The sequence below is a fragment of the Pteropus medius genome, unplaced genomic scaffold, assembly GCF_902729225.1.
Source record: "Pteropus medius unplaced genomic scaffold, Ma_sr-lr_union100, whole genome shotgun sequence".
Taxonomy (NCBI): Eukaryota; Metazoa; Chordata; class Mammalia; order Chiroptera; family Pteropodidae; genus Pteropus; species Pteropus medius.
The window spans coordinates 863877-935342 of NW_024350323.1; the positions used below are offsets into that span (position 1 = coordinate 863877).

A 71466-nucleotide genomic window follows, 5' to 3' on the forward strand; every position below is an offset into this window, starting at 1 on the left:
TTCATTCTGTCATTTCCAACCTACTGTCGAGACCATCTGGCAAATATTTAATTTCTATTATTGTATTTTATTTTAGTTCTATAATATTTATTTGGTTATTTTTTATAACTTCTATTTCTTTGCTGAGGTATTCTATGTTTTTATTTGTTTCAAGATAACTTTTAGTTATTTGTTGAAGCATTTTTTATGATGCTGCTTTAAACTCCTTTTTAGATAATTCCAACATCTGATTCATCTCGGTTTTAGCAACTGTTGATTGTCTTTTCTCATTAAAGTTGTGATTCTCCTGGTTCTTGTTATAATGGGTGTTTCCTTTTATTGTTCTTAGGCATTTTGTCTATTATTTTAGGATACTCTGGGTCCTATTTAAATCTTTTATTTTAGCAGGCAGTCATCTTATTTAGGTTTAGCATACAGATCCTTGCCTACTTTTGTGTACTTTGATTTCAATGACAATTTAATTTTAGAGTCTTTGTGGTGCTATTTTGACCTGCTTGGTTTATTTGGCTGCTGGGGCTCCCATTGATTTCTGCTGGTGATACTGAGTGAGCAAAAGGAGTTTCCTCAAGCTATTTGATGAGGGTAAAGAGCACCTCCCGGGCAAAGCCAGTTGTGTTTGGATTCCCCCTCTGCATGCCACCCAGCTACCTGGCTTCTCTTAGTGAAGAATAGGAATAACAGGCCTGATGAGGAAGGACAATATTTCTGGCCTCTTATTGTCAGTGGTTCTTTTGACTGATTTCCAATGTCGATACTGCCATTTTCTCCTGGGTTTGTCACTGAGATTCCTACTCCATCCAGGGGAAGGGTGTGTTTACCTAGGCTGCCTTTTGTTGGTAGGTAGGGAATCAGTAGACATTAGGCTTAGATAGCCTTCTATTTGGGGGTTGGATCATAAAATGTCCTGTTGAGTTTTCCTCCAATGCTGTGTTCCTTAACCAGTTCACTCTTCTCTTTCTGCCTTTCAGAATTCTCTTTTGATTGTTTCTTGCATTATTTTCTGAGTTTAAGTTATCAATGAGTCTATATCATCTTGTCCAAGAGAAACAAGTCTATGTCATTTTAGACACACATTTATTTTCTTTTAATTATTTCTATTTTAAGTTTTTTCTATTTTTTTTGTTGAGATTCTCTATTTGTTCAATCATTAAAACCATCTTTTCCTTTCCTATTTATAAAAAAATTCTTTTAAGTCTTTGTTTACCAAATTCAACATATGGCTTATCTCAGGTTGACTTCTGTTTCTCTCTTTTTTATGGTTTTAAATAAACTTTATTAAGATGTAATTTACATAGACAAATGGAAACATTTAAAGTATTTGGTTTGATGAGTTCTGATAAATGTATACACCTGTAACCACCACCCCAATCAATATACAGAACATTTTTGTTGCCTCCAAAAGTTCCCTCTTGCCCTTTTGCAGTCAATTAAGTTATACTTTCTTATTTCTTCACATGCCTACTAATTTTTATTTTATCTTTGACCTTATGAATTATACATTGTAGAGACTGTAGATTTTGTTTTGGCCTATGAAGAGTGTTGATTTTCATTCTGGTAGGCAAAGAAATCACTGGTTGATAACTTTTAACTTCTGAGACATGGTTTTATACCTTTTTAAGGTGGATCTGTTTCAATTTTGCCTTTAGTCTTAGGGTAAGTCCCTTTATCCTTAGACATAGTCTTTACTCCAAAGTCCTTAGACATAGTCTTTACTCCAAAGTCGAGAGCCTTCTGGTATTTTAATGGAAAGTTTGGGATATTTACCCAGAGATATTTACCCATTATACTAGGTAGTACTCAAACTATAAACTCTGTATTCCTTGCAATGGGCAACAACTGAAATCTCTGCTTAGGATTTTTAGCCTTCTAGCTGTTACTTCATGGTCCTTGGAATACCCTCATACATTTTATGTTGATGTTCAGCCAAAGATTTTAGGGGCTCCCTCCAGTTTATTGCCAGACTTTTCTTTGCAATTTTCAACTGCTCTGGCAATTCCAAACTCTACTCTGATACTTCAAGCAAAAATAATATGACTTCCTGCTTAAATTTAAATTATCCTGTGACATGAGCACTGGGGATTGTCCTCAGGGGAAAAGACATATAATTTTGAATCTCAACCAATGAGATTCCCTTCTTCATAAGAGTCAAATCTCTTCAAGTTTCTGCCTGGTTTCATTCAATCAACCTCCAATGCATTCTAACAGTTGATTTTTTTTTAATAGTAGTTTTAAAATATTTTATTTAAAAAATGTCCAAAGTGTATAATTGTTATCTGTGGGAAGGTTAATCTGATACAACCTATCCTGCCATTACGGGTACCAGAACTTTCCCTCACCCTCTCTTTTAACTCAAAGCCTTATTGTCTCTGATCTAGGCAATTGTAATGTACTCCACACTGGCTTCTATGCCTCCAGTCACTCTTGTAATCCATGCTATGCACTGCTGCCAGAGTGATTTTTTAACATAAAATCAGATCCTAGTATCCTCTAATTACAATTCTTTAATGTCCTTTCCCCCTCAATATATACAGAATAAGTTCGAAATTCCTTAGCATAACCAGATTCCTGCCTATCTCTTCAGTTTTATATTTGGACAACTGCTCGTCCCCTTTGACATCTATGTTCTAACTATGCTGAATTACTTGCAGTTTTTCTATTAAGCTCTGCTATCTTGTTTGGGGGACTTTGCACCCTGCCCTCTACTTGATATTAAAACAAAAAAACAACAAAGAAAATATATTATGATAATAATAATAATAATAATAATAATAATAATAATAATAGACAACAAGTACTGAGTGCAGTCTATGTGCCAGGTGCTATGCTAGCTTTTGAAGTATTTATTTTTCATTTAGTCTTTGCAATAACCTTATGAAGTAAATACTTTTTTAATCCTCATTTTACAAATGATAAAACTGGCTCAGAGATGGTGAATAGTAGAGCAGGGTTACTCTAGAATCAGACTATGTTCACTGTCTTCCACTCAGGTAAAGTGTACTTATAGGATTTGGAAATGAAAGAACTAAGAATCGCCTTTGAGAGCTAAACTGTTGAATTAACATAAGATGAATATTAACAGAGATATGCAATGACATCTTAATAAAACAGAATAGTTCCCTTGTCAGAAAGGCTTGACTATAACCTGATGGAAATCATTGACTTATCTAAAAAAATAATGTGTCAAACAGTAGGGCAGCTGGTTAACTATGAATGAATACAGAGAAAAAGCCACAGAAACATACATGAGCAGCTCCCTCCAGACACTTTTCAAATAATATAGTATCCTAGCCTAAGAACCTAGCCCTTGCTCACTAGACAAGCTTATCATTGTAGTTTTAACTTCTTCTACTCCTTGCCTACAGGTAAGAACATGTACAGGTAAGGTCTATATGTATGTCTTGCAACCATGAGGGGACTCAGTCTAAGAGAGCATACTGAGGATAATATCATGTGTAAGATGACAGAGAAAAAGACAGACATATCCTGGGTCCTACATTGTATTACAGAGCCACTGAATTAAGCAGCCGGGAAACTTGTAACTAGAGCTCTTGATGTGGATAAGAAAGTACATATTTTTTATTGTTTATGTCAATTGATTTGGTGTTTTCTGTTATATGTTGCCAAGAGCAACCCAACTTATAGAGTGAAGCAGATGCCCAAGTCTTTTAATAAATGTAGGTGGGGGAATTACTGGAATTTTGGCAGATGACAGAATTGAGGAGGTAGAGAAGTGATATTATTGATGGCATGAGCCTCATAAGCAGGGATTTTTATACAAGGATTAAAAATAATTGCTTGTAAAAGAAAATGGGGAGCAAGAAGGGTACCAATCTCACATTCCTAATGTGTGTAGTATGAAAGAAAAACCACCCATAGGTGAAGTGGTGTGCTAAGAGACTATCTAGATTCTAGTTATGGCAGGAGATTGATAGAATGTTTTAAGAAGAAGCTGAGGGGTTTGGCTTATCACAAGTTATGAGTTCCAGAGGGTACAGTAGAAGGGTTTAGGCTAGATAAAATAAGGGGAGGAGTTCAAGATATGCTTAATTAAGGGAAAATACAGAGGAATATAGGGTGAGCATCCTGGTAATAATAATATGCTGGGTATATTACATGTTTGCTCTTGGTTTCACTCCATGCTCTGCTGTAAATAATATTACTTGTTTGTCCTTGCCAGCTGGCTTTGGCTAATGGGAAACACTGGTTGGAGATTGGAGTATGGAAGGAGGTATAAGCCAAGTATTTCTCTCTCTCTCCTTCAAGGGGCATTTTCGAGAAATGGTTGCATCTTCCTCCACAGTTCCAGATCCCCATTGGATATTTCCATCATGACCCCAGATCCCACCAACTGGCCTTGGCTTTACTTCCTCTCTCATGTTCCTCCAGTGTTAGGAATGGAAGACACTTCCTGCTATGACTAATCTGTATTGCTTTGCTATTCTCTGTTTGGCTTCTCAGCAATTCCATGACCTGTGTTACTGATTCCCTATATTAAATTTCCTATGTTTTTAAATACATAGAGTATTTTTTTCTTTTTCTCTGACTGATGCCAGTGCCTACAGTGGCTTGGCTGTGACTGGTGCTGTACCCTTCCAAAAATCATTTTAGACTTTGAATGCAATGTTTGGCCCAGGAACACCTCCCACATGGCCTCTCTGATTTCATTTTCATAAGGAGTATATCTTAAGGACACGATTATTTTCTTGGGACAAGTTACTACTCATAGTGTTGTTTGAACTAGTATGGCCACTTCATAGCATGGCAGCTCCTTTTTTAGAAGTCTGTTAAAAGGAACAACACGGGATTAAAAAGCTTGAAGTGTTCCTGATGTAAGAGAAATCACTAGCTACTTTGAGTTTTGGAAAAGTGGAGTCTTTAATATCACATGGTACTGCACAATAAATTTAAATTGTCACATCTGCCTATATGTCCCAGAAAGGCACTACAGAAAAGCAAGTCTTATCCTACTACTCAAGGCCTTCATTTTGAACTACTTTCCTTATCCCACACTTCTTGATCTGTTTCCTATCCTCCTGATTGCTGATCTCACCACTGGGCTCTTTCATGGCCTTTAATTGACCACATTTCTGATTTCTCTGGCTTCAAGATTTTTATTTCCTCATTGACCACAACCTAGACTGCTGGTCTAGCTATACTGTCTCTAGTTGCTTTATTTGACTCCTCATCCCACTCCCCCTTTTGGTCCAGCCAGGGATGGTGCCCCACTACGTTTTTTCAAACTCTAAGAGTTGGATCAGAATTGGTGGGAGGGGTGCATCTAAGTCACCTGTGGAAAGAGTAAATTCAACCTTGAATATAATGATCACATGATTTTTATCCTGACCCAACATCTCTTTGGGGTATCATCCCTCCTGAATTCTCAGTTCATGGGGATTTGGATGGGGAAAATCATCTCATTCACCACACTCACAGGGTTGGAGAAATAACATAAGCTTGGCTGATTAGAATCCTCCCTTGGACATAATGATTAGTCCAGGATGAGTTAATAAAAGTATGACCAATGAAATTCCTCCTTGACATTTTTGCTGGAATTTTTGGGAAAGATGCACTCTTACTCTCTGAGATCAAAGACAGTCATGGACCATGTAAGCTTGGAGCTTATAGAGGCTGTCTTTATTACCACAAACCCAAGGATAAAAGTCAGAAAAGAAAAGAGGCAGAGCCAAGAGATAGAGATATACAGATACTTGGTGATATCATTTGAGGCCTGGGCCCAGCTGTACCTGTAGCCAGTTGTACTCTTACACTTCCCCTTTTGTCTTATACCACTTTAGGATGGGCTTCTGTCACTTGCAACAAAGAGAGTCCTGACTATGGAACTCAAATTCTTTTTCAAATTTCACCTTAGGAACAAATTGATGCAAATAAGACAGAGAAATTCACATATGTTTGTGTTAGGTGAAGTTACAGAATTTATGAAAATGTGATTAAGGTAGATTATAAATTTCTGCCCCTCTCTGCCCTCCTTACCACAATTCATAAATTTCTGGAAGACTGCAGAGGAATTACAGAGGCTAAACCTTTTTGAGTTGCCTGTATCCGATCTGGAAGACACTCCTTTTTTCTTCTCTTAGATCCTCTGGATAGTTTCCTTTATTTGGGCTTCCTAAAAGTAGTCCAGGGTTTGGGATCAGAAGTCACACATGATACTGTTAAGGACCAAAGTCATAGTACATAAGGATTGAGTGAGGAGAAAAGTTACCTGTGATCTAAAATAATCCTGTCCAGAGTCTCTGAGTTCATACTTTTTGGTTTTGAGGAGAGAACAGGGGTTTTGAGATCACATAGGCCTATTTTCCTGTTCTATCCCTGTCACTTCCTAGTTGGGTGACCCTGAAAAAATTACTTCACTTCTCTGAGCCTCAGTCTCTCCAACTATAAAATGAAGAATGTACTCTTCAAGGTTGTCTGTGAGGAGTAAATAAAATATCAACAACTATGATTGAAGTGACCGCAATAATTTTCTAATGAACATCCCTGCTATTCTTGCCCCCTACCATCCATTCCCCAGAAATAGATGCATGTAATCAGAAAGTTAAAATTTAACTTTATTGAGCTTTAATTTACATATAACAAATGATTCGATGTAATAGTACAGTTTGATGATACAATTTGGTAAATTTTGACAGATATATGCACCCATGAAAGGACTACTACAATCAAGATACAGAATATTTGCATCACCCCCAAAAGATTCCTCATTCCTCTTTTCAGTCCATCCCTCACTCCATCCCCAGCCCAATACTCAGAGTAACTTTTTAAATACATAATTCAGAGTTTCTCATCCCTCAGAAAATTAAATCTAAATTCCTTACCATGTCATTTCAAAGCCTTTTGTGGTATAAATCTTGCTATTCTCATATCATATGGACCTCTATCACTTGATATGTTGTAGCCACACTGGTTCCCTGTGTTCATGGAACCTGCCAAGCCCTTTCATACCTCTAGGACTTTGCTTTTGTTTCCTCTATTTGACATCCTCTTTTCCCAGTTAGAATCACCTCATTTGCTTGTCATCTTTCAAGTTTCAGCTTAAATGCCCTCTCTCAGAGAAGTGTTCCATGACTATCCATTAAAAATGGACTCCTCTAATTACTCTTTCTTTTTTCAATACCCATTTCTTTGTTTCTTTCATAGCCCACATCTTATTTATTTGCTTACATGTAGTGTCTGTCTCATTAAGTTGACTTTAGTCTCCATGATATAGAAATCATAAACCTTTTGTTCCTCCTTGTATCTCCAGTGCTTAGCACATACTAGGCATGCAATAAATATTTGTTGAATGACTTAATTATGCATTATCATATCTAGAAGAGTACCTGGCACATAACAGTGGTGATGAGTATACAACATTGTGAATGTAGTTAATGCCACTGAATTGTACACTTAAAATGGTTAAAATCACAAATTTTATATTATGTATATTACCATAATAAATAAATGCAAAGATAAATAAATAAATAAATAAATAAATAAATAAATAAATAAAGTCAGGATTGCTAACTTGAAAAAATTAAACAGATAGAGATACAGGAATATCTCATTTTAACGTCCTTTGCTTTACTGTGCTTTGCAGATATTAAATTTTTACAAATTAAAGGTTGTGGCAACCACCAGCAAAAAAATATGACTCTGAAGGTTCAGATAATGGTTAGCATTTTTTAGCAATAAAGTATTTTTTTAATTAAGGTATGTACACTGTTTCTTTTCAGACATAATGCTATTATACACTTAATAGACCACAGTATAATGTAAAGATAACTTTTACATACACTGGAAAGCAAAAAATTACATGTGACTTGCTTTATTGTGATATCCACTTTCATCTGGAACAAAACCCACAACATCTCTGTGGTCTGCCTATATACCATGCTAACACTAAACAAAGAAAGCTGGAGTACCTGTATTAATTTCAGACAAAGAAGACTTCGAAACAAGGAAAATTATCAGGAATAAAGATGGGCATTACAAAATATTAAGTGTCACTTCTCCAAAAAGACAAAGCAACTTTTATGTGTATGTATGTAACAATAGAGTGTCCAATACATGGGGAAAAACTGATAGAACTGCATGGAGAAATAAACAAGTCCACTATTATAGCTGAAAGCTTAAAGAGACTTCTTTTAGTAATTGACAGATGAAGCAGAGAGAATATCAGTAAAGATATAGTTGAACTAAACAGCACTATCAATCAACTGGATCTAATTGACATTTATAGAATACTTCACCCTACAGCAGTGGAACACACATTCTTCTCAAGCTCACATGAAACATTCGCCAATAAAGACCCCATTATAAAACACACTTGGAAAGATATAAAAAATAGAAATCATACAAAGTATGTTCTCAATCCCTAGTGGAATTAAACTAGAAATCAATGACAGAAAATAGCTGGAAAATTCCAAAATACTTGGGGATTAAATAAAATATTTCTATATAACACATGGGTTAAAGAAATCTCAAGAAAAATTTAAAATAATTTTAAAATAAATGAAAATAAAAATACATCTTATCAAAATTTATTGGAGGCAAGGAAATTTAGAAGGAAATTTATAGCATTAAATACATATAGTAGAAAGAAAATCAATAATCTAAGTAGTTCCACCTCCACAACTAGAGAAAGTAGAGCAATTTAAGCCTAAAGCAAGCAGATAAAAAGAAATAAAATTAAAGCAGAAATCAATAAAATTGAAAACAGAAAAAGAATACAGATAATCAACAAAACCAAAGCTGGTTTCTTTTTGAAAAGATAGACAAGATCAATAAACCTCTTGATAGACTGTTCAAGAAAAAAAGAGAAATACAAATTACCCATGTTAGAATGAAAGAAGGGTTATCACTAATGATCCCATGGATATTAAAAGGCTAATAAATGGATAATATGGATATTTGTATGCCTACAACTTGATAACTTAGATGAAAAGAATCAGTTTTTTTGAAAGACACAAACTACAAGAATCACACAAGGAGAAATAATCTAACTAGGCTGATATCTATTAGAGAAATTGAATCAATAATTAATAACATTACAAATAAAGGAAGTACCAGTTCCCAATGGTTTCACTGGTGAGTTCTCTCAAACATTTAAGGAAGAAATAATACCAATTCTCTACATTCTCTTTCAGAAAATCAAACAAAGGTAGCATTTCCTAACTTATACAGCAAGGCCAGTATTTGTTACCCTAATTTCAAAACCAGATAAACACATTACAAAAAAAAAAGAGAGAGAGAAAAGTATACACCTGTCTATGGCCATATCATCCTGAACAAGCCAGATCCTGTCTGATCTCGGAAGCTAAGCAGGGTCGGGCCTGGTTTGTACTTGGATGGGAGACCACGTAGGAAGACCAAGTGCTGTAGGTATAAAAAATAAAATTAGGGATTGTAAGCTGACAAGATCCTTGCAATCTGTGAGGTCAACCAAGGGTTGCCTCGCCTAAAAAAAAAAGTTTACACCAATATCTTTCATGAACACAGATGGAAAAAATTTTAATAAAATATTAACAAACGGAATCCAACAATGTATGAAAAGAATTATATACCATAACCAAGTGGTATTTATTCCAGGTATGCAAGGCTGGTTCGATATTTGAAAATCAATTAATGTAATCCATCACATCAACAAACTAAAGAAGAAACATCATATAAACATAATAATGGATGCAAAAAAAATTCAAAAAATTCAAAACCCAGTCATGATAAAAACTCTCAGCAAACTAGAACTAGAGGGGGAACTTCTGCAACTTGATAAAGAACATCTACAAAAATTCTATAGCTAATATCATATTTAATGATGAGAAACTGGATGCTTTCTCAAGATCAGGCAAGGATGTACCCTCTTATTTCCTTACTCGACTTTGTACTGGATGGAAGTCCTAGCTGATGCACTAAGAGAAGAAAAGGGAAAGTGTAAAAATTGGAAAGAGAAAAATGAAACTCCCTTTGTTCACAGATGATATTTTCTACATAGACATTTCCAAAGAATAGACCAACACCCCCCTCCCTCCCCGGACCTAATATATAAAAATTCAACTGCTTTGCCATATACCAGAAATGAGCAATTAGAATTTGAAATTTAAAATATAATACCATTTACACTAGCACCAAAAAGATAAATACTTAGGTATAAATATAACAAAATGTATACAGGATCGACATGCAGAAAGCTATAAAACTTGAATGAAAGAAATCAAAGATATAAATAAATGGAGACTCACACCTGTTAGAATAGCTGTCATCAACATTATTCATCATTAGGAAGTTCTAATAAAACACACCTATCAGAATGATTAAAATAAAAATAGTGACAATACCAAATGTTAGTAAAAATACAGAAAAAAGGAATCATCATACATTGCTAGTGGGAATGTAAAATGGTAAAATCACTCTGGAGAGCAGACTGACAGTTTCTTTAAAAAACTAAGCATACAGTGACCATATGACCCAGCAATTGCAGTCTTGGGCATTTATCCGAGAGAAAAGAGAACTTATATTAACACAAAAATCTGTACACAAATGGTCAGACCATCATTGTTCATAGTAGCCAAAAATTAGAAACAATCTAGAAATCCTTCCTCAGGTGAATGGTTAAATAAACTGGTACCTCCATATTGTGAAATATTACTCATCAATAAAAGGGAACAAACTATTGATAAAAACAACTACTTGGATGAATCTCCAGGAAATTACAGTGAGTGAAAAAAGCTAAAACTACACGGTTACAATACTTTATAATTCTATTTATATAGCATTTTTGAAATGACAAACTTATAGAGGTAGAAACAGGTTAGTGGTTGACAGAAACTAAGGAGAGGCATGGAGGCAGGAGAAAGGTGGGTATGGTTATAAAAGGGCAACATGAGGTAATCCTGTGTTGATGGAACTGTTCTGTGCCTTAACAGTGTTGGTGGATACATCAGTCTACACATGTGACAAAACTGCATATAATTAAATACTTAACCACACATACATACAGACACACATATGAACACAAGTTAAACTGGGAAAATTTGAATAAAACTGATAATTATAACAGTGCTAATATCTTGGTTATGATGTGCTATAGTTTAGCAAGCTGTCACCCTTGGGAGAAACTTGGTAGAGGGTACATGAAATCTTTTTATAATTCTTACAACAATATGTGAATCTACAATTATCTCAAAATAAGCTTAATTTTAAAAGAACTATAATGAAAATGGTATACTCATATAAGTGGAACATTATTCAGCAATAAAAAGGAATGAAAGAGATCAACTTCTAGAATGGCAGGGTCAGCAATGTGGTGAGCCCTCTCCCCAGGGAAATAACAATCTCACTACTGAAAACTATTTTAAAAACAACCATTTCAAATCTCTGGAAATTGTTCTAGTGTTATACAGAAAATGGAGAAACATCTATTCAAAATAAGATTTGACAGTGAGAGTCTGTGGTGTTTGAGCCATGACACATTCCCTTATCAACATCCAAGCTCCTATACCTGTCACCTGCAGCCAAGAAGATAAGCGGCCCTCTCCATCTAACTCCCAGTCTGGCACTATGGTTTCATCTTTGGAGGGGCAGGCCACTAGCATCTCTCATCCCTCCAAGCTTCATATTGCAGAAGCTCTATTTTGGGAAGACACTGCCAAGAAGACCAGTTTCTCTTTCCCAGCCCACCTTCCACTAATAAGGCAAAGGCTTTACTCCAAGGATGACAGGCTGAGGAAGCTGGGTCTCAAATATCCCTATCCCAGCTAGCTTGCAGGGTAAAGGGGCAAGTTAAGAAGGGACTACTGTCCCAGCAGTGAGCCCTGCTCATATGAGCAGTGGTGTCAGTCTGGAAGAATCAGGCCAGCCTCCTCCCAACTCCTGTAAATTACATAGAGGTTCTGCCCAGGGGAGAGACAGACCATTAGAACAGAGATCTCTGCAGCTCTTTCCAAAGGAACTGACATATTTGGAATAGAGTATAGGAAGTTTGTGCCTGAGGGTGTTGAAAACAAAGGAGGCCAATAGCCCCAGACTACTCTAAGCAACAAGCAAAATGGCATGCCATCCAGATGTTTAACAGAGGCACAGGGAAAGAAACAACTAAGAAGACTATATCTGGGATCTGAGCAGCCCCAAAGATTGGCAATAGCCTGCTCCTACAACTGTTTGGCAGTTACTTACTCTAAATGTAAACATGGAGTTACCATATGAGACAGCAATTCCACTCCTAGATATATACCCAAGAGAAATGAAAATATATGTCCACACAAAGAATCGTACATGAATATTCATAGAAACATTCATATTAGCCAAAAGGTGAAAATAACTCCAATGTCAATCAACTGATGAAAAGATGGATAAAATGTTGTATATCCATACAATGGAATAGTCTTTGTCCATTAAAAAAAGGATGAAGTACTGATACATGCTACAAAATGTATGAGCCTTGAAGACATTGCGCTAAGTGAAAGAAGTCAGTCACAATAAAAACATACTTTTTATTCCAATTATATTTGTAGAGACATAAAATAGATTATGATTCTTTAAGGCTGGGGGCAGGGGTAGGGGTTAGCAATAAGGTACAGTGTTCCTTTTTGGGTTAACAAAAATGTTCTAAAATCAATTGTGTCGATGACTGTGATACAGGACAGGGTAAATTCTCCCAAATGGGGACTCAAGTCCTGCATGGAGAGAGGGAGTGAGAATCCTTGACTGCGTGCAGAAAAGAATTCAAGTTCATGCTAGAGTTAGAGACAAAAAAAAGTTTATTAAAAAAGGAGCAATGCTCTATAGACAGAGCATGGTCTCCTCTCAGAGACAGGATATGAGTGAGACAGACTCCGAGTGTTTGAGGATTTCAGTTTATATGTGATTCGTAGTTTCTATGAATTTTAAACAAAGTTTAATACTTTGTTTCCCTATTTTCCTTTGATGGTATGGGTATGGAGCATGAAAAGCATGGGTATGCAGCATGAAAGGTGTGCTGGCGATCTCAGCCTTTGTTTTATAGGTTCCCCATGATCTGTCTGTAGGGAATGAATGATTGGGTTTATTTTGTGAAAGATAGGACTTAAAGATTCTGTTTTCCTTTCACAGTGTGAGTAAATAGTTTGTTAGTAATCCCAGCAGGAAATTTTCTCTGTTCTGTAGGTTCCCCATGGTCTGGAAGCAGTATGTTGTAGGCTGGTAGGCTGTGAATACAACCTAGTTTAACATTTAGTCAATTTATGTAGTTCTCATGCCTCTTCCCTATATCAATTGCATGACTCTGCATATACTAAAAACTAGTGAATTGTACACTTATATAGGCAAATTGTATGGTATACAAATTATATATCAATAAAACTGTTACTAAGAAGGAATAAAGTTTCTGATATACTCAACAGTATGTGGAATATTAGAAACATTATATAACCAAAAGAAGTAGAACCTAAAAGAGTATATACTATGTTATTCTACTCATATGAGATTTAAGAACAGGCAAATTAATGTATGATAACAGAAAGCATATTCATATTTGCCTATGGGGGCTACGGATTAACAGAAAGTGGAAATGAGAGAACATTCAACTGTGATGAAAGTGTTTTATATCTTGATTTAGAGTGGTAGAAATACAGTGTATATGTTCATGAAAATTCATTGAGTTGTATATTTAAGATATGGCATTTCACTATATGTAAATTCTATTTCAATTAAGAGAGACTATAGGAGACAGGAGAAAGGAAGAGAGAGAGGGAGCAAAAGGGAGAGGGGAGGGAGCAGATATAAGAGCTATTTATAAGGTAGACTCTATAGACTTTGCATCTTGTAGGATATGAAGGATCAGAAAGAGGAAAAGAGCTAAAACGACAAAAGGTAGCAGAGTGGTATTCTTAAGAATCCTGACTTTAAAGCCAGATAAATGGGTAGGAGACTCCTCCAAGACCTAGCTGTGGGACTCTGTGTCAATCACCTCATCTCTCAGAGCCTTAGTTTATTCGTCTGTAAAAATAATAATGATCCCTCTGTCACAAGCTTTCTTTGAGGATTAATAAAGTAACACATGTGAAGCACCTGGAGGGCTTTATTATTATGGCTCCAGATTTCTCACTCTGGCTCTAGATAGGTCACACTCTGTCTCTGATGTGGAATAGGGGTCTTGAGTACAGGAAGGAATTGTAAAAGGGATACCCAAAGAAAAGAGCCAGAAGCTAGGATGAGCAGTTTTTCAGCATGCTGAGGAGTGGACTTGGAACCCAGGCCAAAAGTTGTTAGGTCTACTTCTAGGTGCCCTCTTTACACCAATTCTCAAGCTGAGAGGTGGGATACTGGTGGTGTCTTCACTCTGCCAGCTCATACTGAGAGAGATATAAACCCTCCAAACCTGTCTTCTTAACATTCCCTGGGCAGTCAGGCTTGGCCTTCGACTCATTTTCTGGCCCTGTAGGTAGAGTGGTGCTCTTTCTGAGAACAACGGAACATTTCCCTGAGGTCTGTGGGGGAGCCTACATCTTTTGCATAAGATCAAGTGTCTGCTTCCACTTCTGTCCATACCCTAATGTTCAAAGGTGTGAAGAGCTCAGAGGGTGTAAAGTGGGCCAACTAGGCTGTGGGCCAACTAGGCTGTGGGCCACATTTGACCTGCCAAAGGTACCTGACAAAGGGCAGAACAAGCTGAGTCGTGGCTCCTGGGCTAACTTCGAGGCATCCTGGAAAAGGATCATGCTCTTAGTCTTTGAGATGGGTGCTTGGGGATCTTAGGAGGCTTCAGACTAGCGATTTTGAGGCTGAGCAAGATCTGAGACAAATCATTCCATTCCCAGTGGACAACCTTTTTCTTCATTCACTTCCCATATCTCTAAAAGAGGTAGGGAGTCTGGATGCAGGCCCAAGTGGATGGCAGCACCACCCAGTCATGGCCTGAACCTCACCAGTCTCAGGACTTGGCCCAGTTGTGTCTTGCTGCTATCCCAAGAGAGAGTTATGTTCCTGGCAACACTGCAGAGAGGGCTGAGGGTGGCTGTAAGGAGCTGGAGAAAGTGGGTAATAATTTGGAGGTCTGACAGCCCTTTTTCCAGAAGTCACCTCAGGTGAAGAAAAGTAACCTCAGTTACCATGGGGGGGCAGCAGAGGCCAATTTATAGTACCCTTAGTTGAGACTCAGAACTTCTGGATTAGAATCTGCATCCGTGCAGGAGTCATAGGCCAGCTCTTCTTAATCCCAGGCAGCATCTCCTTCTTGCAGGCCAGTAAGATCTGACCCAGTGTAGGTGGTGGGAGCAGTCTAAAGGTCAAACAGAGATTAAGAAAGCTTCTGGGACAGTAGGGCAGCATTAGGGACCCCAAAATGCCACAATAGAGAAGTCTAAAACATGGCAAGGAAGAAGACAATTATTTGCATGTAATTTAGTTCAGTCCTTAATATGTCTATGCATAGAAATCTCTCTCTCCCTAAGTGACTTTCACATAGAAACAGTCTTCCCCCACTTTTGATATTCTAGATTGAGTTCTCCTAGCATAGAACTCCTGCTCAGAACAACTGTGTCAGCTTCTCTCCCAAATAGCTCTGGTAATGGCTTTTTTTCATGTCCACCATGCTGGCCTCTCTGGCCTGGGAGAAACATCTTCTTACTTTTATGGTCCATAAATTTAGGGTATCCAGATTTCGTAAGAATTCAATTCAAGGACTGTGGGAAGGATTTCATTCTCTCCCTGGGTACACCAAAAGGCCCTCTTTGTCTTGGATCTTGGCCTCGAGGATTGAAGAGGAAGAGTGTGAGTCTGGTAACCAGTGCTAGCTTGATTAATTACTAAACTAAGAAGACATTGGACATACACATCCTGCAAATGAGCTAAAAGCCAGAAGCACTCCTAAAAGACAGATTCTTATTAGGAGAGTTTGGAAGTGAGCTCAGACTTCAGGACAGAAAGAGAAAGCCTATTAGCTGACAGAGCAGAGCCCAAGGTGGCATTCGCTCAAAAGGCAACATTTCTAATGGAATAACCAAGCTCAGAGATGAGTTTAGACCAAGCCATGAAGGTGCTGAGCTTCCCTAAGGGTTACCCTGGGGAAGCCTCATGTGCTTTTCCTCTGAAGCTCCCAGACCATGTGTCAGGTTCAGACCGACTCCACAAGCTCTGCTGGCTTCTTTCCTAAATGCCTAGAGATTCAGCCTCCTTTCCTTTCCTCTCTAAAGCTGTCATTGGCACTCATCCCTTTGAGTGGGGCACAGCTTTCCTTTGGGCTAGCTAAAGAGGGAGGTAAAGTCATCCTGGAACTCCCTTAAAGATGAATCTGAAGACAACCCTCAGGTAAAAAGCTCTGCCAACCACCACCAAGGCAAAACAGAATGATGGTAACAAAAACAACACATTGAACACACTAGGTTTGGTGTATTGTTACAGTGAAATGAATGTGAAATAACAAGGCTCCATCTTCCAAAGGCCTCAGATTGAGGAGACTGAAATCGAAGAGTTTGAGCTCTATCTCCTGACTGCCTTCTGAGGTGGCCACTAGAAGCTCTGAGAGGCATTCCCCCTGCATTCGGCATCCTGATCACCCACCCCTACCCTGCCACGTTCTCCCCATCCCTGCTCGCACAGGTTTCTCCTAACGCATACCTGGAAAACACAGGCATGTAGGCCCCCTTTCTCTGCATGGGCAATCTGTATCCTGAGGACATCCTCCCTGGGGTTGAAGATGAGCTTCTAGCCCCTAAGCCCTTGCGAACACAGAAATTATACCCTCTGGAAATTTCCTCCCAGCAGAAAACCACACTTAATCTGCTGCTGAATATGTCTGAAGCAACAGAACAGAATAGAAAGAAACCATGAGAGAAGAAACAGGGAATGTATACCTTGTCCTACAAAGGACAGTTCAGGGAGAACTCCTGTATTGAGAGCCATGTCTTAGGCACTTTACAACCATCATGATATTTTATCTACCCAACCACCTTACAAAGTAGCTATTTTTCCTATTTTACTGATAGGGAAACTGATAGGTTCTGATCACTTGCGCTTGAAAGTGCTGGCTGGGATGCAAACCCAGGCCTGCCTGACTCCAAATCTGTGCTGTTTCCAGTGCCAATGTGCTGCTTCCTGAAGATGGTGGGAATGATGGACTAAAGAGCCCATGAGGCCAGCTGTAAAAGAAAACTTCTAGGCACCATGTCCCAAACTTCAAGAAGGAGGCCACAGACTCTCTGAGGACAGGACAGCTACGAAGCCGAAGTGCAGCACATGCCAGGGTGTGGGTCCTCCACCCAGAAGCAAAACAGAAGCAGGTTGTGGGAAGGATGGAGGGAGAAGCCCGAGTCCTTCCTTGGGTTAAAGTCCCAGGTCATGCATGAACCAGCATCCGTGCTGACTCAGATTCTAGTGCTCAGCCCATTTCTGCTGCTTTAAGACCTCCACTTGCTTTCCTTTGATATCCAGCTCCACTGGTGGCAGAGGATGAGGCAGACGGTGAGTTGATATTGAGCTATGGAGGATGGAGGCTCTTTCTTGCCCCCTGAGCCCACTTTTGCCACCTTCACTAGGCAGCTCCCTATGGCACAGTGAGGCAGCCCCCTAGAGGATCTAAAGAGCAGTGCTGGAGAGACCCCATCTGCCCACTGCCAGATGGAAAATCTACCCATCTCTATAGGTAGTTTGGTCTCTTCTTGAGATACCCTTAGCATCTGAATGCCAAGAGTAGCCCACATATAGTATAACAAATGACACCTCAATTTTTGGACTGTGAAATGTGCAGACTTGCACTTAGCCACAAATAATCACCTTCATTAAAAGAAAAACTTTTCGGATACACCTGGGGCAGTGTACTTCCTTCTTCGCTATATGAAGCATGAAGAAATAGCTTTAAATTGAAGCAGGAAAGATAAAAATTGGAAGCAAGATTGCCAGTAAATGATGGAACTGAGAGAGTTTTGGAAGTCGAAGAGTTCCTACCCCATGGCAATCTTCAATGCAGGAAAAAAATGGCCCAAATATGAACTAGAAGAGAACTTATTTGGGAAGAGAAAGATGAATGAGGTGATCTCAATGGGGCTAGGATCCTAGAACAGTTTCTTCCGTGTCTTTTCCATTTTCCATTCCAGAGGGTGTCTGAATCCTCTTTGCTCAAGCCACTATCTCTGTGCATCAAACTCTAGAATTGCAAGACCTTAGATACAAAAACTTTATAAAACATCTACTTCTCTTGTGGCTATTTAACTATAAGTAGTCATTTAACTTCTGCTTTGATACCTTCTTGAGATACCTTCACTGTGAGGATTTTACTGCCGCTGGAGGCAACTTTGATAGACCCTCTGCTTCTACATGTTGTGGTTCATATTTGTTATGACAACAGTAATGGTATCAACTCTGTTAGCGTAACGCCACACCCCTATAATGCCATGGAGATGGTTTCATTAAGTTTCTATTCATTTATTCATTCATTCACTCATTCAACAAATGCTGAGCATCTATATGTTAGGCACTATACTTGCTTCTAAAGAAACAGAGAAAAACAGAAACCGACATGGCTTCTGCTCTGATGGACTTTGGAGTATAGTGGTTGAGACAGAAATAAACCAAAGAATCGTACAAATAAAGGTGAAATGCAACTGAGATAATTGCTATGAAGAAAGGAAGACAGTTCTATGAGAGATATAACAAAGGAACCTGACCTAGCCTGGAGGCTGGTCTAGAAAACCTTCCCTGAAGAGGCGATGCTGGAACTGAGATTTGAGTATTAATTAGGATTAAGCAAGCAAAGTGTATGGAGGTGGGGGAGTGGAGAGAATGTCCCAGGAAGAAGAAAATGCATGTGCAAAGGCCCTATGGCCAGAAAAGAATGGTAGATTTGGAACTAGAAGAAGGCCAGTGTGGTGGAACATAGAACATGAGGAAGAAAGTGATGTGAACTGGAGATGTAAGTTTGAACAAGACCTTACTGGACACTGCAGGCCACCTTAATGATTCCTCTTTCTTTTATGGGCCATAGGAAATTATTGGAGGTTTTTATATAAGACAATAACACTATCATATTTAACTTTTGAAAACCTTACTCCGGATATTGTGTAGAAAATCAGTTGGAGAGAAACCAGTGTGGATATGCAGAGACTAGTCTATTCTAATAGATAAAATGAGACATGGTGGTAACGTGGACAAGAGTGGTGGCTGGCACTGTCATTGGAAAAAATGTGGATGGACTAAGAAACTTCTAAGGGATAAAATAGAACTTAGTGATGACTGGATATGCGGGAGAGGGGTTGCCAAGAATAACTCCTAGGTTTCTGAATTGCATAACTGGATAGTTGGGGGTGCCATTCACTGAAAAGGGGGAAACTGGTAGAGAATCAGATCTCAGGGAGACCATAGATTTGGTCTCGGGTGTATTGAATTTGAGTTGTGTTTCAATCATCTCAATAGAGATATAAACATGACATATACATACCATGGCCATGCATGAGATTTCCTAGTGAGAGAGCCTAGAGTGAGAAAATAAGGCAGCTTTGGAGAACTCCCACATTTAAAAGCCATTTAGAGAAAAAATGAGTCCCAAAGGAAACCAATAAGTTCTCAGAGAGGTAGGAGAAAAACAAAAACAAGAAGCTAACAGAGGAAAGTGTCTCAATAAAGAGGAAGGGGTAAATAATGTCAAAGGCCACTGGGCAGTCAAGTAAGATAAAGAATGAAAGCATATTTTGGATTTAATGGCATGAAGGTCATTGGTGACCAGAGCGAAAACACTTTCAGGGTAGTGATGAGGCAGAAGCATGACTGGCATGGGCTGAGGAGTGAATAGAGACAACTCTTTTGAGAAATTTATTTGGAAGGGGAGAAGAATTAATGATAATTAGAGGGGGTGTGGAGTTGAGGGGGGCAGTATTTTAAGATGGAAGAGACTGTTTTACCTGCTACTGAGAAGGGTTCAGTTGAGAGAAAAGGGATAGTTGATAGTGTGAGAAAGTGAGAAGGGATAGGCTACAAAACATCAGTGGAAGGAATGGTGCTCTGAAGAGAAAGGATACCTTTCCCTCTGTTACAAGAGGAAAGTCCTAGAGAAGGACGAGGTAATGTAGGAAGTTGAGGCCTTGCCTGATGCTTCAGTCTCACCCATGAATAAATGATGAGGTCATCTGCTATTCAAGAGAGTCAGAGGATGGACACAGGGGCTGGAGGTTTGTGTAAAGAGTGGAGAAGATTTGAAATAGTCATCCTGGAGAGTGAAAGGTACTAAAACAGTTTAGTACCTAGTAGGATTATGAAGGAGTGTTGAGGACTCAAATGAGATTATTTATAGTCAAGCAGATCCAGTTTGTGACAATGTAGTTAGTCAGCTGAGGTGAAGTGGAAGAGATGAGGGTGTTTAGGAGCCAGGAGGTCTAACTGATGTCTGAATCATCAACATGGACACTAAAGTCCCCTAGAATAATGGCAGGATATTCAGTGGAGATGGGAAAGTCAGTGAATATAGAAACCAAAGTCCTCATTGAGAAAGAAGGTAAAGGGGTTTAATATATGGTGATGGAAGAAGATTTGACTTTGGGTGGTGAATACATGATGCATTATCAAATTGTACACTTTAAACCTATATAATTTTATTAACCAATGTCACCCCGATAAATTTTATAAAAATAAATAAAAATTTACAGCCAAAAAAAAAAAGAAAAAAGAGAGCGAAAGAGGGTATATTCATTTATTTAGAAGTGCTATAACAAATTACCACAAACTGAGCGGCTTACAACTACAGATACATATTCTCTAACAGTTCTGGAGGCCAGAAGTCCTAAATCAAGGTGTTGGAAGAGTTGGTTCATTCTAGGGGCTCTGAGGGAGATCTATTCCCTGCGTCTTCACTGGTTTCTGGTGGTTGCCAACAATCCTTGGCATTGCTTGGCTTGGTTTGTAGACCCATTGCTCCAATCTCTGCTTCATGTGGCCATTTTCCCTCTGTGTGTTTCTCTGTGTCCAAATTCTCTCTTCTTGTAAGAATTATCAGAAGAGCTGAAGTTTTTGCAAGAGGGAGGAAAAAAATGGTTTGAAAGTAGTAATAAAGATCAAGAAAGACACCTACTCCACTTCCTGATCCTGTGGTCCTGGAAAAGATAACAGCAGCATCACATAAGAAGGCAGCAGGGGAAATAGAGTCCTCTGCATAGAACTAGGTTTCTGTGAGGTAAAAGAGGCTGAGAATGCCGATTCGGGAGCAGGTGGTCTAAAGGATTCTGATGGAAGGCTCGGGGAGGTGGAGAAAAACTGGAGGGATGATTAGGTCAAGAACAAAGCAGAGCAGTGTGAGAATCAATGTGAGGATGGAGATGAGACTTACAATTTGGGAGTGGACTGGTGACTTTGGGAGGTGTGGGGCAGAGTGGATTTAGTCTTAGGATCTTTGAGAAGTTATCAGTATCTGAGCCTGGTAGCCAGAAAACTGCTCTCTCAGCCTGGGTTGATGGCAACTGCAGAAGCTGCAGAATGCAAACTACATGTAATGGTGGCCCCAGAGGGGTCACCTCTGTACCTTTGTGACCTAGAGTGGAACGGAGTCTAGAGTGAAGTCACTGTGTCAGTTACCTAGTGATGAGACTGGATTCCTCATACTAGAAATTGGAAATGAGAGGGGAAAGACCACGAATAGCTAAAATGTGCACATTTAATTCTCTTGGTTTTGACCAAGAAGGTATTGAAACATCTAAGAAGAGTCCCCTGGGCTGTAGGTCTTAAAATGGAGCCCTCTAGTTCTATGCCCCATCTGTGCCAACGCACCCACCACAGCCAAAAATGATCAAGCAAGCTGCAAATGCTCTTTGGTGTTCAAATCTAGGTAATTGCCCGGAATTACTAATGTCTTCTAAGAGGAAGTAAACCGAGCTGAACTCTCATGTTCAAATTCTGCCTTAGGCACTTGCTAACTATGTGACCTTAGACAAGTGACTTAACCTGTCTGTCCCTCACTTTCTTCATCTGGAAAATGGAGACAATAACAATTCCTACCTCACAGAACTGTTGTCATGAAAGATTAAGTGAATGTTATATGTGAATGTTTAGAATAATATCTGGTACATACTAAGAACTATATAAATGTTTTATTGTTATTAACTTGCTCTTCCATCATCCCATTTAATCACTTGATTCTACCCTGCTTGCTGAAATCTCCCGGGCTCTGAACCCTAACTCGAATAACTGCTTCTGATCCTTCCCCTATGGAGGCTCTTCCCTGGGTCTGTTTACCTCCAGATGCAATAAGCCCAGGTCCTTCGACTGTTCCTCATGTGATATGGCTGCTGGTGTACCAGCCCAGTGACTCACGTTTGGACACTTTGCACTTTGTCATTGTATCCTTGTTTAAATGGGTTGTCCAGAATGGAGCACAGTGCTCTGTGACACGCGTAGAGAAGGGCAGAACCATCTTTTCTCTTGTTCTGGTTCTATACTTCTGTTAATGCAGCCTAAAACCTAATTACCTCTTTTGGCAGCATCATCACTCTGTTGGCTCGTATTGACTTTACAATCAAATCAAGGTCTTTTTCACATGTGCTGTTGTTAAACCAGGCAGATCTCTTTTAATCCATGATAGAGGAACAAACCAGCTATAGTTGCTGGGAGAAAGTCAAGTCCAGCAGTCAAAGCTGTGTCTGGGGAGTTTAATAAGAAAGCCAAGGTGGTCTAGGCAAGCCATTGGTGGTTGGGGTTCATGGCAGATGCTACCAGTTGCCTGCCCAATAAAGATTTCCCAACTTTGTTCAGAACAATAATGTGCCCAGCTAAAAACACTGGATTTCCCAGCTTTCTTTGCAGCTAGGAGTGTCTATATGACAGTTCTAATCATAGAGATGTAGGCGAGTGATACTGGGGAGAGCATTCCATTCGGAATAAAAAGGCAAAGCCTCTCTATAAGGTTCTTTATCCTTAACCTTCTTGCTCTGTAGCCATTTCCACTTCTTCCTGTCTATAATACAGACATAAGGCCTGGAGCTGCAGCAGCTGTCTTGTGACCATGAGACAAAAAGTAAATAGATGAAAGCCTGCCCTAAGGATGGCAGAGATGAAAGACCAGCGTCTCAATGGCATTATTGAACTGCCTTATCAGCTCTGGACCATAGATCCAAGGAATTTTTATTGCATAAGGCAAATAAACCTCTACCTATTTAAGCTACTATTATAGAGTAGTCTCTTATCGGTGGCCAAAAGTATACCTAAGTGATATAGAGTTACAACATAGGAAAACTAGAGATCCAATTGGAGAGTAAACATGACTATAGGAATTTAGACATTTAGAAATACAAGTGGGAAGTTGGGATCAGAGGAACCATTAGGAGGCCAGCAGGCCCAGCCACAGGGTGGGGCTCAGGGTAGGGTGTCTCTCCCTCGATGGTAGACTAAAAGAGCATGACAGGGCCTAGGCTTTGACTTGGGACTGCTGGTCAGGCAAGGTCTCTGGGAGACTCAGACACAGGACATAAGACAGATGGCCAGGGATCAGAAGCAAACGATAAGGCAGAGGCTCAGTGGAAACTTGAGATCAGACTCAAACTGGTGGCAAAGAGACAACTTGATGCTGAGTCCCAGCATGCAGGGCAGGGTTACTTGAATCCTTCCTGTCTTAGGACAAGGGTAGCCTGAAAGTGAGAAGAAAATTTCTCCAACTGTAGAGAGAGGGGGCGAACGGAGAGTGTGATCAAAGCAGAGCCTGACAAGCTTCAACTTGAGCTGTGTGGACACTGTTCTTACAGGTTCTTAGATTTACTCTTAATTTTATGCTCATTTCTATCTTTGCCCATGACCTTTTAAGATCTGAGCTTAACATAAAGTTAAGAAATGTGTAACCACATTGGTCTCTTTAAAGAGTTCCCACGTTTTCTTCTTCCCAATTGTCAGAATTCACTGTGGAAAACCGTCCCCTCCTCCCTCTCTTCCAAGATGTCTCCCAGCTGTCTGGTTTGAGCACACTCTATCACTTTTCCTGGGCAATCTGGGTCCCCTCAGAAGTGACCCACATTTGTCCTCTAGCTTTAGCCATTGCTGCATGGCAGTGGGTGGAGAGAAAGGGCTGGAAAGAAGGCTGTCCAGGACCCACCAGCTTTGGGGAGCAGCAACCCCCTTCCCCACCTGGTTATTATGCTCCAGAGGCCTGATGAGAGGCCAATGCCTTCCCTTCCCCCATCCCAATTTCTTGTGTCATCCTGAGCGACACAATGAGAGTTTCTTCTGACTGCTGGTGCACTACCACTTCTCTTTTGTGTGCAGCAAGTACTGTGTGGATAAGTTATTGTTATATTGTGCTCCTGTGATAAATGGACCTTTGTGAGACACTTTTCACCCTGTGTGCGATGGAGAGAGGGAGGGAGTCTTGCCTGAGTGACTTCTTATGGAAAGCTTCAGAGGTGCTCAGAGCAGATAGCCTGGGCCTGGCAGGCTGCTCTTTCATTGGTACTCAAGGATGTCAATCACTGTGGCCCTGCCAATCAGCTCTGAAGTAGGTATCTGTAAGCGATTAGCTTTCTTTGTTAAACAGAACACTGAACCCTCCAAGGACTAAACAAAGAATGGCTCCGGAAAGACAGTTGCTAGGAGTGCAGGGGCAGTCGTGCCAGTGTCACTAACTCAAACCCTTTCATTTCATCCTCCTTCTTCAGGCCCTGTCTCCACTTTATTCTTTACATTTAGGTCAGTGCCAGGTCCTTTTAAATTCTACCTCTGTCGTTTCCTTCCCATGTTCATGTCTTCTCTCCACCCCAACTGCTGCTGTCTTGGTTCGGCCCTCGACACCTCCCACCTGGACTATGAACCAATCTTTTAACCAGTTTCCCTGCCTCAAATCTCCCACACCCCCATCTCCAATGCAGTCTCCATCCTACAGCCAAATCGGTCTTCTAAAAACACAAATCTGATTGTGTCACCTACTGCTGAAAACCTTTCAACCTCTTCTGTGGCTCTCAGTAGCCTTGGGATAAAGTTCAAAGTATTTAGCATGGCACCCAGGGCCTTTCATTATATGGTTCCTGCCAAATCTTCAGCCTCATTTTTGGCAGTGATCCCATTTCACACCTAGTCACAATGAACTACTTTGCAGGTTTATGAACATGCCATTCTTGGCTTTGCTTCTGGGCCTTTACGCATGACATTTCTTCTGCCTGGGACATCCTTCACACACCACCTTCTCTCCTATCTGTCTACCCAAGTCTTACTTATCCTTTGAGACTTAAACTAAACTCCCTCAGCCCAAGACACATATTGTACTCATGTCTATATCTATGGTACCTAGTACAGCATCTGGAATATAACAGACCCTCAACAGATGTTTGCTGAATAAATGAATGAATGAATGCCCCTCAACTCAAGAGGCCGGATGCAAAATCGTCTCTGAGGGCAACTGACATAGTTAATCAGTTCCCCCCTCCCCCGCCACCATCAGCGCCACTATGGGAGGAAAATCTCTCTTCTCTCCCATTCATATCATCTTTACCGCGCTGGGTTGCAATTCCTTCATTAAAATGTCTAATTCACTGTGAGCAGGTGGAGGACAGGGCCATGTCTGATCCACCGCAGTGTTCTACCTAGTCCCTAGCATGATGCTTGGAACGTAATGAATGAACAGGCCTCTCAAATGCCTGAGAGTTTTGCCCCTTGTCCCAGAACCCTCTCCTCTCTTTCCCATAAGTTCCCACCACCAATACAGCTAAACTGCTTTACAACCACATAAGGCTCCTTCTCATCCTGAAACTTTTTGCCTGCATCCCTCTCACCTAGTCTGCCCTTTACACGCACTCACCCAAATCCTGCTACTTCTCTGGGAACCAGCTCAAACTTTCCCTCCTCCGGAAACTTTTCACGTGTCCACCCCCAGCCCACTTCTGAGTAGTAGTAATTATGCCCACGCAGGTCATTTAGCCCTTGACATCCCCTCAGGCCATTTGGGGGGAAACCAAGACTCAGAGAGAGAAAAGACCTCTCAAGGGCACATAACACATTTAGTGGTGGAACTACTACTACCTGAACTCAAATCCCTGGTCTGTTAACCCTCCCACTAGCCAACGTATATGCCTGTTTCCTCATGTAGACTATAATTTCCTTTAAGGCAAGTCTGTGTCTGCCACCCCTTCGCCAGAGCTTTACTGGACTGTCAAGAGAGGTCTAGAGCCAGACTGCCTGGGTGTCTGTGTTGGCTTCACTGGTTACTAGCTATGTGGCCTTAGGCAACTTAAGCGCCCTAAACCTCAGCTTCCTCAGGTGTAAATGAAGATAAAAGTAGTGACTACTTCAGAAGATTGCTGTGAATATTAAATGAGATCAAGTGCCTAGAGCAGCAACTTAACACCTAGTGTACAATCAATGAGGGCTGTTTTCTTTATTGTTATTATTCTCGATATTAGCAAATCTTCACTGGTAATGGTTGATTAAATATTAGAATGTGGGAGTTACTGGGAGTGGGAGGGAATGAGAAAAGAAAGCAGACAACTGAACCATTCTGAGATTTGGTGGAATCCAAACAAGGTTAGTGGCGGGGCAGGATGTTTGTACATCTCAGTTGCTAGAACCATGTGACTGAGAGGGCCCCAAGCACATGGTTCCATCTGGGCGGCGCAGCTTCCCTAACTCTCAGCTATCCTCAGCAGCCTATAGGGGGAGCCAGGAAGCTAGGACCGGAGAGAGGCTGCTGGAAATGTTACTAAGGGCAGAAATGACACCCCATCACTACTACCCATCTTAGCCCCGGTCTTGCCCTCTCCCGTACGCTCTCCAAGCTCCGTCCTCCATGGAAGCTAAGCTGGGAGCTGTCCTTCAGCACCAGGGGCCGTCTTGGCCTTCGGCAGGACAGTGAGGGCGACAGCGGAGTTAGGGACATGGGACTCATCTGATCCGCAGCCGGCTCCAGCGTCGCCTAGTCACGGGGACGGGGGAGGCGACCCAGGGAGGCAGCGAGACGCTACGGAGATGCCTCCCGCCTCCAAGAATCACCCTCAAAAGTCCCCTAGACCTCGAGGGGTGGGGAGTGAGCGGCTGCCCCGGGGAGGGAGGTGGACGCCCGGGTTGACGGTGGAGGGGAGCGCCGGGCCTGGGACTCAGCGTGTGGCGTGCGCACGCGGGGAGCGGGCGGATGAACAGAGGAGCCGAAGTGAATGGAGTTGGGGTGGATTGGAAACATCCCAAACAGCACAGGCTGCGGCCGGCGGGGGCTGGAGGGGGTGGGGGGGGGGAGAGTCCTGAGGCGCAGGCGCAGTCGGGGCCCCAGTCCCGCTCCCTCCTCCTCTCCATGCCTCTTTCTCCGCCCCGCTCCCCCCCAAACACACTCGCACACGGGCTCTCAAGGTGTTCTCCGCACAGCGGAAGATGGCGACAGACTGAGGGGGCATGGCCAGCGGGATCCACCGGGCCGTGCCGCTCGGCGGCCGCCACAGCGGTGCGAACGAGAGGCGGAAGCGAGAGGCGCACTAAGTAAAGCCCGGCGTCCGCGTCCGGCGCCTGTGGCGCCGCCGGGAGCCAGGTGGCCCGCCCGAGCCGGAACTCTGGGAGCAGCAGGCTAGAAGCCGGAGCGCAGCCGGCCCGGGACCGGCCCCGGCCTCGGCGGACGGCCAGAGCACGAGCAAAGCCCGAAGGGCCGGCGGGCGGGCCTAGAAGGGCGCGAGCGAGGCAGGGAGCGGTGCGGAGCGGGCAGCGGGCGGGAGCGGCGCGGCGCGGCGCGGAGCGAGCAAGCGGAGCGGAGCGGAGCGGAGCGCGGCGGCCGGGCCCCCACGGCGGCGCTGAGGGGCGCAGAGCTGCGCCGAGCCGAGACGGCCCGAACAGAGTGCAGGGCGGGCGGCCGCCGGCGCCGAGGGCAGTGTCGCGGAGCCGAGGGCAGCTGAGGGGCCCGGCACTATGAGGAGCGCGGCGCCGCCGCCGCAGCCGCCACCGCCCCAGTGCCCCGCACCGCCCCCCGCTGGGACGCCGGGCAGCGCCTAGCGGGCCGGGCGGCCGCGCCCGGGCTGCGAGCGAGGGAGCGCGGGAGGGACGCGGGGACGGCACGACAGCGCCCCGCGACTCCGGCCTGAGCGGGGCCCGGGGCCGGCCGGCCTGCCTCGCCATGCAGCCCCCGAGGTAGAGCCTGGACGGCGCCGAGGAGCGCGGAGCGGCGCGCCGCCCGCTCTCCCGCCCGAGACGGCCGTCCGGCCTCGCGCCTGCCTGCTCCCTCCAGCCCGGACCTCCCCTGAAATATGTTCAGGGGCGCTTGGATGTGGCCCGGGAAAGACGCCGCTGCGCTGACGATCTGCTGCTGCTGCTGCTGCTGGGCTCCCAGGCCAAGCGACAAACCTTGCGCCGACTCCGAGCGGGCGCAGCGATGGCGACTGTCCCTGGCGTCCCTGCTCTTCTTCACTGTGCTGCTCGCTGACCATCTGTGGCTGTGCGCGGGGGCCCGGCCCCGGGCCAGGGAACTGAGCAGCGCCATGCGGCCGCCCTGGGGGACCGGCCGTGAACGGCAGCCGGTGCCTCCTCGCGGTGTGCTGCCACTGCCGCCGCCGCCGGGTGAGCCCAGTGCTTCCCCGGGCACCTGCGGCCCCCGATACAGCAACCTGACCAAAGCCGCCCCCGCCGCCTGTCCCGGGCCGGATTGCGGCGGCGTCCCAGAGCCCACGGGGCTGGACGCAGCTTGCACCAAATTGCAATCTTTGCAGAGACTTTTCGAACCTACTACCCCAGCCCCACCTCTGCGGCCCCCTGACTCTTCTTCCCAGACCCCTGCCGAGTTCCCTTCCGCCAAAAAAAACTTGCTCAAAGGCCACTTTCGGAACTTTACTCTTTCCTTTTGCGACACCTACACTGTCTGGGACTTGCTGCTGGGCATGGACCGCCCCGACAGCCTGGACTGCAGCTTGGACACCCTGCTGGGGGACCTGCTGGCCGTGGTGGCCAGCCCGGGCTCCGGGGCCTGGGAGGTGTGTAGCAACTGTATCGAGGCGTACCAGCGGCTCGACCGACATGCTCAGGAAAAATATGACGAGTTTGACCTCGTGCTGCATAAATACGTACAGGCGGAAGAGTACTCGATCCGGTCCTGCACGAAAGGCTGTAAGGTAGGGACTGGCGTCCGCGGCCACAGTGGCTGTTTCGGCGGCGGGAGCGGTGGCGGTGGGGCCGGGAGGAAAAAGGAGGTCTCCAAGTCTGCCCACCCCACCTCCTCCCGTCACCCCCACCGTTTCTCAGTGCGGCACTATGAGTGCTGCCTTGGGACCTCCGTGTACAAGGGGCCTCAGGGATTCAGGTCAGGTTACCACCTGGCCAACTTGTATTAATTCCGGGTTTGGGCACCGTCCGACTGGGGCTTCCTGGTGCCCTGCCCCGCCTGAGGAGGGAGGGGTCACGGGGCCCTGGACTGGCAGGAGGGTGGAAAGAGGGATCCAGCCCCCTTAGCCTCCATCTCCGGCCAGCGATGCCCTCTTCCTTTCCTGGGCTGGAATTGAAAGTCCTGCGGCTGGCTGATTCGGGGGCAAGGCCAAAGGTGGAAGGAAAAGTGTTTGGCAACCTAATCCCCGCCTTTCGGCCCCTGGGAATGGGCAAGAGAAGAGACACGCCTGCTGGTGGGGCACACCACACTGTTGACCTTAGATGACCTGAGGTGGCCGGTCAGAATATAGGTGGGTGGAGCCAGGTAGAAGCTCCTGGCCAGCCCCTCTTTCCTAACAAAAGAAGGAGCTGGCAACAGAGCACAGAGACCTGTGGGAGGGCTACTGAAGGTTGGTGCATTACTGAACTCCCAGTGCCTTTCCAGCACCCTGGGGTGGCAGTGGAAACACAGCTGGCTTTCTGGCTGCTGGGGACAGGCATCCAGAGGTGAGGTGAGGCTGGTGCAGAACAGGCCTGCCTAGGACAGAGCTGAGTTAAGAAACTTCTTGACCCTTAGCAGGGTCATTCTGGGCAGTAGGTGTACAGGGGCCGTAAACATTTGGGATGCGTGCTAACCTGGTCACTCAGCCTGGCCGGGTGGCCTGCCTTTGGGACGAAAGAGAACAGCAAGGTCAAAGGGTCAAGTGACAAGGATACAGGGTGGGGTGGTGGCCTTACCCGTCCTCTAGCGGGGGACTGAGAGCTGGAGAGAGAGATGGTTGCCCCCTAGCCCACCTCGTCTCCTACTATGGCTTTGGGGAGGGTCAGAAGTGCCCCCTTCCATCCCACGTGACCCCTGTGGACTTCTGCAGGGTTCTGTGCTCTCGGTGGGCTCCTTCAGGATTGGGGCAGGGGGTTGGGCAGAAAAGGAGTAGCTCCTCGCTCCTGATTTTACTTTCTCCTTCTCCTTTTTCCTGCTCTCCTAACCTAGCAGTTTCCCTCCCGCCTCCCTCAGCCTCAGCTGACTCACTGCCTCACTCACACTACCAAATGAGATATTCCACTTCTTAAAGGTGTACAGACAGATAGACACACGCACTGCCATACTCCCCATCACTACCCTGGGCAGTCACACAGAGACACAGAGTGGTCATTACACCCACAAACTGCCATAGGAGCAGACACTGTGTCACACATGCACATCTCACAATGTCAGAGACGCACTGGCAGAAGTGCTGTCACATGAAAAAGGACACGTTTTGTCATATAGAGATATAGAAATGCACCCTCCACGTCAGCCACAGATGCACATACTCAGTGGAACACAGGGACGTGGCCCACCAGCAAAAAGAATAAAGAATGTCTGTCCTTTGTCGCCTTCCCTTCAACTCCGTGGCCCTGACTGTTTCTTTTTCCTCAGTCACCAGGATGAATGAGAGACCATGCCACAACTTTCCTGTGGGGTTTTCCCCATTATTATAGTTGGCTTCAAGCTCTGTCTCATCCCGCATTAAATAATAATCCCTCATGTTGATTATTTTTACCAAGCAGTTTGGTGTAGGAAAAAGACAACTGATCTCCTGGATTCAGGAGGCCATATCGCCTCTAGCACTTGTTAGCAGTGTGACCTTAGGCACGTCACTTCACTTCTCGAAGTTTTTGTTTCCTCGTTTGTAAAACGGATAAGTCCTTGTTCTGCCCACAACCTGAGCCTTGTGAGATTCAAGTGGGAAGAGGTAGCTGATAGTATTTTGAAGTAATAGTATAACACCTGACACTGATGTAATGCCTAGGTTTTTCAACCTCTCTCATGTATATTACGAGATCATAATACTAGCACCATTGTTCCCGTTTTACGGATGAGGAAGCTGAGGCATGGGGGGGTCAAGCACTTTGCTCTAAAGTCACTCAGCTATGAAACAGGAATGCCAGGCCTCCAACTTGCATATTCTGGTGCTCAGCCCGTGCCTTTTCCAGGGCCTCCCATTAAGTTCTGGATGGCCAAGGCCCTCCCTCCTCCTCTGTCACCTTGTCGCTGTCACTCTAGCTCTCTCTCATTCTTTCGCTCTCCCTCTCAAGGGAACTCCACCTGCTCTCTCACTGCCTGCTGTGCCAGGAGAAGGGCAGTGCCAGCTCTACAGCTTTCTTCATGTCTTTCCCACTTCTTCTGTGCTCTCACTCTCACCTGAGGCCTAGACCCGAAGGGCTCTTGATGCCAGCTGTACGGTGGGCACTGAGGGCAGACAGCCCTGCTCTTGATGCCAGCTGTACGGTGGGCACTGAGGGCAGACAGCCCTGCTCCTCTTCTTCCTGCAGCCCCTCTCTCTTCATTGCATCACCCACTTATATCCCAGGCCTGCTTCTCCGATCCCTGATCCTATCCCTGGACTCCAGGCCTGCCTATTAACCCCCTACCCCAAATGGAATCCCTTGGAGATAATGCCCATCCTCGAAGCTTCTCTTGTGTGGAGATTCCACAGCCCCAGACCAGGATGAGGGGCTTCCTCAATTTGTAGAAGCCAAGCCTGGACCTGCTTCTGGGCCCAGTGACCCCCGTGCCCAGGGACCTGTCCTCAGTGTCTCAGTTTTTCTTAACTGAGCTCCAGAAACCCTGTTCTCTCCCTTTGCAATGTCTGCCCCTGTTTTGGGCCACACAGGGCCCCACGAATCATACCTGTCCTCACTGCTGCCTGTGACACCTCTCAATTTAGTACCAGCTGCAACATTTCCTTAATGTGCGACTGACTTCCTCTCGCACAGCAGGGCAATGTTAACTTAGGCAGGCCGATGCCCATCCCCGCCCTGGCCTTTAACAACCCCTGGGGCCACGCTTCACTCTCCCTTATCTCCCTGTGCATGCATCCCCAAAACCTTCACCTCCCCTTCTTTTTGGCCCTCCCGGCTCTGCCTAAGGTTACTGAACATGCACCTCACTCCCCACAGCTCTCCATCCTCCCAACCCTGACATGTCTCTGCCTCTTCCCCCACTTCCGCCCCTCCCCTCCTCTAAATTCAAGGCATTCTGGTTGAGGGGAGTGGTAAGGATGGGAACAAAACCCTGGTTTCTTCTCTCATAGCTCTGATCCAAGAGGGGATAGAAGCCCAACAGAAGGACAGTTCTCAGCTCTCTTACCAGCCACAGGGCCATGTTAATAAAGGTCAGTGCCAAGGAAGGATGTGATGGGTCTGCTCTGTTCTGAACTGGCCCCAACACACATGGAAGACTGTGTATTTGGTTCTGGGTCTCGTGAGGAGCAAATTGAGAGAGGCTAGAATCCAAGTTCTCTTGGACAGAGTCGAAGGAGCTGTTTCACCTGGAGAAGGAGAGACTTGGGAGGCTGTGATCTCTGATTTCAGACCTTGGAAGAGTTGTCCTGGTGTAAAAAGAGGCATGTCCTGCTTAGTTTCAGGGGGACTTTGTAGTTAAAAAGTCCTGAGTCCAAACTCAGCTCTTTTATTATCTGTGTGACCTTGAGTTAGGGACTTCAACCCTTGGAATCTCACTTTTCTCATCTATCAAATGGACCTCAGCTCTCAGAGCTCATTATTAATGAGAAGTCTGCACAGTACCTAGGCCTGGCACAGCAGTGTTACTCAGTTAACAGTTTTATTTTCCTAACAAAAAGGGGACAGACTGCCTTAGGAGGAGGTGAGCTCCTGTTTCAAGGAAACGTCTGGCCTGATTTAGGCAGACCCCTGGAGGAAATGCTGTGGAGACAACTCGAACTCCAGATTATGGGAAGAGCTGGACTAGGTGACCTCTGAGGTCTGTTTCAGCCCAGAATTTAGGCCCATGAGCAGAGCCTGCCCCTTGAACAGCAGCACTGGATGGGAAGGGCTGGGGAGGGAGGCCTAACACCCGCAGATGGTGCAGGAGGGGCTGCCAGAGGCAGCACCTCGCCTTCTGGCCATACCCACTGGGGCCCTGCTCTTCTCCACTCTGGCTGGCAGCTGTTTCTGCCTCACTGCCCTCCTCTTTCCTCCCACCTGCCACAGTTTTCCTGCCAAGCGGGACTCCTGGGCTAATGCTGGTGCTGTGAGCAGAGAGCTCAGGGAACTGGACAAAGGGCAGGAGCCCCAAACTGGCCAGTGCTCCCTGTTGTCATTCAAGCTCGCGGACAGGGAGCAGTGCCCCATGGTCAGCCTCCCTGACCCAGGGTTCTTGCGGGTAGAGAAGGTGCCCTGGCCTGTTTGGGGGTAGAGGAAGAGGGCAGTAGTCAAGAAGCTGGCTCCTGGGAACTGGCAAAGCCTCCCCTAGGGAGAGGCCTCCAGACCCACAGCAGCTCAGTGCCAAGGGTTTCCTAGAGGGGGCAGGCGCAGAGAAGAAGCAGTGTTTATGGCTCGGACTAGGGTATAGTAGGTTAAATGTGGGACTGGCAAAGTGGCCTCATGCTGCCCACACCTCTCCAGACGCCCTGACACCCATCCCTGACCCCACCCCCACTCCCACCCCATATTCCTCCCAAAATTTTCACCCACACCCAGCACCCTCCATCCACTCCAGTACATTTTACAATGACTGGATCATTTCTGCTGTAATCGCCCCACTGGACCCATGTAGACCGCGCACGGCGCACGCATCGCTGTCTGGTTCTTGGCGAGCCCTCGTCGCACATATCCCGACCTCCACATATTTCCCCACAAGAGTTACTTGCTCCGCGTATAGCCGTCCGCTCCGGCTACCGGCGCTCGGCAGCATAATATCTCTAAACGGGTTGTTGCGCAGCGCCATCCCCGTCCTCCCTATTTGCTGTCGTCTTTCCGAATAGCATCGCATTCCCACATCTGACTTTTGCTTCCGGATCCTTGCCCTGGTAATCCCATCACAGCTTGTCTATCTTTGGCAACCCGATATCAGGTAGCGCGCACTCTCACTCGTCGGCGCCCCTCGCGCGCTGGATCGTGGCTGCGCATCGCCCAGCTCCCCAAATCGGCATTTTAACCTTTACGTCTTTGGCTTTCGTCATCGCAGTTCAGGTCTTCTCCGCCGCTCATGCCCCTTTTATCCCCCTTTGCTCTTTTTCTCCTCCCTCCCTTCTCTCCTTCCCACTCAGGGTAGACACGTACATGGGTATAGGTACACACCCTTAGACACATAGACTCACACTTACATAGATACACAGTCTTCTTCATGGCCACTTCCCGTCCTTCCCACAGGCTGGTGCTTGACTACTATAGTAACCATAGCAACAGGAACCTCCAAAAAGGATACACTGGTATCTCCTAAAGGTGGGGAGGAGGGTTAAATAGAGGGAGAGAGCCCAGGAGCCTCCTACCCAATCTCATGGTGTGGCTCTGAGAGTCTACTAAACACAGTAGAGTTGGGGTGTGGAAAGGGAAGACAGTGAGTGTGGCTGAAATTAAAGAAGTATCAAGGATCTTCAGGCATAATACAAGCAAGAGAGGGTGCTTCTAAGCCATATAGACATGTTGGTCTCCTTCCCAAGCATTGGTACCCCAGGGAAAGGGCACACCCGGCCTTCCATGGTGTGTGGATGGGTATGTAGGAGGACGCATCAGGCTCAAGGGTGGGAGTTTGCCCTAGAAAAACTTCTCCCTCAGGGCAGTTCCTTTGTGTTGCCACCCTCTGAGGCCATTTATCTGCTGTGTGCCCATGCAGACTGTGCATCATACCTACCCCCCTTCAGCTCATGTCTCAGCCGTATGCGGATTGCAGCTGTAGGTGTTTGCTAGAAAACCAGGGGTAGCTTCTAAGGGATCTAGACAAATATGAACCTCCACAACACCATTCTCTGATGCTGACCTGGGAGGTCTCTGGGGAGTGGGTATATTGTGTTCCTGTGGTTATGTAGACCAGAGTGTGTGTAGGCCACCACAGATGCGGAACTAGACTTTTCTCCATATGCATCAGAGGGGGTTCAGAAAAGCCTGCATTTTTGACATCTTTAACCAGACAGGTGCTTAGAAGGGAGAGTAAGGGTGCCAGGTGAGCTGCAGCTGGCCATGGGAAGAAAGGGACTTCCTCCAGAGGGATAGGGGCTATCAAGGCTAGAACTCCTGCTTGAATGACTCTGGAGAAAGGAGCTGGAACCTGAGCCACAGTCTCTGGACCAGAAGCTTCATTCAGCAGGCTGGCACCAAAGGAGAAAGGAGGAACAAAGGGAAAAGGGCAAAGAAGACAGCAAGCTTTGGAGTACCTGGGAGGTACCGGGGTCTTTGTATGTGTCCATAAACTCGTTTTATTCTGAAAGTTGTCCTAGCAGTCAAGTGCTATCATCATCCCCATTTTACAAGTGAGAAAACTGAGGCTCATTGGGAGAAAAGAGACCTATCCAGGCCACATAGCTAGAACGTGGAAGGAGTGGGATAGAAACTCAAGTCAGTCCATTCTTCCCCAAGTGCACACATGTACAAAGAAAATGTCAATAATCTCCAGCTGTCTGAGGCTGTGCCCAGCTGGCTGCTGAGAGGCTGGGGTAAGAATTTCAACTCACCACAGGGGAACTCTAGCAGAGCCTATTGGTAGCTTGTAAGGGGTTCCTGGAGTGTCTCAGATCCAAAATGGGGACCCACTAACATCCTCTTGAGATCCATTACCAATCACCTATAGCCTCTTGGGATAGCGATGGAGGATGGGTGTGAGGAAGCATCTATTATAGTCTCAGCCTCAGTCTGCTGGAAGGACCAACTGGGCCGATGGAGAGAAAGTCCCCTAGGCAGGCCCAGTGGAGGACTGAGCCCCACCCAGCACCTACTGAGAGAGCCAGTAGGGGAAACAGTAAGACCTTGTCACTTCAGGGCCTATATAGGCCTGGCCTGGGCTTTAGATACCTACTTCCCATGCCAGGGTTTTGGTGAGCCCTGGCCTGGGATGGCTAGGCTTCTCTTGCGGGTAGAAGGAAATGCCAGCTTACCAAGTTCCATCTGGAGAGGGATGCGTGCTAGTGTTGAGTGTTACCATTATTTCCTATCTTTTTGTTTGGTTTTCAGTAGACAGCAATGGCTACCTGGCTTCTCTGTGAAAGATGAGCCTATGTGTTTAGTATTGAACTCAACTAAAACTTCCAAACAAGTTAATTAATCAGAATTATTATATACTCAGAATCTTTTTAAAATACCTTTTTTTTCCAATCACAAAAAAAAATAGTCTTTGAGAAATTTTGGAAAGTAGAAGTATAACAGGAAAAAGGTACCAGAGACACTCTTAACGTTCTAGTATATTTCATATATATATATGCTTTTTAGTTGTAAAATATACATAATATAAGCTCTACCACTTTAACCTCTTTAAGTGTAGAAATCAGTGGCATTACAGCCATTTGCAATGTTGTACAACCATCACCACTATCCATTTCTAAAACATTTTTATTATCCTAAATAGAAACTCTATACCCATTAAGCAATAACGCCCCTCCCACCCTCTCTCAGCTCCTGGTAACCTCTATTCTACTTTCTGCCTCTATGAATTTGACTACTCTAGGTACCTCATATAAGTGGAACCAAACATTATTTGTCCTTTTGTGTCTGGCTTATTTCATTTAACATGTTTTCAAGGTGCATCCGTGTTGTATCATGGATCAGCGCTTCGTTCCATTTTGTGGTTGAATAATATTATACTGTCTGGATAGATCATGTTTTGTGATCTGTTCATTTCTATGGACACTTGGGTTGTTTCCACTTTGGGGGCAATTATGAATAAAGCCGCCATGGACATTCGTGGACAAGTTTTTCTGTGGAATTTTGTTTTAGTTTCCTTACACCTTTTGTCTGTTGTGAATCGTGCTGTTATAAACATTGGTATACAAGTATTTGAATCCCTCTGTTCAATTCTTTTGAGACTATACCTAGATGTAGACTTGCGAGGTCATATGGAAATTCTATGCTTAACTATTTGAGGAACCGCCATACTGTTCTCCATCGTAGCTGCACCATTTTACATTCTCACCAGCAGCACACAAGGGTTCCAATGTCTCCACATCCTCTCCAACACTTATTATTTTCCATTTTGTTATAATGGCCAACCTAATAATATGATTATATATTTTTACATAGTTGAAATCATATAGTTTTTTACCCAGCTCTTTTTAGTCCATCGTTAAAGTTATACTGAGTATCTTTCCATGTCATTAAATATTCATAAATGTCATTCTTGATGAGTGTACAATATTTTATTACATGAATTTAGTTAACTAGTCCTCTGTTGTTAGATATTTACTTTGCTTTACTATTATAAATAATGCTGTGATCAATATCTTTGTTCATAAATCTTTGTCAGACTGTGATTCCTTTTTTAAATAAATACTATCTCAATTATTTTTTCTTATTTTTCTACTTTGCTGAGTTTCTTCAATTGCAAAATAATGCATGCTCATTGTACCAAAACTAACAATACAGAGGCTTATAAAGAAAACATCAATAATCCTCCCATTCCCCTCCCTCCCAGTCCCACTGCCCTGAGGTCACTGATATTAACAATTTGTGTGTATTCTTCTGCCCGGCTCTCAGAGCTTACGGAAACACTTGCACACGAAATGTTTTTCTTTCCTTTGTTGTGCATACAAATGGGAGCATAAACATTAATTGTACAGGATGAACATTTGGGACTAGTCTTCCAGAATCAGAGAATTAACTTTTTAAGGCTTTGACATGCAAATTTATTTCTTACTCAAATTTATTTCTTATATCTTTGCAGAGGATTATTCTAGTTTATACCCTCACCAAAATGTGGAACTCATTTACCCTTCTTTTGCAGTATCGAGAATCATATTTTTGAAGCTTTGCTAATTGGGAGTTGAAAGTAGTATATTATAGCATTGGCTTCTAATTTGCATTCCTTAGGTCAAACATTTGTTTTTTTTTTTCTTGTTTATAGCCCATTCGTAATGCCTGTTTTGTGAATTGTCTGTTCATGTCTTATGTTTTTCTAATTGATTTGTATGTACTCTTTTATAGGTATTAATGGTTTTAACCTTTTCTGATCACATTTGTGGCAGTTTTTTTTTTTCATTTGTTACTTGAATCTTAGAGCTGAAAGGAAGGAATGAGAAAAAAGAGGAACTATCCCAGCCGTTTTTCATACATTTGATCTCGATTCTTACATCTACCTTGTGAAGTGCATGTGTATTTATCTCCATTTGACACAGGAGAAGACGGGCTCAAAGAGGTTAAGTAACTAGCTCAAGGTCATCCAGCTAGTGAGAATTGGAGCTGGGATTTGAATCCAGGTCAAATACAGAGATTTGATTGACAGAAGGCAACAACACTACCCAGTCTTTGTCAGTGTAATTGTAGTATCGATAGAGCTTTGTGCTAGTCGCTTTACAGATATCATTTATGGAAAGGTATGGATAGGGGCTTTTATTATCTCCATTTTGCGGATGAGGAAAAGTGTAGATCAGGTCATTTAAGTATCTTGCTTAAGGTTTCATAACTGGTAAGAGCAGACCCAGGATTTGCCCACAGGACTGTTTGAGTTTAAAGGTGTTTGACACTGTCTTCGCCCCATACATGCTGCGTCCCTAGGGCCATCTCCTTAGATCCAAATCGAGGCCCAGAGAGGGAGAGAATGTTACTCGCAGTCACACAGAAAATTAGTGGCTAAGTCCCTTCCTCCTTATAGTTGACTTACCCAAGGCTACACAGCTAGTTAGTGGCTGAACCAGACTTGGAACCCAGCTCTGGCTACCTCTCTGACTGGAGCAAAGGATTTGCAGTGAAACACATTTATGGAGCTACCTGGGAGCAAAGAGCAATTAATTAGGTAGAGTGTGTAGCTGCTCCAAGACCTTTCTGAAGGACTGGACTCTGGCATTGGAGTCTTCCAGGGCAAGGCAGCTCCAGAAGTCCCTAAATTATACAACCCAGGATAGAGGACTCATGTCCAAGGGCAAGAAAACCTTTTGACAAGGAGACAGCTGCCCTCCCTTCACCAGCTGCCAAAGATTGCAGCAGGAATAGTGAGCTCAGGGCTCTGAGTAGGAAGTTGGTGGGTTTGGAAGAAACAAAGCAGCAGTTGCCTCTTTTCATCATCTCTGTCTCCCAGTGTGTGTGTGTGCACGTGTGTGTGTGTGCACGTGTGTGTGTGTGTGTGTGTTTAGAGGAAAGAGGGAAGGGAGTGCTTTGATGGGAGAATGAAATGGTCATTTGTGCCCTAGTACCCAAATGCCCCCATACCCCCCCTTACCAAGAAAATCTTACTTATACAGAAAATGGGCTGTATACACTGATTTTAGAAAATCCAGTCGTAGAAATTTCTCACCGACTTGACCTGAAATTCGATAAAAAATATTTGTTTGAATAACAGGCTAATTACTTCGATGGTGATAGTGAAATGCAGGAACCATCCGGGGAGCAATATGGCCTATAAGAGCTTGGGCACTGAAGTCCAAGTAAACCTGATTTCAAGTTTCAGTTTAAAATCTGTCTTCTCCATAAAATAGTTGCTGAGACCTTGAATAAATTCTTTCATCTCTCTTGGAACCTTACTTTCTTCTTCTTTGAAACTTAGAAATAAGGGTCGTTACGAAGCTTAAATGACATATAACACGCTAATCTCTTAAGATCACAGTGCTTCTGAGATGGAAAGTGCTCAAGAAATGGTAGCCACCCTTATTATTGGCTATGTGACCTTGGGCAACTTATTTAAACTCTCGTGTCCTCTCCATCCTCACCTATAAATATGTCTCCACCTCAGGGGGTGGTTGTGAGGATTCAGCGAGTTAATAAACGTCATTTGCTTAAAACAGAGCCTGGTATATAGTAAACATTTAATAAATGGTAGCTACAATTATTCTCACCTTAATTAGATATGTTTAATCCAAATGACTGCTCGATACCCAGTTGAGTTTGACAACGCTAGGGTAGACTGCTTAGGAGAAACAAAGGGTAATTTGGGAGCAGGAGGTGAAATGTCTGATATAGAAGTGGGAGGTTAAGAGCCAGAATGCACCTGAAGAGATTCTCATCAGTGAGGGCACAAAGACATGCTTAAGTGGGCCAATGCCTTGATTTACCTCATTCTCAGAGACCAAGCACAGCTGACAGGTCCTTTTATCACATCTGTGTTCTCCCATGCCTCTCATCTGTCTAGCAAGACACTGCGTTTGAGGAAGGGACTAAGGCAGGGATAGAAACCTGCTTTCATGACGATCCCTGCAGAAGACTGGGGATTGCTTTCAGGGCCTGGGCCCAGGACTAGCAATGTGTGGCAGACGAGCGTGCCTGGGAGGGGGCAGTGGGATTTTATGCCACACACATCTGTGTGCATCTCAAAGGAAGCTATGGTTGTCACTGTCATTCCTGTGGTGGCCTGCACAGCCATTGGGCACAGAAGCCCCCAAAGTTCCCTTCCTCTCATATTAGTTACTCTCTTCGGCTATGGGACCACTCATTTATTCTCTGTGGCCCAGACAGTGGTGATGGAGTACTGATCCAGGACTGGTCAGTGCACAGCCTGGGGCTTTGGGGCTTTAGGGCTAATATATTTTCATAATTTTAAAAGACGAGTATAAGATTATATATATATATATATATATATATATATATATATATATATATATATATATATTCACTTTTCAAAGTTAAACAAACACTTGAAACTCTCTTAGCTTTTTCTTCTGATATTTATCTCTACATTTCTAATGGTATTCCAGTACTGCCATTCCTTGACTTTCCCGTTTTAAATATCTGTGTGTATGTATGTTTGAGTGCGTATACACACACACAGGTTGATACACGTATATACGTATTTACTCATGTATATTTATCCTATGTATATCCTCGTTAGCATATATATGCTAATATATATGGCACCTATTTCCTTGTAGCTTATACCTTTATTTTAAATAATAAATATAGATCTCAATGCTTATAATTAAAACAGAAGCCTTCTGCTTTACCCCTGAGCCTCACTCTTCAGAGTTAAATACTTGCAAATCTCTTAGCTGTTTCTTCTGATATTTACCTCCACATCTCTAAATGGCATGTTAATACTGCTTCTTAAAAAAAATTATCTGTTTTAAATATCTATTGACTTTTTATTTTATTAGAGGAGGATTTAGCCCTCTCTCTACCAGCAGCACCATATGTGCACACATTCTTCCCCTCCCCTCATACATTCAATATCGGCATATCACAGTTTCTGATTTTAGCAGAATTTCATGTTTACATTATTAGGATTATAAATATTGTTCACAGCTGAGTCATGTAGAATGCTGTGATTACATTTCCTTCCTCGGTCAACTTATTTTCCCAGAGTTAATAACTGCCTCTTTTTTTTTTTTTCTGTTTTCTTAGTTCTCTATGACTTTTTGCTAGTACATCCCCAATTTCTCCATCAGGACTATAAAATTCATGCAAACACATTAAACAAACCATTACTTGAAACTTTTTCTCAGAGCTCTCTACCTTGCTCCAATGTGAGCTAGTTGCTAGAGGCTTGGTTTTTAATACTTGGATTTCAGGTACTTTGCAAGGATCTCTTTATACCCAGTTCCATGTGAAACCCTAAGAGCAATGCACAGATAAATAAGGTAAATCCCTGTCCTCAGGGAGCCTAGGGTCTCAAGGATGTTTAATTTACAGAGATGTCTCATCAGAAGGCTTGGGCTCCTTGCAGGGACTTTGATCTAAGCTGTCTTTGATCTCGCACTCCAGGCAGGCCTTCTCCTCTCCATCTGCACTAAATACCAGAAGAATACAATACAGTCCCCCAGAGAGCAGATGTGGTCTTGGGCTGCATCAATAGAAACAGCTTCCAGAACAGGAGGGCTTAGTTCTATTTGACTCTGTGTTGATAAACTCTATCTGGAGATTATGTTCAGTTGCAAAGGACACAGCTAAATAGGAACTTGTCTGAATAGGAACAACCGGATAGGAGGGAGAACTGGAAACCACATCCCATGAAATAGTTGAAAAATTGAGAAGCTCTGGCTTCTTGGAGGAGTAGTCTACATGTAGCTATCTCCATTTTTCTTCCATCATGTTCCCTTTTAAATTGGCTACAGTCTGGTTTCTGCCCCCACTGCTCCACTGAAACTGCTGTCACCATGGGGAGGCTGCCAACATGTTCTTAAGTCCATATCTACTGACCACTCCCCATTCCCTAATTTACAGAATGCCACTCTCTTCTGTTTCTCCTCCAATCTCTTAAACCAATCCTCCATCTTCATCAGATTCCCTTCCTCCATCTGCCCCTTAAGTGTTAGTATTTTCCAGGGATCCACTCTTGATTCTTTTTCTCTCTGTGCTCACTCTCCCTAGGCAATAACATCCACTTCTTTGGCTTCTGCTATTGCTTTATCAGTCAGGGTGAGCTAGATTATGCTGTGGTAACAAACAACTCCCAAATATCAGAGGCTTAACACAACAAACAGTTATTTCTTGCTCATAATACATGTCCAAAACAAGTCAGCTTAGATCAAAGTCCCTGCAAGGAGCCCAAGCCTTCTGATGATGGTCACCAAGAGACCCAGGCTAGGAGAGGGTTCGTTTCCCCACTGCTTCCACAGTCAGCAGCAGAGGGAAGAGAATGTGGCATATCACACACCAGCTCTTTTGAACTTCTCCCCAAGAGTGATCCATGTCACTTCAACTCACATTTCATTGACCATGCCTAACCTCAAAGAGTATAGGGAAAGTATAGTCCTACTATGTTCCTAATGATTAACCCCTTAACTCTTGATGTCTGCTGCACCTTGGTGTCTAGCCTAGATGCTCATGAGCTCAGACCACTATGTCAAACTGTCTCCTTGATGTTTCTACCTTGTTGACCCACATATACTTCAAAGTCAACATGATTGGAAACTGAATTTATCTTTTTAACCCCCAAATGTACTCCTCCTGGTTTCCCTTCCTTAAGGAAATTACTATTCATCCTGCTACTCAAGCCAGAAATCTGCTGTTCATCTCAGATCCCTTTTTTCCTTTCATTCCCCACATCCATAAAGTTATCCTGCTGATTCTACCTCCTTGACATCTCCTCACATCTACCCCATTCTCTCCATTTCTTAACTCTGCTGCTACTGCTTCACTGAGGTCCCATCGTTTCTCATTCAAATTGTTGCAGTAGTCTCCTAGATGGTCTCCCTACCTCCAGTCTTGATGCCTGCATTCCATCATACATACTTTCAGACACAAGTCTGAAAAGGTAGTCACAGGAGTGATAAGCTATCTTTTAAAAGTCAAGTATTTAAAACTTGTTAAAGGCTCTTTATTGACTATAGGATGAAGCCCAGCTCCTCCTCAGCATCCAGCGCATGTCCTGATATGGGCATGGCCTTCTTATACTTATCATCACAACATATAGTGATTGATTCACATGGTTCTCTCTTCTGCTCCTTGAAGATAGGCAGCTTGTCTTACTCATCTCTTTGATCTGTAGCTCTCCAGCACAGTACCAGGCACTCAGAAAATGTTCAGAGAATGGTCATTGAATGGACGAATGAATGGAAATACCTAATTCAAGGACGTTTACAAATACCTTCATTGAGTACAGGAAGCCAACTGTTCTGTACGGCCCCAGATGAGCTATAGGAGCCATGAGTAAAACCACAGTGAGGCATTATTTCAGCTCAAAAGAAGGGAGAACTTCTTTAACTGCTAGAGTTGTCTGAAGATATAGGCTGCCCTAAGAGAGATTGAGTGCCCTGTGACAAGAATTTTATAGTCAGTAGCTGGATAGTGTTTGGCAGTGATGTTGGAGTGGAAATTCCAACAGCAGGTAGGAAAGTGGAGTGAATCCTCTCACAGTCCTCTTGCAGTCGTCAGCAATGCCTCTTGCAGTGGTCATGAACCTGCTTCCTTTGCTTACCTGATCGATATGGGTCATCTAGGCTCCTTAAGAACTGCCTCTGCATTAGGGACACTACCTCTCCACTAACCAGGCTGGTCCTGGCCAGGCCAGGCCCACCCAGCCAATGGCCTTTGACCAGATGGCCTGAGAGGCTTGGAGATGAAAGGGCCTTCTAGAACTGCACTGGCTCTAGGTTCTCAACCACCTCTCCAGCCATCTCCCCTGCCTTCCTCCAAGCCAGGCCACTTTGACTCATGACTGCTTATTCTCAGAAACAGGAAAGCTGTTGCTTATTTTTATAGCCACTTAAGTAAAACTATATCATCAACCTGAGTTTGCCCTGATCCCAGTCTGACTGCCATTCCCAATGAACTATTGCTGTCACCAGAGTTATGTCCATGATCTCCTTCCCATGGATTTGAGAGACTGACTTTGACCTTACCCTATGCCGATCCAACTCTTTGAAAGCCCAGAATCAAGCTTAGGAGCACAAGGCTCTTTTCAAACCTTCCCAAGGAGGTCCCTCATAATTCTAGGTGTGCTGACGGATATAGTGCGAAGAGGCATCAGATTACTTATCAGAGTACATCCCTTCTAATCCTGGCTTTGTGGTTGATTTCATGAATGCTTCTGACTTGGCTAAACCAATCCCCTTTTCTGGGCCTCAGGTTCCCCCTAAGTGAAATCTAGGGTACTTATTTGTGTGCTGTGGACAGTGGGTTTCATTCCCAAGCGTAGCCCAGATTGCTGTTCTGCCTCCACAAGCTCTGCAGCTGCAGCTCTTTGCCAAAGGTCCCAGGGGGTACATCAAGAAAACAAGCAGCCATGCAGAGAAGGTCTGTAGGGAGGATTCTGGTGGGGAAATAAGCCCTAAAGGAGGGAAGTCAGTTGGAATCCAAGAAGGAAACTGCCAACTTCCTGATTGGCAAGAACTGAAGCTGTCCTCTCTGGAGGATTTTCCAGCCCCAAACTAAGGAATTGGGGTTGGCCTCCTCTTTCTAAATCCTCTGACCCCGAGTCTTGGCTGTGGGCTTTGTGTGTACACATGTACTTGTGTGCACCCTAGAGGTTAGAAGTCAGGTGCCTCTTTTCAGAGGAGCATAGGGATGAGAAAGGCCTGGCCAGTGCTTCAAGCCAGGGAGCAGGAAGGTAAGGCAAGGCTCTCCAGGTCTTCCTACTCCTCCCTAAACTGGCAGCCGCAGGGCCCAGGAGGGGTGGGGATCTCCCTCATCTTGCCTGCTCCCATTTCAACAGTGGCTTAGTAGCTCAGCTAGGAGGAGGGGTGGGACAGCCTTTCCAGCTTCCTTTTTGGGTTAATTGGTGTTCCCTCTAGTTACTCCCTCCTTCCTTCCCCTCCCAGTTCCCATAGCAACTTGGCTGTAGCAGCCAGAACTTGATTGAGCCCAGCGGTGGCCTGACTGAGGTGGAAAAGGGGGGTTCTGTGGGGGAAGGGAGGGCACTGCCAGGCCAAGGTTTCCCACCCCACCCATACTCTGCTGCTACCTCGAGGGTCCAGGATGGTTAAGGTCAGAGGACAGTGCATGATGAAGTCTTTTCTGCCAGGGCTGGACTTTGGAGAGCATGAAAGCCCAGAGCAGGCCTGGTTCTCAAATCTCCTTCCCTACCCATGCCCTTGTGTCCTGCCCCATCCTGGGTTTGGACTTGGAAGCCACTGGTAGGATCGTACAGTAGGAAGAACCCTATTGGAGTTGAGAAACCAGGTTTCAAGTTCCTCCCTATGCCACTATTTTCTGTCTGTAGACAAGTCCTCCCCACGTTTCTAGGCCTGAGTTTCCTCCTTTATAAAATGATGAAGTAGGGCTAAGCTGATAATTCTCTGCTTATTAAACTTACCTAAGGGGTTTTGAAAAACTACAGATTGTGGGCCCCACCCAGAGGGATTCCGACTTAGTTGGTCTGGAGTGTAATGTGGGCCAAGCAAGAGATTTTTAAAAAGACTCAGTGATTCTAATATGCAGCCAGAGTAGAGAAACTAGAGCAGAAGATCTCCAACCCTCTGGCCTTGAGTCTTGGCTAGCAGGTCTTCCAGAGGACTGTTGTCAGGAAATTTTCTTTTTCCGGCATGCCCCAGCTCCAGCAAGCCCCACAGCTCTCCTACCCCTGCCTCTTCACCATCCTTGTGGATGAGTGCCCAGGCTCCTGTGCCTGAACAAACAACCTGGCCCCCTCTGGCTCAGTCCTAACACTGATGAGACAGGGCAAGCAACTCAGGCCCATCTAGGGAAGAGAGCTGCATGCAGAGACTAAGGCAGACTTGATGCCCAGGCGGTAGCACTGAGAGCCAGGCTTTTCACCTGAGAAGGATCTCAGGCCATCTCTGAAGCAGGTGGGCCAGCAATGGCCTCAGCTGGCTGGCTGTGGGGCCAGGGAATCGGATTACCTCTCAGCTCCCTGTCATTCTTCCTCCATTCCCCTCATTAGCTCCTTGCCTGTTCCTGCCTCGCCACCCACAGGCCTGGTGTCCTCCTCAGGCAATCTGCTCGCCCACTTGTTGCCATGGTGACTCTGGCTGGGGGTTGTGGGGCTTGAGGGAGGGTCGTCTAATTAAGGAGAAAGGCCGCACTCCCACTGTCAAGCCACCCCTCTCCTCAGCCCACCTCCCTCTCTCCCTCCCTGGCCTCCCTCCCTCTTTCCCAGAGCAGATGAGTGAAGTGCCCAGCCACCACAGCCTGTTATTAGGCTAACTGCAGTTGCCTGGGAGGAGAGCTGAAACTCCCATGGAGCCCCCTCATGTAGGAGCAGAAATATTGAACTGGAAGAGCCCAGGGAGAATCCCATAGCGTCCCCCTGAATGCCACCAGTGGAAGAGGGGATGATTCCACAGAGTTAGGGGTGAGGGTCGAGGTGGACACTGGGTCTAGGCTGCAGAGATTGTGGCCAGAGCCTCATCTTTGCACTCTAGGGCCCAAAAGATGGCAGGGTTCTCTGAGTTACTGAGGTCCTTAGCTTTGGGGATTTTCATTTCTTTCCTGCTTTACTTTAATTCTTTCTCTTAAAATTCCTTCTGCTCTCTTATCCCACTTTTCTTACCCCTGCTTTCTTATACTGCCATCTTCCTCACCCGCCTTTCTCCTGCTATTCATTCTTACCTTTATCTTTCTTTTTTTATAGGAAGAACATTTATTCCTTACTTTTTAAAATATTTCTTTTATTTTTTCAATTCCAGTTGACATACAGTATTAGTTTCAGGTATATAACAGTGATTAGACATTTGTATAACTTATGAACTGATCACCCTGATAAATTCAGTACTGATCTGATACAAACATAGTTATTTCAATACTACTGACTATATTCCCCATGCTGTATTCTACATCTCCATGACTATTTTATAACTACCAGTTTGTACTTCTTAACCTCCTCCCCCTTCACAGATCTCCCCAACTTCCCCCCATCCAGCAACCATCAAAATGCTCTTTGTATCTATGAGGTTGTTTCTGTTTTCTTTGTTCATTTATCCTATTCTCTAGATTCCACATATAAGTGAGATCATATTTTATTTGTCTTCCTCTGTCTGACTTATTTCACTCAGCACAATACCCTCTAGGTCCATCCATGTTGTTGTGAATGGCGAGATTTCATTCTTTTTTATGGCCGAGTAATACTTTATTGTATATATTTACCACCTCTTCTTTATCCATTCACCCACTGATGGAGACCCAGGCTGCCTCCATATCTTGGCTACTGTAAATAATGCTGCAATGAACCTATGGATTCACACGTCCCTTCAAAGTGGTGTTTTGGGTTTCTTTGGATACATGCCCAGAAGTGGGATCACTGGGTCCTTCTTTGTCTCTTTGTCTCTTGTTATAGCCTTTATATTAAAGTGTATTTTGTCTAAGTATTGCTTTTTTTTGTATCCATTTTCATGAAATAACTTTTTCCATCCCTTTAATTTCTCTCTCTCTCTCTCTCTGTCTTTTGATCTGAAGTGAGTCTCTTGTAGACAGCATATGTAGGGTCTTGTTTTCTTATCCATTCAGCCACCCTATATCTTTTGATTGGAGCATTTAATCCATTTACATTCAAAGTAATTGTTGATAGATATGTAGTTATTGCCATTTTATTATTTATAATTTTTATCTTTTTTCCCTTTTCCTTTCTCTTCTTAAGGAAGTCCTTCTCACATTTCTTGTAATACTGGTTTAATGCAGATGAACTCCTTTATTTTTTTCTTGTCTGGGAAGCTCTTTATCTGTCCTTCGATTCTAAATGATAGCCTTGCTGGGTAGAGTCATCTTGGTTGTCGGTCCATGCTTTTCATTACTTTGAATATTTCCTGCCAGTACCTTCTGGTCTGCAAAGTTTCTGTTGAGAAGTTAGCTGATAGTCTTATGGGAGCTTCCTTGTAGGTAACTACCTGCCTTTCTTCTCTTGGTGTTTTTAACCTTCTCTCTTTGCCTTTAATCTTTGTCATTTTAAGTATGATGCATCTTGGTGTAGGCTTCTTTGGGTTCATCTTTTTTGGGACTCTCTGCACTTCCTTGGCTTGTATGTCTGTTTTTGTTTTTTTTTTCCGCCAGAATTGGGAAGTTTTCAGTCATTATTTCTTCAAGTGGGTTTTCAGTTCCTTGCTGCCTGTTTAGGGTTTGTGAACCCTTGAGAAATTTTAGGAAAAGTCCATAGAATGAGCCAAGACAGGCCATTTGTATGGAAAAGCCACTGAAAGCAACTTGGGTGGTGTGCACGTTGGGAGGGGTGGGTTCTCAGGGAATCACCTGGGCAGGACAAGCACCATCAGCCAGGTCAATGGAGACTCAGATATGGCAGCTGCCTGAGTCTGCAAGCCGGGTAATGGAGGGCTCAACAAAGGAATAATGTCCTCTGCCCGCACTTCTGTCTGGGAAAAAGCTGCCCCTCCAGTCTTCATCCTGACAACTCATTCCATCTCCATATGTACCTGGTGCCTTTCGAGCTGCTGCCCCAGTGCTGGAGCTCAAAATGAGTGAGTCCGTCAGTGGTAAGACTGTGTGGGCCCTTTAAGAGGAACGTCTGCAACTCTAGGCGCCCTGTGTCACTCAGCCACAGTCTCCACTGGTTTTCACAGCCAGAAGTTGTGGGGACTTGTTTTCCCCGAACCAGGACCCTGGGCTGTGGACCCCAGTGTGGAGCCAGGACCCCTTGCTCCTCAGGGGGAACCTCCGCAGCCAAGATATCCCTCTCAATTCTCAACTGGCACACAGAGGTGTGGGACCAGCCTATTTTGTATCTTCGCCCCTCCTACTAGTTTCGAGGTGGCTTAATCTGTGTCCTTAGTTATAAGACTTCTGATCAGCTAGACTTCAGGGGATTCTCAGTGATGGTTGTTCTGTAGGTTAGTTGTAACTTTGATGTGATTGTGGGAGGAGGCGTGCACAGCGTTTACCTACTCTGCCATCTTGACGAAAACCCACCCTCATCTTTCTTAGTTCCTCTTGCTTGCTCCTAGTCTTCACAGCTCCCTCTTACCCCCACTTTTTTTACCCTTCATCTTTCACCCTCACTGCACCTCTTTACTTCCTTTACACCCTCCATCTCTTATTCCTCTTCTCTTTCTCCCCAACCTTGTTTTTCCTACCCCCATTATCACTACCATTTCTTACCCTCCAACTCCCTATTTATTTTCTATCCACATCCTCCACTGTACTTCTTATTCCGCTGACAACCTCCTGCCCCCCCTCAGCCCCCTCTCTCTTGGACCCCACCCATACTTTCTCTTACCCAGCCTCCTATTTTCAATTTTTCTTTTTCACCCTCCTTTCACCCCCTTCTTGTTTCTTTGCACATAGCTTTTATTCCAATAATTTCACTTTTAGGGGTTTATATAAATAAAATGTAACACAGGTATGTAAGAGAGATGTATACAAATATATTCACTGAACATTTGCTTATAATAGTCAAAACTTGGAAATAGTATCTATCCACAGGAGATCAGTACCCTTTCCACTCTATTCATACAAAATTGTTCTGCGTTCTTTTAGCATTCACTCACCTCCATAGGTTTACTGAAGCTGTTGCCTCAACCTGGAATGCCCTTTTGTCTCATCTAAAATCCTACTGCGAGTCCTCGCTCAGCTTTTATCCCCTCACCAAAATCATTTCCATCTTTTCTATTGACTTCTCTCCAATGGCTAGTGGTTTAGCCTCTCCTATAGTATAAATCATATGAGGGAGAGTCTCAAGTTAGATGTGTCTACCCATGAAACTGGAATTTCTCTGAGAGTCAGGACATGTCCTCATTTACTTGTCCTGTTCACTTCAATCGACAGACTTTTTTTTACATATATTGTGCTGAGTACAAGCCCATGCCTGTTTTCATGCATCTCACATTTTAGTTGGGTTGACAGAGAAAAACAAAACAAGGATGCAGCCAAAGTCATACTTGTAGTGAAGAAACAGTTAAGAGAAAGAGACAATGATGAGGGGGCATCCTCTAGTTAGAGTGGTCAAAGACACCCTCTCTGAGGAAGTGACATTTGAACTGAGGCCTGAAAGATGAGAAGGACCTAGTTTTGTCGCAAGCAGGGGAAGAGCATTCCAGGCCAAGAGAACAGTATGTGTCTGGGGTGGGGAGAGTAGGGCATGTTCAAGGAAAAGAAAGAAAATGTCTGTGTTGGAACATGATGAGCTTGTAGGTAGAGGTAGAAAATGGTGTTGGAGACATCCAAGAGGGTCAAGTTATGGAGGGGCTTGAAGTCTGTAGTAAAAAGTTGAGGTTCTATTCTAAAAGCTTTGAAGCATTTGAAGCAAAGCGGTACCATGATTCGATGGTATTTAGAGATCACTTTTATGCCTGTGTGAACAGTGGATTGTAAAGACCAAGAATGGAAGCAAGAAGGCCAGGTAGGAGACTGTCATCCAGGTGACAAATAATAGTGGCCTGTACAAGGCTGTGGAGTAGAATGAGAATTGTCATGCCTTGTGGATGGACCGCCTGTGGGGACACAAGGAAAGAGAGGAATGAAGGCTTATACCTCAGTTTCTGGCTGGCGCACCTAGGTGGATGGTCATAGCACTTATCTGAAATGGGCAAGACTTGGGGTTGAGAGCAGATTTGGAGTAGAAAAATTTGCGACCTTCATTTTAAAATTTATAGCATGTTGAATTTTAGATGCTGGTGAGATATCAAAGTCCCGAACAATGCTTTGTTCCTCAGAGTGTTGGGTCGATTTGCATCACAACCCACAACCACCCACCATCACCACCCATTACTAACCCCATTTGGTGATGGTTTTGGAAAAGGCCTGTGTGAGATTGCATTCCCAAAGTCCATGCTCACAGTGGAGTTATTTGCATTTTAGTTTAAGTGTTTAAAGTGAGTGTAAGAAGCTTCAGCCATGTTGTTCATTGTGTGGTTGAAAGGCTGTCAGCAGCAAAATGACATGTACCCTTGTTCAAAATGGGGATCCCTAAGCCCATCTCAGTCCACTTGAAGCTGAATTGGAGGGGCTGTCTGCATACTTAACAATGACTCAGAGGATTCTGAGGCACACCGAAATCTGAGAACTCTTATTATAAGGAGCAACTATGAGAAGGTGCTCCTGAAGATATGAGGACTGCATGTCAAAAGGGCTCTAACCCCATGCATGAGAGTTGTCTGGGCATCCTGTTAAAATGAAGGTGCTGACTTGGGTCTGGGGTGGGGCCTGGAATTCTGTACTTCTTACCAGCTTCTAAGTGACGGTGATACTGCTGGTCCAGGCCCACATTTCCAGTAGCTAGGAGCTAGATCGGTGATCTCGGTGGGAGATGATTTTGCCCCCCAGGGGACATTTGGCAATGGCTGAAGATATTTTTGGTTGTCACAATTTAGGGTTGGAGTGCAACTGGCAACTACTAGGTAGAGGCAAGGGATGCTGCTCAATAGCCTACAATGCACAGGGGAGTCCCCACTACAATGAATTATTCAGTCTAAAACGTCAGTAGTATTGCTGTTGATAAACTCTGGACTTGATGATAACCAAAGGGTATAGAGCAGGGAAACTTCCTTAGCTAGTACCCAGAACCTGATAGGAGTGGGCTAGATGAGGGACAGGAAATATACCTGTGAAGCGAAACTGCAAAGTTTCCAAATGAAACATAGTGTCTGCTGCACACCAGGGCTGAAGCCAACAGGACAGAGCATGGATTAAGTAGAGCTTAAAGGCACATGTGGTGCCTCGTAAGGCAGATTCCTGTTTTTATTAAAAATAACCCCTCACATTGGTATTGAACATTAGAGTTTACAAAACATTTTTGTATGTGTCATATTATTTGATCCAAACAACATCCTAATGAGGTAGAGCAAGGATTATTCTATCCCTTTCTTGAATTGAGAAACTTAACACCATCAACCAAAGAAATGTTTACTGAATTGAATAGAACTGAAATTTACTCCATTATGGGTAACCTTAGACAAGTCAGGTCACCTCTTCAGGCCATTTGTGAAATGGTAGGGTTGGTTGGGTTGATTGGTAAGGATCTTTCCAGCTCAGACATAGGAGTAATTTTATGATTTTACCAATGAACAAACTCTAAGTCTTGGATGGTTGCAGACTGGGGGACTTGGGAGTCCTGGCTATGAGGTAGGAGATCTTAGGGTAGGATGTAGTGGTCTTGACTCAAACCTTTCTTCTTCACTTCCTGGATCCTGGGGTTGGGTTGATGAGCACACCTCCCCTGCTAGACTAAAGTACACCCCTCATCACTTTCTTCTGAGGTGGGAAGGGGCTGACACCTGGCTGATGCTCTTTCCTCTCCCCACAGGCTGTCTACAAGGCCTGGCTGTGCTCAGAATACTTCAGCGTGACCCAGCAAGAATGCCAGCGCTGGGTGCCCTGCAAGCAATACTGCCTGGAGGTGCAGACCCGGTGCCCCTTTATACTCCCTGACAATGAGGAAATGGTGTACGGAGGGCTGCCTGGCTTTATCTGTACAGGTAAAGGCAGGGCAGTGGGGAGGAGGGAGGAGGCTGGGTCCCAGGGTAGGCACCAGGTCTGGGGTGTGGTAGCAGGGAGGACAACAGGGAAGTCAGGTTAGAAGAATGTTAGTGGCTGGAGAAGTGGGCAGTAAGGTCCCAAGGCTGGGATAGGGCCAAGTGGAATGGGCAGAGGGCAGTGTCCATCTTTATCCACAACATGTCCAGCCAGGGAGTCATCCCACAGAAACTGTCTAGGGTCCCTGGGAGAGACGTGAATGGAAAGGGAAGTTGGTAAAGGGGTAGGAACAAAAAAAAGTCTTGGGCAGGGCCACCAGAGCAGTCCCAGTTTTGAAAATCTCTCTAGGAAAGGCAATAGCTTTCAGCCCACTTAGCACCCACCACAGCTTCCTTATCCATTGACAGGGTTGCTGGACACTTCGCCAAAGCGCCCGGAAACCAAATGCTGTGACATGCAGTGGGTCTCCTGTGAATCGGAGAAGAAGAAGTTCAAGGAGTCTGAGGCCCCCAAAACCCACTACCAGCAATTCCACCATTCCTATTTCCACCACTACCACCAACAGTACCGCCACTACCACCCCCTCCATGATCCCCCAGGCCGCATCAGCCACAAGCCCTCTCTGCTGCCGGTGTCTGCGGGCTCCCGCCTCAGCCCCAGCAGGATCCGGCTCTATGTCCTTGTTCTCATGCTCCTCCATACCATGGTGTCCTTCTCCAGCAACCAGGGTGGTGGGGGACTGGGGCTGGAGGCACTGCCTGCCCTAGATGAGGGCCTGACTCGGGAAGAGTGACAGCAAGGAGGGAGGACAGACCTCCACCATACATTGACATCAGTCTCTAGCTCTCAGGGGAGGGAGGGCCTCCCATGGGAGATATAGACAGGGGGGGCGGGGGAAATGGGGACCACATCGTCCCCAAGCTACCCCCACCCCAGAAACAGCTCCAACAGAACGGCCAGAGGGCCCCAGGGAGCTGCAAAACTCATCTAGGAGAAAGAGGCAGGAGCAGCAGGCGCCCCCTCCCAGGCACCCATCTATGGGGCTTAGCAAACAAAACGGGGGGGGGAGTAGGGGCTGGAAATGCCCACCCCTGCTGAGAGCCCTGACCCCAGGGAGGGAGGCTGCCCACCCAGCCTTGGCCCTGCAGGGAATGTTGGGGAGCCCAGAGGGGAGATGCTCTCCCCCCTCCACATTCCTTCTGTTGCCAAGATCCTTAATTCTCTCCTGCCCATACTCTACAGGCAACGGCAGACGGCCCTCCTCCAGCGCACCTTGCCAGGGAAGTGCCAGGCTGGGAAATGAGGTACGTGCAGTTGTAGCTAGGTTGGGGACCCCAGTTAAACTGTGGTCCAGCACCCTAGGCAATGAGGAGTAGGAATGAGGTACAGAGAGAGTGTAGAGAGGGAAGGCAAGGAGAAGAGAGTCGTGGGCAGAGGGCTTAGAGAGATGGCTAAATGAGCTTTTGCCACCCGGCTTTGGGGAGGTGGATGATCAGTGTTGAACCAGGCTTGAGGACAGCTCCCCAAATCAGGAAGGGTTGCATAAGAAGCCCTCTGGGGAAGGACTGCAGGAACTGGGGTGTTGGGTCTCAAAACGGAAGGGTGAGGGCACATGGTTGGACTGCCACTGTCTGAAGGGCCATATCTTACAGAAGGTGCACATTCTCCCAAGGGCCACTCTTGCCCTGGAGATCTTGGCCTTGGGGCCAAAGACATTTCCATTTCTGATCTCCATGGAGAGGAGGGACTTCAACCCAAGTGGGTCAGGCCTGGCCTGGGTCCCCATACTCCCCCATCTTGTCCTAGCCCAGGCCTCCATGAAGGAGAATCTGGTGGCATTGCCCCAGGGCTTTCCAGAGATGAGCCTCCCCCATTCCCACCCTGTTCCCATCCCCAGCCTACCAAAGAGTATTTATCCCTTCCCATCCCTGACCCCATGGGTTGCTATCCCAATTGTGGAACAACCAGACTCCTTCTCGCCCTGTAGTGGATCCCCTGATCCAGCCCCCCTGCCCCTTGCTGGAGAACATAGAAACTGGCAAGAGGAACTGCTGAATAAAGAGAATGTACTGTTGTCCCTTGGCTGAGAGATTTGAAATGTTTAGTCAAGCTAGAGAGTTGAATGAGAGAAGAATTATCGAAACCCCTTTGGGGGACATTAGCCTTGTGCTGATCTCCTGGGAGCGGGAGGCTACATTGCTTGGGAAATTTCAAAGCCAATGGGAGCAGACAAGAGAGCCAGAACTATGTTTCTGGGATAGGTCAAGGCGCTTATGGTGCCAGAAAGGGCTGTCTTAGGATGTGATGCCAGTGAGGTAAGGGGATATGAGGTCCTGGAACCACATTAGGTGAAACCAAGGAGATGGGGAGGGGACACCTGAAATTGGTTGGCTGGAGGATAAATGAGAGACTTTTCTTGTAGAGAGAGAATCATTCAATAGCCTCAGCTGGGTCCCAAATGGACTTTGTGTGACTGAGGAGTCCTTCCCTGCCAGTTTTCTCATTTCTCACAGCGTGTCCTCTTCCTCCACCCATGTGCCCTGCCCACGTACCCCCCTGTTTGGCCTTCAGCACTTTGGGCCTAGCCACATACCCCATGCCTAGAGTGCTCTTTTCAGCTGGGGAGGAAAAGAGGTGCTGGCTCCTTTCCAGAGATGCTTATGTAGATGTGAAAGACCCTAGGTACTGCCTTCTAACTCCTGCATCCTCAGGAGGGGAAAAGGGACTGGGAAGTAAAGGGGGACCTTGCAGCCCCAGGGAATGGACCCTTGGAGACTCCCATCCTCTCTTCCCCCTCACCAAGTGCCCAGGAGACCCCTGGCTCAGACCAGCCCAGGGCCTTGCCCAGTGGCAGGGGTAAGGGGCACCTCACTCCACCTCAAAGTCATTTGACTGTCCCTATCCACCCCACTACCCAGATCTCCTACCACCCTTCAATCTGCCCTGCCTTCTGCCACAGGCAGCAGAGCTTGGCAGCTTTCTTATGCCATTTTCTACACTGTGCTTCATGAGTAGGACTTTCTTGCACTAGTTCCTATGACTGAGTCTCCAAGCTGGATTCCTAGTAGTCCCCCGTCCCTTCCTCCCTCACCTGGCTATGATTCAGTTTTCCCCTTCCCCTGCCTCTGTGTTTCGGTGAGAGTCTCTGTGTGTGTACTGCTTTCTGTTTTGTTGCATTGTGGGGCAGAGGTCTCTCTGCTCTTGTTTAAACCCCATAAAGAAATAAATGGTAAGACTTGATGATAACCTTCCCTTCATGGTTTTGTTCTGTGGAGTCAAACACTGCCCGAGTAAAAAGTCTATGGCTTCGGGAGGAGGTGGGACCAGAAGATGCTGATCCCGTGCCTCACTCCTTGTTGGCTCAGGTCTCAGAAAAAGGGGAAACTCTGTAGTAGGCCATTTTAGACAAGGAATCAAAAAATCAGCCTCCTGCAGGGATCAAGCAGTTAAATGTAAGTGAATGAGTGAGTGAGTGAGTGAGTGAGCAAGTGAGCTGGGCAGGGGTGAGGTACGGACTCCAGCCATATGAGTGGTGAGAAGTGCAGGGCACATGTAGTCTACAGGGGACAGCTCAAGTCCAGGGATGTCTTGTGGGAATGTGGGCCCCATGTTGCCAGATCTTCTCATTCTTCGAGGAAAGTGAGGACTCAGAGGTTTTATATGAAGCCCTCTAATTTCTAAATGTCGTCTCAAGTCAAAAAACCCATTTATGTGAAATGGGGGAAGGGAGAGGGTAAAGTAGGAGGGAATCTGGTATGCTCACTGAGCTGCTGAATTCCTTTGCCAGGAAAACACAAGTCTCCCAACTTCCCCAAAGTCATCATGGCATGGAGGTTACGGCATGGTCTCCAGAACCAGACTATGAGTTCAAAGTTTAACACCACCATCTCGTACTTGTATGATTTACACAAGTCTCTTAACTTCTTTAAGTCTTAATGTCCTCATCTATCAAAATGGTTACTGAGAATTGGATGATGTACACAGAGCACTTTGCACAAGAGCTGGCACAAAGGAGCTGCTCAGGTATAGATCATTATTATTGTCATGAGTCACTTGGTCTTTCTTCTCTTTCCTTTACCACCACCTATAATGGTCCCCAAGTTCTTTCAGTTCTACCTCTGTACTATGTCTCTAACTCATTCTTTCTCTTTCACCTCCACTCCCATTCAGCCACTTAGGCCGTCAATAGCTCTTGCCTGGACTATTGCAATGGCCTACCAACTAATCTCTTATTCAATTACTCTGGCTCCAATCTACCTTCTCCCTAGTACGTTGAACTTAGGCACTTAGGAGACACTCCATAAATATTTTGTTGAAAGAACTGCTGCTGTAAAGTACACATCTGCTTAAAGTGAACATATATCTGTGATCAAAAACGTTAGATGGCCCCACATTGCTTGTAGAACCAACTGTAAACTTCTTACCATGACTTTCAAGGCTGTTTGTATTCCAATCCTATCCTACCAGCCTGATGGTCCACCACAGGCTATGAGACACTCATGTTCCAGCCATGTTTTACTGGTGGTTATTCACTGAATGAGCTCTGTATCTTCTCATCTCTTGCCCTTTGTTTACATTGTTTCCTTTGACTGCAACGCCCTCTCTCCGAGTCTGCCTATCACTGTCTTACCCAGTTTTCAAAGTCTGGCTCTAGTGCCACCTCTGCTATGAAGACTTTCACATTCCCTTTCTTCCAAGCTGAAAACTATCTCATACTCTTCTGTACTTCTGTAACACTTTGTACCTTAATTATATCCTACCTGTATCAACTTATTCATTCAATCAAAGCATGCCGATGGAGCAATTACTACTCTCTATGTGAAGCACTGTGCTGGGTGCTGGGAATACAGCAGTAAAATACACATTATAGATTCACGAGATAACATGATGTTATGTGTTCAGCAACCTAAATGTGTTTACTATATCATTCGAGTTTTTGTCTCACCACATGTCCAGGAGGAGAGCTAGGCTCTCTTGGTCTTAGGCATAGGAAAGAAAGGCAAGGGATTGGAGGAGACTACGTACTCATAGTGCTAAGGGGGTAAAGGGCACAATGGCTCTGGCAAGGTGGTAGCCCTACCGGCCACACATTGTCCTTTGACTCCTGGATATTGCCTTGCATCTGCCCCTCTGAGTGGCCCTTTCGACCAGGGCCCAGGCCCTGGTTTTCTCCCTTCAGTTCAGTCAGACTGCAGACAGCTTCAGTCTTTTCCAGCCTCAGAATTTGTGAGGAGGTGTGGTGTCATTGGCTCATGACCTGGCAATGCAGCAGTCACTTGGAGAGATTTCACTATGGCCCCACCAGCAGAGATTCAGATTGAATTAGTCTAGGTTGAGATCCCAGCTTTAGTATTGTTTAACAAACTCCACAAGTGATTCTAATGTGCAGCCAGGGTTGACAACCATGGGATGAAGAGAAGGCTGGAAGTACATGAAGTCCTTGTTATTTGAGAATAAGTGGTGCTAGAAAAAGGTCACAATTAATTCATTTAAAGTGGGGACCAATATTTCACAGTAGAGTGGAGGAAAAGGGGAAAGGGGTCTGATTGGGACTTTGCCTTGAGAAACAAAATTGAAAATGTGAAAAATATTTTCGTTTAAATTTAAAATTTGTAAATAATTGCAAATATGCACTGATTCTAGAATGGACAAAAATGAATCAAGCATTGGAGGAATAACATAATTTTCCTGACCAAAGTGCATGAGAACACAACATTGACTTTTGCCATACAATCACAATCACGTAATCACAATAATTGATTAGTGCTTCAATTACTTTGCTAGTAATCCATCTGTTTAGATTTTCTCTTTCTTCTTGGTTCAGGCTTGAAAGGTTATATGCTTCTAGAAGTTTACTCTTTTCTTCTAGATCGTCGAATTTGTTGGCATATGTAGTTGTTCGTAGTATTCTTTAATGATTCTTTGCATTTTTGTGGTGTCAGTTGTAATTCAATCATAAACAGAGTCTTGTTCTGTTTTTTCCAAAACTAGAGAACTTCTTCAGTTATCCCAAGGACCTCTTGCAATCCTTTGAGAGTTGAATCATTCTCTTTGAAGCCACGATCCTGTCATTACCCGTCAATTTTCCTTTCTGCCAATGGTAACTGGTCCATCTCTGCCAAATCCTCATTTATCAAGGACTTTACATGACATTACAGTTGGTCTTTAACATCACTTGCATTGACTTCACGAAACCATGAATCTTTTTTAAAACCAACAGTTTCACTCTGAAATTTATTTGCATTGTGCAATACTAACAATTAACAAGAGGCTGAAAAAGACCTTAGATAATGGGTATAGATGAATAGTATTAAGGTGTGAAATGGGGGGGAGGGACTTATGTAGGACGCAAAATAGTAAATATTTTGTAGTAGATAACTTTGCATTTTATAAAGTTCCTTTTCGTTTGGAGTTTTTAATTTGCTTACCTCTAAAATATAGGGATAGGATTAGACATTGTTATAAAGAATAAATAAATTAACTTAAATGAAGTAATATATGTGAAAGTGTTAAGCACAGTTCTTGGCACAGAGGAGGAACTAATAATTCCTGCTTTTCTTTCCCTCCAAAAACATTTTCATGCTCTTTTAAAAGACACTGAAAGACAAAGAAGAAAAGAAAGGAGAAGTACATTAGAGTAAGTGGAAACAAGATCCAGAACTTCTGCCCCAAGCTAAAGTTTCTGTGTTACTGCCATTCCCCCTTGCTGTATTCTCTGTGGAGGTTCACTAAAAACTGAGCACCTATTAGACTAATGTGTGGGGGTATAGAATCCAAAGATCACTCAGACAGAGAACCTGCCTTGAAGAAGTGCCTGGGTTGGTTGGGAAAAAAACCTATTAACAGAAATTGCTGAAAATACTTCTAGTATCAGACAATTTCCCCCAATTCCATTGTCACCATCTGGACCAGACCACCATCAACCCTCTCCTGGATCACTGCAATGGCCTCCTAACTGGTCTCCCTGATTCCAATCTTGCCACATACACAGAGTCCACCCAGAGTGATCTTTTAAAAAAAAGCAAATCAGATTATGTCTTTCCTTTGCTAAAATCCTAGTTTCCCATCTCATTTGGAATAAAATCCAAACTCCTTACCATGGCCCACAGGGTCCTACATGACCTATCACTTGACTACTTCTCCAGTTACCCAGTACACTCCTTTCAGTATCTTCCTCTGATATAGCAAGTTTGTTCCTGTGTGAAGACCTTTGTACATGCCCTTCCACAGCCTGAAATGTTCTTCCTCCAGATTTTTGCAAGGCTGACTCCTTCTCATCATATCTCACTCATGTGTCACTTCCTTAGAATAGACCTTTCCTGACTACTCAAGGTATGATACTGCCCTTCTTGCCCCAGAGACTCTTATCACATCACCTTGCTTTTTATATGACCTGGTAACTATTTGAAATGATCTTGTTTATACATTGGTTTTCTTGTTCATTGCCTCTCTCTTTAGTTGAATGTAAGCTCTGAACAGACAAGGATGTGTGTGTTCCCTGTCTCCCCAGTGCCTTAGTAAAAGTTCACTGAGCGAATGGATGTGGATGAGGATGAGTAGTGCTTTATTTGAGCAGGAGTGTGTGATGGTAGGATGTATGGAGTGGGTGGTGAGAGATGAAGTCAAAACATGAAAGGCCTTTAAGGTCAAGCTAGGGAATTTAGGCTTTATGTAGAGACCCACTGGGAGCCATGGGGATTATTGAGTTTAAGAACATTATCAGTTGACCTGGAGTAAGATTTATCTAGTGCCACGTGCCGGATAGATTGCTGGATGAAATGAATGGAGCGTCTGGTTTAAAAGTCCATCGACCACTATGTGCCCCACCTTTGCACACCTTCGCACTCGCTTGTCTGCACGGCTTTGCTCCATTCAGCTCCCTGACTCTTCTGGAATCACACCAGAGCCCTGACTGCCGTTCCCTGCCACCTGCCGCTGGGTGGTGCTGTGGCTCCTCCTACCCGGCCTGGAGGCGCCAGGCAGGCGGAGGCGCAGCCGCTGAACCTGGCCTGGCGCGGGGGTCCGACGGCGCCTGTTGATCGGGCTCTTACTAGTCTGCCGCTTTCTCCCACTTCTGTGCGGCCTTGGCGTCCAGGCCAGTTCCCGCCACGCCTCCGCCCTCACTCCCACCCAGGCTAGCAGTCGCCTGCTTCCCTCCTCCTCTTCCTCCTCCTCCTCCTCCGCCTGTCCTTGCCTTTACGACCCGCCAGGCCAAAGTTGGTTCAGAGGCAGGGCTGGGTGGGACGCTGGAGCAGCAGGAGCCAGGTGGCGCCCTCTCTTTTCAGCCTCTCTGGACCCCAAGGATGAGACAGAGCTTCAGCAGCCTCAAACCTGAGCCACACCGACCCCTGGTCCAGCCAGGCCCGAACTAAAGCAAGATCATGGCTGCAGGGGAGGCCTTTTGATGAAATGGAGCCCGGGGTAGTAGTTATTAAGGGGCCAACTTGCCCTTTATGTTAATAGCCCTGTCTTTCCTCTTGGCCTCTAGAGCAAGAAGCCAGTTATCTGTGACTCCTCCCTTGGTCCCTTCCACGCCTCTACTATATGATCCATGTATATTCTATATCCTAAACTGATCCCTCCGCCGTCACTGCTATTGTCTGCCCAAATCCTCATTACCCCTCAACTGTCCTCTCTGCCTCCAGCTTCCAGCCTCCTGTCCTTGCAGCCCAGACTTCCTCTCACAGTGCTAGGAGTCTCCTGGAAAACTGGCCTGGCGTCCTATCCCTGGAATGACTCCAATTACTTGGAAAAATCAAAAGTTGTTGTTCAAGACCCTCCACACTCTGACCTCACCATTTTGGCCTCACCTCTACTCACATCTAGGGTAAAAGGCTTACCCTGGTACATTGCCCTGAGTAGAAGAGGAGCTAGAACAGGAACTTAACACAGTGCATGGCTTGGGGGACTCTGTACAGGGCTCCATAGGCTTCTATTTGAACAGCTTTAACTCATGATTGCACTGTCACAAAATGCAGAGATGCATAGAACACAGCGCCTACCTCCACTAGAGCATGGGAGCACATCCATGTTTATTCTTTTGTCCCCTCTTTTTATCTCCCTGTCCCCTGGATCTGTTCTGTTCTCCTGCAGTCTGTCTTCCTTCCCATTCATGTTATCCATTCCCCCATGATCCTCTTGCTGGTGCATGAACCTTTTTCTCAACAAGGACACAGCATCTTTCAACAAAGTGATTGATGACATGCATGACCAGGTTTCTCTATAATGTTAAGTTTCAGCTTCAGTACGTTTTTTCTTGAGGAAGCTAATATTCACAGCTGCTAAGACTATAGGTATAGGTAGCTCTTCGTAAGGAAAGGTTGGAAACACCTATATTGAATTCAGCCTCGTTGAATCCAGCACACAAACATGTAAATTAACACGGAAAGCCTAACGAGTGAACAGGATAATTGGCAAAGGCAGATTTATTGGCAAACAATGCACTATTGGTTGATTTCAGGCTGCCCTGTGCCCTTAGACTCCAGGAATCCGTGCCCAGAGTTAGGTATGGCTCATTCATGGTCATAGAAGTGGCTAGTAGACCAAACAGCTTCAGGTCAAAAACATAATCATGACAAGGGTGGACTAAGAGGTGACAGCTCATTTTCCCTGGTTCCATATTGGGATAGCTTCCTCTGGGAAATGACATCTTCCTGTAACCCCAAGCACTACTACTAAGAATATCCCTGTCCGTGTTCACCACATATGTACACAGTGTATTGCTGCTCCTAATAACCCTGTACAGTATGGATTATTAGTTTGGGTTTACAGATGAAGAAACTGAAGGGGAAAAAAAAACATTAAAAAATGCAAAGCAAAAATCCAGGACTAGAAGCCAAGAATTCTAACTCTAAAATCATTGTCAGCATTTTTCCCCCACAGTTTTGTGACCTATTGAGGACACAAAGCTAGGCTAAGTGGCCCCACCCTGTACCCTCACTCTTTTCTCAAGAGTGAATACAAACACAGGCAGTATGACTGAAGCAGCAGAAAGGGCTTTCTCTTGGATCTCGGGCTGTTCTGACACCTGGCCTGAGTCTGAATGATGGCAGGGGGACTCGTAGGACCAGCAGAGCAACAGCTGGCCTCAAGCCAGACACCTTCTAAAGCTGAGGTCTCCAACCAGAGGCTTGCATAGGCATTTTGTTTGGCTTGGCATTGTTGGTCTCTGCAGTGCTTAAATTTGACTTAGGTTTCCTTAATAAGATATTTAATAAAAGTGTAAGTGTTTAATAAAAGTTCGGTAAGAGTATAGTCATTAACAACATTGCCTGGGTTTTCATCCTGAGTCTGCTACCCATTCTGTATGATTCCGGGAAGATTACTTAAACTCTCTGTGCCTCACTTTGCTAATCTGTAAAATGGAGGTAAACAATAGTACTCTACCTCACAGAGTTACAATGAATATTAAGTTATGATATCTAAAGCACTTAGAACAGTGCCTGACATATAGTAAGTACTGTATGGGTACTTTTTCTATTATTACTATATATAAACTGGGGAGAGTTTACTTATAGTCCATATTTCTAGCTTCTAAAAAGTTCAGAAGATTTGACGGTACTGGGTCCCCATCACCAGCTGGAATTGAATCTGTCCTTTTCATTTCTTAAAATATTTTTTTAGCTTTCAATTACAGTTGACATACAATATTATTAGTTTCAAGTGTAAACACAGTGGTTAGACATTTATATAACTTACCAAGTGATTCCCCCCCCAATAAGTCTAGTACTCATCTGGCACCATACATAACTATTATACTACTACTGACTATATTCCCTATGGTGTACTCTATCTCACCATGACTATTTTGTAAATACCAATTTGTACTTCTTATTCCTCTTCTACTCTTCACACATCCCCCCATCCCTCCTCTATCAGGAAACCATCAAAATGCTCCTATATCTATGAAGTTGTTTCTGTTTTGTTTGTTCATTTATCCTATTCTTTAGGTTCCATATATAAATGAAATTATATGACATTTGTCTATGTCTGTCTCACTTAGCAAAATACTCCCTAGGTCAACCCATGTTGTTGTGGATGGCAAGATTTCATTCTTTTTATAGCTGACATATTCCATTGTGTATTCGTACCACCTCTTCTTTATCCATTCATCCATTGATGGACACCCAGGCTGCCTCCATATCTTGGCTACTGTAAATAATGCTGGAATGAACATGTGAATGTACGTGTCCCTTCAAGGTAGTGTTTTAGGTTTTTTCAGGTAAACACTCAGAAGTGGGATCAGTGGGTCTTTCTTTGCCTCTTGTTATAGCCTTTGTATTAAAGTCTATTTTATCTGATATAACTATTGCTACCCCTAGCTTTTTTGGTTTCTATTTTCATGAAATAACTTTTTCCACCCTTTAATTTCAGTCTGTGTGTCTTTCAATCTGAAATGAGTCTCCTGTAGGTAGCATATGTAAGGGTCTTGTTTTCTTATCCATTCAGCCACCTTATGTCTTTTGATTGGAACACCTAATTTATTTACATTCAAAGTAATGGTTGATAGATGTGTAGTTATTACCATTTTATTATTTATACTTTTGATACATATTTTTTTTCTTCTTAAAGAAGTCCCTCCAACATTTTCTGTAACACTGGTTTGGCTTTTACTTGTCTGGGAAGCTATCTGTCCTTCTAAATGATAGCCTTGCTGGGTAGAGTCATCTTGGTTATAGGTCCTTGCTTTTCCTCACTTTAAATATTTCCTGCCAATCCCTTCTGACCTGTGAAGTTTCCGTTGAGAAATCAGCTGACGGTCTTATGGGAGCTTCCTTATAGGTAACCAGCTGCGTTTCTCTTGCTGCTTTTAAAATTCTCTCTTTGTCTTTAACCTTTGGTATTTTAATTATGATGTGTCTTGGTGTGGCCCTCTTTGGGTTCATTTTGTTTGGGACTCTTTGCACTTCCTGGGCTTATATATCTGTTTCCTTCACCAGGGAAGGGAAGTTTTTCGTCATTATTTGTGTAAGTAGATTTTCAATTCCTTGCTCTATCTCCCATCCTTCTGGTATTATGCGAATAATATGCGAATGTTGGTATGTTCGATGTCCCAGAGATTCCTTAAAGTATCCTCATTTTTTAAAATTATTATTTTCTTTTTGCCGTTCTGATTAGGCGTTTTCTGCTACCTTCTCTTCCACATTGCTGATTCAGATCTCTACTTTAATCTACTGTTGATTCCCTCCAATGTATACTTCATTTTAGTTATTCTTTGTTTCTGACTGGTTTGTTTTTTTTATGTTTTCTATCTCCATTTTCATGTTTCCTATCTCTGTTGAAGTTCTCACTCAGATCATTGAGCATCCTTATAACCAGCGTTTTGAACTCTGCATCTAGTAGATTGCTTGCCTCCATTTTGTTGAGTTCTTTCTTTGGAGCTTTGTTTTGTTCTTTAATGTGGGACATGTTTCTTTGCCTCTCCATTTTGGCTGCCTCCCTGTATTTGTTTCAATGTATTAAATAGAACTGGTACATCTTCCAGTCTTGGCAGGACAGCCTTATGCAGTAGTTGTCCTGTGGGGCCCAGTGGCACAGACTCCCTGGTCACCTGAGCTGGGTGCTCCAGGTGTACCCCTTGTGTGGATTGTGTCTGCTCTCTTGTTGTTGTTGAGCCTTGATTGTTATTTGCACAGCAGTGGGAAGGACTGACCCTCAGGCTGGTTGTGAAGACTGGCCGTGAGAACAGTGGAGGAGCTGCTGTGCAGGGGCTGACCCTACAGAGCAGGATTCACTTTAGCGGGGCTCTGATGCTTGTCCAGTGTCATTTGTGGAGGTGGTGGATGGTGCTCTGTTGTGGTCTGAAGCTGAACACAAGGTGTGTTGGCTCTGGGGCCTTTGGGAGGGGCTCTGGTACAGGCCCAAGTCAACTGCTGCCTGTGCCCTGCCGGAGGCCACTTGGTATGAGCTACAAAGCGATCTGCAGATGGTTGCCACTTGTGCTGGGCTTGGAGGCACCTGGGAGAAGCTAAGCTGCGAACGAAGGCCAGCTGTCGCTAGTGCCAGACTTGAAGCTGCTCAGCAAGAGGTACGGGGCACACTGAGGCCAGATGCTGCTTGTTTGTGGTTTGCAAACCTTTGAGAGATTTTAGGAAACTCTGCAGCAGGAGCTAAGACAGGCTGATTGTAAGGAAAAACTACTTGAAGCGGGTTGGGTGAGGTGGGGTCTCAAGGAATAATGAAGGCAGGGCAAATGGTGTTAGCCAGGTCGATAGAGATTCAGATATGGCACCTGTGTCTGCAAACCAGATAAGGCAAGGGCTCAACAAAAGAACAATGGCTCCTGCCAGCACTTGTCTGGAGAAAGCCTTCTATCCAGACCTCGCCCTGAAGCCAGACAATTCGGTTCCTCCCCATGTGTCCCTGGCACCTTTCAAGCTGCTGTCCCAGAACTGGAGCTTAGAGTGAGTCTATCAATGGGTAAGTTCACGTGTGGGCCCTTTAAGAGGAACGTCTGGGGTTCCAGCCATCCCCAAGTCACTCAGCCACTCTCCACTGGTTTTCACAGCCTGTTCTGCATCTTCGCCCCTCCTACCAGTCTGGACACAGCTTCTTCTTTATATCCTCAGGTTGAAGACTTCTGTTCAGCTAGACTTCAGGCAGTCCCAATTATGGCTGTTCTGTAGTTTGGTTATAATTTTAATGTGGTCATGAGAGGAAGTGAGCACAGTGTTAACCTCCTTTGCTGTCTTGACTGACTGACGAATCTGTCCTCTTTAGATGAAGTATGCTCTCTCCTAGTAAGCCTCAGCCCCACAACTCCCCATTTTGTCCCTGACACAGAAGGTCGGCATTAGTTGCCATTTATCATCTTACATGCAGCTGGCTTAAATGGTTCAAGGGGCAAAAAAATGTCACCAAGTAGGAATTGTTGGCCAATAGGGACATTGTTAGGCAATTAGCGTTAGACCCCTGCCACACCTTTGCTTGTCTTTTGCTTAATGTTCCAGAATGGCACTTCGATGCACCAGCATGAAGGTCAAGGAAAGAAGAAAAGTGGTAAAAGAAAGCAAAATTAAGCCACGACATTCCAGAGCATTCCTTCCTATAGCCTATAGTTGGGTTTAAAATCTGGCTCAAAGGTAGTAAGACATGTCCACACATATGCCAAATTATTTATGTTCAAGAATAGTTATTGCAGCATTGTGAATAATAGATATGATTAGAAGGAACCCAAATGCCCTTAATAAAAGACTGGTTAAATAAATTTTGATGCATACACAGAATGGAATACCATGTAGCCATTAAAAAGAACATGCAGAGCAGTGTGTACAGAATACTTTCATTTCTGTGGGAGGAAAAATGAGAAAGAGAAATAATATACATATACGTTTACATTTAATTATATTTGTACAGACTATCTGTGGGAGGATATATGAATATAGTATAGGCATAAAATATATGTGGAAGGATATGTCAAGGAACTGGTGACCATGGTTGTCTCTGGGAAAAGGAATAGTATGACTGGGGAAGGAAGGAGACATACTGTTTTCATTATATATCTTTTTTATTCTTTTTAAATTTTGCATCATGAAGCTAATAAAAAATAGATCTCATTTTAAGAAATTCTGCAGTAGATACAAAAGAAAAAATACAACAAACAAACAAAACTAACTTCAAAGACACTCAAGAGATAACTTGAAATCACCTGGCAGTCAAGGATAGCTGCATGAGAAACAACCTGGCACCTGTAGCACCCCAACACTTGCTTAGTAAGCTGCTTTGTAAAGTTTTTTCCACAGTCATCATTCCATGTCCAAATGCATTTAAATCAGTTTCACTCTGGTCCTTCAGGCCACCTCCTCTACTCTGGTCAGCTTGGTTTTACTCAAACTCTAAAGAATCCTGGTTTGGGCTGCCTCTTTGGCACCCAGAAGTGAACACTTCTGGAAATATCGGCTGAAATTAAAAGGAGCTTTGCCAAGACTGATGTACCTGAAGACCAGGACTTAACCTCTCCTCAAAAGTGCTTCTCCTAGTCATCTGTGGAGGAGCTCCAAAATAGGCAGAGCCTTTGCATCTAGGGAGGGCACCCTCCCAACCAAGGCCCACCTCCTTTATCTGACCAAAGGTCCACAAATCAATACAACAGACTTTTAAAACAATTTTTTTTAACACTCCAAAGCCTTGAACCAGGTGTAAATGTTCCAAGTTGACGGAGATGCAAGGTAAAGGACACAGAGTGCCTGACTTCTAGGGAAACAGTCTAGATTCTGAAATAGCCTGGGTTGGGAGGAATCTGGATAGATAACTGAGGGGATGGCTTTCACCCAGAATTCTATGGGGCCCTTGGGCTTTATTGAAGAGCTTCAGGACTTCTGCAAACATTGGATGTGTTGGCAGATTTCAGGAGGCAACCAAGAGCTGTAACCCTTCATTTCAAACCATCGATTTGATCAAAATTGCACCATAGTTCTGATTAAGTCACTTGATAATAAGGTAAATGACATAAATTTAAACTCAACAAACACATTTCTATTAACAAAACACTGCTTTTATCTGTTTTATATAGTAGAGTTCTCTATAAGATTTCATCAAAAGGAGTAGGGTTTGGCTGCTTTAAAAGGTTCTACTTGTTTGACAGAGGACAAAACAGACTCAGAGAAAAGAAACAACTTTCCCAAGATCACATAGCCTATCAGAAGTAGAGCCTGGTCCAGAATTAGGGACCCTGCCAAACAACACTAGGCCATGCCCACTATACATCTTAAGTATGAATACAAAATCTTAATTAAGAATTTAGTTGACTTATGAGCATCCTGCCCCATGGGATCTTAGCAGGGCTGGAACACATATCCCAGGATACTTTGGAGTTCCACCAGCCCAGCAAACCACCATTTCTTCTATCACATGACCTTATGGGGCCTAGGCTTCTTTGTGTCAGAAGTACCACCCTCCTGCTTGCTCTGTTCTCTAGGGCTTCCTGGGATTCCTTCAAGCTAGAGCCTTGGCTAAACAGCCAAAATTCATTACTTTCTTAACGTGGCTTGACTCCTAAAGGCTGGGTCTGAACCTCTTGCCTGCCTTTCCTGGGGGCTCACATATCTCGCCTTGTTCTAGCTCATTTCACCCCTCCCTCCCAGGCGTTCACCCCCTTTAACACCCGCTTTCTGGCAGACATTCTTGTGGGCCCCTCCCCCTTAGTCACCACTCCCCCTGAAACTACTACTGCAACCTCAGACCTCTTGCCTTTTATCTTGCCCCAGAAGCTGAGCCCTCTGGTCCCTTAATTGTTCAGGTTGCTCTTTTCTGAACTCACTCCAATTGAGCTCCATAAATTGAAGATAATTGGACTGTCTCACTCAGGTTATGAGCCCTTGAGGCAGTGTCTTCTTGGTCTGGTACAGCTTTGCCCAGAAAGGGGGGTGGCAAGGGGAGGGGCACAGAGGAGGGCAGCCTAGGGGTCAGACCCCTAGAGAGAGAGAAGGCACATGTTCACAGTACAGACATTCCTCCACCAGCTAAGCTTTGCAGCCTTGATCCCTGCTGCCTGTCCTAGGGCTCACATGTCAGTGACTATGTGAGGAGCCAACCCGTCACCAACAATGTTGAAAGCAATTTTCTGGTATGTAAACTGGTTTTCAAATAATGTCAGATAAGCTCTAGGTTCTGGATGAAACACCATCTTTGGGGGGCACCTGAGTAAGCTAGAGGCTTATGAGGGGAAACTCAGATTGAGGAGAACTCAGGGCAACTTTTCATGAATATGTTCCATTCCACACAATAACATCTTCCCTGAGAGTTAATGTTGCCACCATCTTGGGCACTGCTAAGAAGATTGACTTGGCCACATCTAAGGTATTCAGGGAGATGGGAATAATTGTTGCTCTAAGGAGTGGTTAGAGCTGAATGAGAGGCTAAAGAAATAAGGTTTTTCTCCAGACTCAGGACTCCTTCTCTGCCTACTATCTCATGACATCCCATTTCCCCAGCACTGCAGTGGGCCAGGACATGTCCTAGGGAAGTTTTTGACCATTTTCCCTGGACACGGGAGATGCTCTCTCTCTACCTCTATCAAGGTCATGCTCCACAAGCTTAGCCCTTTCTATTTCCATTTTTTTTGAAAGCTCCTGTGACTATCCATCAATACTTCTGAAGGCAGTGGAGACCACTATCATACCCTCAAGGCCTGGCACAGAGGCTGGCACAAAGTAAATGTTGAGTAAATAAATGAATTAATGAATGCAGTAATTATGATCTGAATTCATGCTTTAGACCTCTACAAAATCTACCTTTTTCTTTCCCTTGCGGGTCTAACATCTTAGCCTTCCTTCATGGAAAGTGATAAGGGGAGGTCATGTTGTCTGTCTTCTTTGCCTGCGGTTGAAACAGCATCTAAATGCCCAAAAGTGGAAGATTTCTAAGACTTTCATAAAATGAAGCCTAAAGAGAAGCCGCTGGGCTATGGTTGAAAGAGAATTCAAACTTGGAATCAGATGACCTGTTCATATGTCACTTCAGAGAGCGTTTGGACATCCATTCGTTCAACAGAACTTTACTGAATACTTACTATGTTCCAAGTACTGTTAAGCTTTTCATCGCTCTGGCTGCTGGGTGAAGCAATCATTGAGTAGCAAGAGCGCAGACAGGGAGACAAGTTAGGAGTCTGTACCGCTAGTTGTGGCAAGAGATAAAAACCTGAATGAAGGCAGTAGCAATAGAGAGAAGTAGACACATTGGAGAACAATTTAAGTAGAGTTGATAGGACCTGATTAATCCGATGTGGGGGTTGATGAAGAGAGGACACTCTGGATAATTACATCCAGGTTCTGTTTTAAGAGACTGAGTGGATCATGCTGTCACCAATAAAGACAAAAATGCTGGGCTCTGGTTTCATAGTTCGATGGAAGAGAATTTAGGAAGATAATGAGCTTGCTTCGGGACATGTAAAGAGGGAGGAGGAGGGAGGGAGGAGGGAGGGAGGAGGAGGAGGGAGTGAGTGAGTGATAGGAGGGGAGGAGGGAGAGGAGGGAGAGGAGGAGGAGGAGTGGAGGAGGGAGGGAGTGGAGGAGGGAGGAGGGAGGAGGAGGAGGAGGAGGATAGAGGAGGAGGAGGAGGAGGAGGAGGAGGAAAGAGGAAAGAGGAAAGAGGAAAGAGGAAAGAGGAAAGAGGAAAGAGGAAAGAGGAAAGAGGAAAGAGGAAGGGAAGATCCAATAGACCGTTGGATATTTAGGTTTAGAGCTCAACCAAGAGGCTTGGCTATCTAGGAGAAGGTACATACTAGAGAGAAACAATGAGGGCTAAGGAGAGAACCTTCAAATCTGCCAACTTTTAAAATACACATTAAAGACTATGGAGCAAAATTTTAGAATAGTGGCTAAAGGAAATGGGACAGAGGTTTGAATAGAAATTGAAGGATCGACAGTGCTTAATAAACAACTAAAATTAGAAGTCATACATTTGTAGTGGTACCCATCTGACTGGCATCCAATTTTTCTCCAGAAGTCCTGGCAGAAGAACAGAGGAGGCAAATTTTCCAGTTGGTTCAGGGTGTGGGATTTGTAAGGTAAGTGCAATAGATAGGCAAAAGACCTTTGGTGGTGAAGT

The 71466-nt window shown here is 44.5% G+C and overlaps 1 protein-coding gene and 1 pseudogene across 1 annotated transcript; both read left to right on the forward strand.

Annotated features, from left to right (window-relative positions):
* Positions 1–9265: 9265 nt before the first annotated feature.
* LOC120583627 (uncharacterized) lies at positions 9266–9384 on the forward strand (annotated as a pseudogene).
* A 17799-nt stretch (positions 9385–27183) lies between these two features.
* NALF2 (NALCN channel auxiliary factor 2) lies at positions 27184–56166 on the forward strand. The gene is made up of 3 exons (XM_039838968.1): positions 27184–29003; positions 52751–52922; positions 53328–56166. Exons 1-3 carry the CDS (start codon positions 28146–28148, stop codon positions 53711–53713), a joined length of 1416 nt encoding a protein of 471 aa, XP_039694902.1. The 5' UTR covers positions 27184–28145; the 3' UTR covers positions 53714–56166.
* The last annotated feature ends 15300 nt before the right edge of the window (positions 56167–71466 follow it).

Excerpts from the sequence above, each read along its gene's own strand:
- NALF2 (XM_039838968.1), top strand. The coding sequence starts at position 28,146 with ATGTTCAGGGGCGCTTGGATGTGGCCCGGGAAAGACGCCGCTGCGCTG. Across the intron at positions 29,004-52,750 it reads CCTGCACGAAAGGCTGTAAG|GCTGTCTACAAGGCCTGGCT; the intron begins GTAGGGACTGGC and ends CTCTCCCCACAG. Across the intron at positions 52,923-53,327 it reads GCCTGGCTTTATCTGTACAG|GGTTGCTGGACACTTCGCCA; the intron begins GTAAAGGCAGGG and ends ATCCATTGACAG.